Below are 72,089 nucleotides of genomic sequence, written 5' to 3' on the forward strand. Positions count from 1 at the left end.
AGCATTGATGCACATTTTTGATTACTTTCCGATTATACCCAAAATAAAACTTTCGCCACATTTCCGAATGTCACTGTGATGTAAAATATCTACAGATATGATATGTAGCAAATTCAAAATTTTGGAAGGAAGAGTTTTGAAAGTTCACAAATTTTCGAAAACAAGCCACTTCATTAAAGTTTCATTTCGTTTTTTCTAATTAAACTACTTAAATTAATTTTTGATTTTAACAAAGGTTTTTTAGCTTAATTTGAGTTCTTGCACAAAAGGTGGTGACATAAAATTAGTAATAACAACTAATAAAATGTTAAAATTGCTAAGATCAACAGATATGCTTAGCATATTTTAAAGTGTTAAATACAGTGTTTCATCACTGTATCAGTTTTTTAAGATTCTAAGAAAACACTAAACATGTATGTGTTTGACGAATTCATAAGCTTTTGTGGTATCATAATTCAAATTGATGTATACTTAGCATATTTGTGTTTCATTAATATATGTATCAGTTTTTGAAACATAAACATTCTAAGAAACCACTTAGTTTTTTTTTTCTACTTCGACCTTACACTTACTCTATTTATACTACGCTGATCGCAGAAACTAATACACGTACGTCACTGAAACCTATACCACAGAAAGAGGGCCATCCGACATTAATATTCATATAAATAATATATTTTGAAAAATTTACTACTTAGCATATCTGTGTACTTCACCATCGATATATACATAATATTGTTCGTTGTTTGTTTTTTAACTATGTTTGTAATAAATATTTGTTCCACAAGTATGATTTTTGTATAACAAAAATTTTTGAAATAAGTACCCGTTTAAATAAATAATTTTTTTCTATATATATATTGTTATGGGCTAGGTATAAGTACTTAACATTTTTTTATTCGAAAAACTGAATTTTTTTTATAAGAAAAATTTAGCTTCCAGATCAAAAAGAATTTTTCATACATACAAATTTTAAATAAATTGCTCTATTCTAGGTAGCAATAACTCAATTTAAAATTCCCATCCCTATTAATAATTTCAATAATACAACCAGCGTTCCCACTTGGATACAATTGTATCCATTTGGATACATTTTTGCTTTAAAATTTAGCTTGGATACAAAGATACTCAAATCTGCTAAAATGTCGAAATTGGCTACATTTTAAAATTTTGCTGAAATATGGATACATTTCTTTCTCGAACACTAAATAAATGTTAGAAAACTTTTTAATTGCTGTAACTTTTAAGTGCATTATCTTCCAAAAAATGTTATTTGCTGACTAAATAAAATTTGCCCGTTTTCGTGCTGAATAGTTTTTACCGCATAGTTCAACAGCTAAAGAACATATATTTTCTGACCTTAAATTTTAAAATGTAATAGAAATTGTGTGTGATTTCTAAAAGAATTTACTATAAATAACGAAACTTACATTGTTGAATAAAGCAAATTAATATTATTTAAGAGTTTATTGGTATAAAATAAGGCGATTTAGTATAATAATTCTACTTTAGGAGGCTGGATACATTTTGGATACATTTTGTTCTTGAAATTGGATACATTTTGTTTTTATTGAGTGGGAACACTGAATACAACTAATGCCTTTATATCTAACAAGTCCCAATACTCAATTTTTTTTACGAAATATTACGAATTTTTGGCTTCGTTGCTGGTTTTTTCTTTAAATGCCACTGATCGTATCATATGTTTTATTATTTTTTTCTTTTTTTTTAAGTAAAAAAGAGTTTAATATTTTAAAAAATCTCAGGATATTATACACATTTTTTAAAAAGCTTTCCATTTAAATTCTATTGCGCGAAAAAGAAAGAAAGGTAGGAGGAAAGAAAAAATGAAAAAAAATTCAAATTCATATTTCAGTATGGTTTCAAATGTTAATGAGGAAGGATGTATGATTTTTTATGCACATTTTGTATTTCCCAATAAGGTAAGTTGAGTAGTGTCGGCTAACAAAAATGTTATTAAAAGTAATATAGGTTGACACATTTCAAAAATTTGAATTATCTCATTTCGGTTATTTATACGTTACTTATAAAATTGTTTCAAATAATTTCAGTTAGTTTTTAAGTTATTAAAAATAAATATGTATGTACCTACTTCCAATAAATTTTTTTTTTAAATAATTGTTTTAAAACTATTTCAAACATGTTATATTGAGTGCTTCAAAAATTTTGCTGTTCTCTTTTTTCATATTTTATTAGCAGGTAAACAAGAGCAATCTATTTATAAAATGTCCCTGCATGTGTATGTATGACCTATCTTAATTCTAAACGGGAAGAATATTACATAAAGAACAAAAATTTTAAAATACCTGTTATTTTACAGTCGGAATTTTTGAGTCATTTGGTAAAATACCATTTATTTCAAAAATAAAAAAATATTCAAATCCGGTCATAAAAATATATGATTGTTTTTTCCAAACATTTTAAATATTTTTTTTTTTTAGGTAATTGATATAAATAATAGTAAGTTTTTAATATTTTTTCAAATAAAAATAGAGGTAAAATTTTGAAGTTTATATAAAATTTGTATTTAACAAATAATATTTGATTGTATTTTAGATATTATTTTCTAATTCCCTCTTCAAATTTTTTCTTTACTATGTATTTATATCAATATTTAAGAATTATCTTTCATTAATTATATTTTGAACTTGACACCACAGTTACTCCCCATATCTTGAGTTAACTTACCCTATGAGAAAAAAAAGCTGTTCACTTAAAAATAATGAAATGCTTTCAGTAACATATAAAACGTTGAAGGCGAAGGTTGTGCTTGTTGTTTTTCCGCAATTTCAAGAATTTTAAAGTGGTTATGAATGAAAATATTAATATATTTTCTTGATTTTTCAAATATATTTTTAGAATTTTACCTGCTTTATAATAAGTGTAAATTTATTTTAATATTTCTTCTCAAAAAATAGCCACTTCGATTTAAAAAAAACCATATAAAATAAGGTCGTGCTTTCAAGTTTATATCTAACAAGTCTCTGAGCATTGGGACTTGTTAGACATAAAGACATTATTTACATGTAAGATAATTGAACTTAAGTTTTCATTCTCACAAATTATATTAATTTCAAAAAAAAATTAAGGTTTAAATTATCTGAATAAACAAAATATTGTAATAAAATTTGTAATAAAACTGAATTAAATATTATAAATTAAATTATAAATATTATAAATTATACAAGTAAATATTATAAATTAATTTAAATTGGATCACATTCTCGAATACCGTTTTTTTTCTTCTCTATTATTCTTGGTTATTCATTAAATTTATTGCTGTCTTCATGAAACTTTGAAATTATACTTTACACAGTAATTTTAAATCTATAGCTAATGTCAAAAAGATTTTAAATGTAAATCGCGAGATAAGCTTGAAAAAAGAATTTGGCTTAAATTTGTTTATATTTATAAAAATAGTTTTCTTTTTTTTGTTGTAAATTTAAATGAAATTTGTATTCAAAATTCTTGGTTATGGTGAAAACCTTAATTTAATTAAATTGCAGTGTTGATTCACATTTTATTTTGGAATTACATTTAAATTAAAATGTTGGTGGAATCGTAGTTCCGTTCTCCTTTAGGGTGTTCAAAATTTAGGGGTTTTTCGAACAAAGTTTTGGGAGTCTTAACAACATCTGAGACTCATGGAAGGGTAGGGCTTGGGACAGTGGTGATTCGTCATTCTGTCAGCATAGTGATATACCGTGTGGTGCACCCTATACCAATGTATTACGTGCTGGTTTACAAGGTGTTTCAGTTAAATTCAACTTTACTTTTTTTTGCAATTGAACTAAATTTTTTTATTTTTTCATTTCAATGTGTGCACAATTTTTTTTCTGGTTATGATATGTAGGTATTGGTGGTAACCTGTTACTTCTACTTAACCCATCCCAGGCTGAACCATTATATGTCTCACGCTCGATGGAATATCTACTTATTTCTTCTTCGACTGCGCTAATGTTGAGATCTCTATGTATGGTGGAATTTCTTACGTACCAAGATGCTTTTACTACATTTCGTAGTACTTTATTCTGAATGACTTCAATTGTTTGCTAATTAGTTTTCTTTGTACATCACCAAAGTTGTACACCGTATGTCCAAATTGGTTTAATAGCCTGTTGGTATATTAATAATTTATTATGGAGACTCACTTCTGAGTATCCGCCCAATAACAATTCAATTTAGAGATTGTGGTGTTTAACTCTTGTTTTTTCTTTTTTACGCGTTCTTTGCAGCGTAATTTTGCGTCTAATGTCATCCCAACATATTTGCCTCACTGGCATAGCGTACAATTCTATTGTTTAATAGTACCGGAATATTGTTATTTATTTGCTTATAAATAAAGTTAACATAAACCGATTTATCCTGATTAATTGTGATTCGCCATTTTTTCAACCATAGCATAATTTCATCAAATGATTTTTGTACTATCTCCATACTTTCTTGGATGGTGTTACCATGGGCTAAGAATGCGGCATCATCTGCAATAGTTGCGGTATGGGAAAATATCATTTAAGGAATATCGCGAGTGAAAAGCAAATATAGCACAGGACAAAGAACGCTCCGCTGGGGCACACCCATACTTGTAAGACCTTGTATTGGAGTATTTATCACCTTGTATCACTCTAAAGATTCTATTGCTCAGATATGACTCTAGTATTCCACATATTTTTGCTGGAAAACCTATATCTTAAAGATCACGCCCTCATGCACACCCTGTGAAACGCCTTAGCGATGCCTAAGAACACAGCTGAGCATATTTCCTTTTTCTCTGAAGTTTTCAATTACGTTCGTGATTCTGTGGTCTTGATCAATAGTTAAATGGTTACATCTAAATCCAAGTTAATGATCTGGATTTAGATGCCTTCCTTCTATTATTGCAATCATTCCTTGTAACTATAGTTTTTCCAAGGCCTTAGATATAATTGGAAGAAGTGATATTGGTCTGTAGGATTTCATTTCATATTGCGATTTACCTGATTTTGGAACCATCAGGACTTCAGCAACCTTCCATATTTCAGAAAAATATTGTAACCCCATTATAGCATTAAACAAAAGCAATAACTTTTTAGGGAAACTTGCGGTAATTATTTAAGCACTGTAGCAGTTATTAGATCGTAACCAGGAGATTTTTTACTTTTTGATCTAGAAATTTCATTCGTTAATTTTCCTCTTAAAATTTTTCTTATAGGTGAATCATCTTGTTTGGTAATTTGGTAAGTATTTTCTTCAGCTATTTGGCATGGAATTGCTCTAAAAATACTCTCAGGATAGTCTGCAAAACAGCAAGCCGTTTAAAGATCAGTAATAGCCAATGAGTTGTCCCTTTACTTACAGATGGTATTTAGAGTCTAGGATTTTTTAAATTTTTCGCTATTTTCCACAAGGAATATCCTGAATCCTTCTCCTTAGATAAATTTTTTAGCTTGTTACGGATGGACTCATTTTTTATTTCATTAAGAATCTTTTACGTGCTTTTCTTTTATCTTTAATTAAATTTCTTACTTTCATGGGGTATAATTTATAAAAAGGTAAGTTTTGATGGCAAATTTGTTATTCCGTAGCGCATTTTGTACGTCAGTAATAAAGTTATTAGCCTTTTGTGCGTCAGTAATAAGTTATTAGTTCTCTAATTGGGTTGGCGTTCTTACCTGTGTTTGCAAAGCGATACGGAAATAATCACGGAATCCGGGCCAGCAGTAATGATGCTCTTTGTAATGAAGAATTCGATGAGATCTGGTGTTCGATTTGGGTCCGCTGACCAATATGTAGGTTTACCACTTGAAAGGAAGTTAAATTTTAGCTTACTTGCAGTTTCATACAAGGCTCTGCCATTGGGCGTACTAATGAGCCCCAAGAACTACTTTTAGCATTGAAATTCCCAATTATGAAGTTATCACCTATGCTCATAAGTAATATTTTATATTCCTCAACTTTTAGATTATGTTTAGGTGGACAGTAAATAGACTAAAATTTATATTCTTTGTTATTCTTACTTTAACAGATACATAAATAATAATAATAATAGAAGTAATTTAATAATAATAAAAATATTTTGTTGTTGTTGCCTTTGTTTCCTCGTATTTCTATTTTGTTTTAAGAAATATTTTAAAAACTTAATAAATCCTTCTCTCTAATGATATTAATCCTCTTCTCTTATATCCTTTATTCATATTATCTATATGAATATTTTAAAGAATATGATTATTAATACTAGAATCGATTTCAATTTTAAAATAACTATTATAATGAAAATCGACAAAAGATTAATCCGTATTCCAAAACCTCTTAACTTCCAACATGTAAATTAAAACCGTGTAATTAACAAAATTTTTTTTGACATGTGTGCAAAAAGCAGTCTCAATTTTTTCGCTACACAATCTGCTTTTGTCTTACGTTTCGACTGCGTATTCTATACATTTTAGCATAGTATGCCATGTCAAGAGCTTTTGTAGCACTTTACATTTTGGAATGTGATATATTGCAAATTTTACGTTTTCACTGAGTTTTGAAAGTCACGAGAACTTAAAGTAAAATTATACCGACGGTCGTCTGGTATGTAGAGTGCGCATGCTGCCAAACAGCACCTTCACCAGGCAGTCTTCGGCGTATTCTTTTTATCCTTGACTTGAGACATTCATTGTTTTATCGGGATCAAGCATCGGGTTCAGAGACTCAGGGACGTGCGACATGACAAGAAATTTTGACAAGAAAAAAATAAAAACGTATAATACAAATTTATACCACAAAATTTCTTTATTTACATATTATTAGAATTAACTACAAAATACTTAATTTTATGGTTTACTTAATATTTTATGGTTTTCGGATATTTACTTTTACATGGCAGCACTTCCCCAAGAGCAGAACACAAATGTGAATCTTTTGTTAAACTTCCTATAATACTGGACAGTAAACGCGATCTATTTTGATTACTCATATTTTCTTGATGCATTCTGAAGGAAAAATATGGCAAATAATGTTATTTATAAATTTAAAAGGAATTACCTTAACACCACTGAAAAAAGAGACTCTAAAGATGGCTCTTCTTGCATCGCATAGCTTTCACAAGTTGCATTTTCTACGCATGAATCTTCTCCAAATTCTTCAATTATATTTGTTTTTATTTGAAATATAAAGGGCGCATGTTTTTCATAACTTCGCTTTGATATTGTTTTGTATGTACCTATGAAATATATTTACAATTAAATATTTTTATTGTGAAATTTTTCAGTGAAACATCTATCGAACGGAATATCATAACAAGGCAAAAATACTCTTTTTCGAGCTACAGCCTGTAAAAAAAAAGAGTACCATATTTTTTGAATCTTACAATGATTACAATACTCTTTATTTTGAATCTTACAATGATTTTGATTTGAATAATAGTTTACATGATAGAGCTTGTCAAAATCATAATTTAAGAGAGCTGAAAGTTAAAACATATAAAATTTTCCTCTACCCCTCATAGCTTTACTAGTAAAACGTGTTAAATGTATTCTAAAAACATGCGAAAAATTCAAAGTTCATGCTGGGATTAAATTGATTACAAGACCGAAAATAAAGAAGAGTGAATCGCCTACAAAACAAGCGCCGATGGTTTCTTTAAGTCGTGGGGCTTAAAACCGTGGTCACCTCCTAGTGGTGGGCTCTGGTAATAGCGGAGGAGTGATGGAAACGACCAAAATTATATTCGTGTCGTGGCCATGTCTCTCGACGAATCCCTTGGTTTGCAAATTTCAGCTTTATATCTATATATCGTTAATATTGTCTGAACCTTGTTGTTAATATTTAAACTCTGGATAACAGATGCCGGGATTTGCCATACTTTCCCGCGCTACTCGTGGGAATAGGAAGGAGATAGAACTAAAAACCTACATCAAAAACAATAACAACAAAAACAACAAGGAGAATACCAAGGAAGAAATTAACAGTAGATTGCAAAAAGCTCAGAGGTCTGCGGAACCTTCTCGCGCCAGTTGAAGAAGAGGATAACCAGAATTTTTTGAGACCTATGCAATTTTTTGCTGGAAATTGATCAAAGAATCATCCATGAAATTATTTGCCGCCTTAGGAAAACCACCCCGTTTACTTAAGTAAGAACTCACGTTTGATTACATTGCAAGCATGTAAATGGGGGCTTTTAGGTCTGGTAGAGCTTATCTATAGCTGTTCAACGACACGCCGTGCGACCAGCTTTTGCTTTTTTTTATCAGCTTTCTATTGGACTTGAAAGGCACACTTATAGGCAACTGAAACTACTTTGTTTGGCTTCGAAAAAGCCAACGATTAATGCGAGTAAAATGAATTTTGGAATAATTTTAAAGGTTTTTTTTTGTGGATATCAGAACAAAAAAAAATGTTCAGATATAAAAATTTTAACTTATGATTTTTTGATAACTTATAACTCTTTTTTAACTTAAGAAAACCTTCAGTTTTTTTCATATTTTCACCAGAAACTTTCCAAGTGAAAGAATACTAAAAAGAATAAATTGCGTTGCAAATATAAATAAATGCTTTGTCTAATTGTAATGTTCCACCAAAGTTATGCTCCATTATTATTTTACTTGAAAAATTAAAAATAAAGTTGGGGTAAAGCAATGGCTTGTGAAGTGGCACTTATCATTAATGAAATTACATACTTTCATTCATATACCAAAAAATTTTTGAAATTTGTGTACATTTAGGATAAGCAATGTATGCAATCTTAATAATGCTCGAATTTGCGTTAATTCGTGAATTAAGAAAAATACAAATATTTTTTGATAGCATTGTATTTACCGTTAGCTTGTTGCGTTTTTTTAAAATTTGGAAAAGCCTTGAGTTTCGGAAATATAAAACGCCGAAAATTCATATTTCACAAATTTTGAGAGACGAAAGCTTGAGAAGAGGTGGAAGAGAGGAGATTTAGATATCTAAATCTAAAAGCTAAAGTTTTAGACTACTACAAATAGTCTAAAATAAAAGAGATATCAAAAATTTAGAAAAAACTAATTTTAAATAACGGTCAATTTTAACGGCCGTTTTGTTTTTTTAAAGCTCAAATGTAGTATACCGTGGTAAAAGAATCCAGCCACCAAAATGTTTCTGTTTTTGCTGCAATAATTACTAAAAAATTTACAATTTTAGGACTTTGAGAGGCTGTAACTTTTATAGGACTTTCAGGAACTATAACAGGTGTGGAGATAAGTAAAACTTTAATTCTCCAGAAAAAAGTTTCTAGTAAAGTTCTATGTTGTCTTGGACTGACAAGTTGAGATTAACTAATATAATAATGCTGTAATAAAACTCTATATAAATTAATAAGTAAACGTCATTGCAAGATGTTTCTAATCAATTCGTCTGGTATCCGCAACGTATGATTATATTACCTGTCGTCACAATACTCAGTTGACAGGAGAAGCCTACAACGCAGTAATTTCTCGGGGATAGAAAGGTGTGGCAATTTTATGACAAAACTCGTTCCTGGAAGTGGAGGGGGAGGGGGGGTACACCAATGAATATTTAACCACAAAAGTCTCAGTTGAAGATTTTTGGTTTCCACAAAAAATTGTATCAACTTAAATGGCTTTAACTTATATAAATATTACCCGATTTTAAAAAATTCATACGCAATGGATTATAAAAAAAAACAATGTCTTTTGAGGTATTACTTAAAAAGTAAAAAAAATAGGAAAATAAGTCAAAAATACTTAGGAAAATGAGGCAAAAAACAAAAAAGCCAAATTTTACAAATCTCTAAAAAATTTACCCTATCCAATTTTGTTTTTTATAATTTGAAATATTGAGTTGGTCTTCAATTATTCTTCTTATTACATTCTGCCCTTATATTTAAATTGCTAACTAAAAGATCAAATTTAAATGTGATTTTTTTAGAAAATAAAATTTGTTTGAATTCGAAAATTTTAAAAATTAAAATAGAACTATGTATGTATGTGAAAATTTTTGTAATACGTTATACATAAGTATGTTTTCATAAAAACTAATTGTGAAATTTTAAAGTAGGAAAAAAATGGGGAAAAGTGGAACCTTAAATCAAAATTAATATTAGTTGCAAGAAGACTCATTTACGAATAAGACTAGCGGGAAACGAATAGAATTTTATTGCTTTTAAAAAGTTGTTTCAGATTTTCTGGTTTTTGTGAATATACTATTAGGTGCTGAATTCACTTTCCGTGGAGGATTGAAATGTTAATCAGCTAAGTTTACTGACGCTACGATTGTTCAAAGCGCAATGACAATATTTTTTTGTGATTGGCAATAATGTATGTATGTTTATTGATTTTATCACATGGGCTTCAAAGCTTGTTTTTGAAATACATAAAATTATTATGATATTCACTCGATTTTATACTGAATTTGGGAAATTATCTTCTATGTTTAAACGTTCATTCATTTTATGCAGACTTTTTCTGAAAACATTCGATAATTATATTCGTCTGAAAACCGGAGTCTAATAATAGATATAACAAGCCTATAACATTGATACATTTACTGCCGCTTGTTGCCTTTTATTGGAACCTTCAAAAATGTGTAGTGTTTCTGGTGACATTTTCTACAGTTACACATAACGCACTGCTTCCAAAATTGTGCTTTCTTAACACTTTTGTACATCAATTGTGCTTCCTCGCATACAAGCCCTTTTCTTTATGTGTCATTTGAAACTTGGAACAGTTTCCTTACATAATAAAAATACAAAATTGCTATTTAAAATGACTTTTTGTTACGTATACCGTTTACTTGAATTTTTATGACTTGTATTTGTTTTCATCTATAGCTTCCAATGCTTTAAATCTTGCTTGAACAGAGATGATAAATTCTTGAACAGTATGTGATTAATTAGGTGATTGTAAAGATTGTTTATATTATATTAGTGAATTTTTGTCCAAGTTCTTTCCAAATGTATAACAGAATGGGATTCCAACTATTTTAAATTCCAATTGTAAATTCTCTGACAAATATGTATATCTTTAAATTTTACCTTTACTTTATATCTTTATATTTTCGCCTTTTATTTCTTGATACAAATTTTCCAATTAATTTAATTTTCGTTTATAATAAAAATTAAAATTCTTCTAATTCTTGTCATTGCTGTTCAAATTATCTTTTATTGTTTCGTAAAATTTTTGTACATACATACTTATGTATATTGTTATAACACTCTTCTGTGAAATATATATGACATCTTTCTTGTGGTTACTTAATTGATATATCAACATTACTCTTTTCCAATGCTGTCCGCAAACCCCCAACTTTTTTCAATCTATCTTGGAGTAGTGTATCCATTTTCCTTCATTCGGTTAATTTCAAATAGTGAATATACACTTCTTTCAATTTTTTTAAAACTGTTGCTTCATTTTGGTTTTTATATTGTATGTACATACATACGTATATTAGCGATTACTTCTTCTAACTTGATAACACCGAGTTCACTAAATATTTATAGGTACTAATCAATTTGCCTGGTAAGCAGTACTAACTTGATTATATTTACTTTTCTACATTACAATTATTTCAAGATATCCTCTACCCCTAAAGGGTAGGACGGAAAAGAGGACAACCATGTATTTATTTGTAATACTTATCTAATTTTATAATTTTCCAATTTTAAAGAAAAAGACAACCATTATAAAATTAACATATTCTAATTTTTTTTTTTAAGAATTTTAACGACAAAAAACACATGAGGGAAGTTGTTTTTCTCAAATTTAGTTTACATAAAGCTACCAAAATTAAGATTTAAAGCAGAAAATTTAACACAAAGAAAAAGATTTAACCGAAATAAATGTAATGAAGGTTTTTGGGTTATATTTTTTTAGCAACCTTTAAAATAAGATTTTTAAAAATTCAAAATCTTACATACAACAATATCTGTAAAATGAAGGTTTTTTAATAATACTGAAATTTTTTAAAATTAAAATTTTTTACACTTTTTTCTATTCTTCCCCAAGGTCAGAAAAAAAAAATAAACAAAGGCTCACTTTATAGGAATATTGTGGCCCGCGAAGCGAATGTCATTGTTCGCGAAGCTAGTAAAATTATCTCAAAATGTCATAACAAGGCGTCTTTGGCAGAAGTAATTTTCACAACTTTACTGTAATTTTCAGTTGATGGTTTTTTATTAATTTAAGACAATGGAGGTTATTGTGAAAAAAGTTAAAACATTATTAGTAAACTAAATTTTAATTTAAAATATACCTATAATAAGGTAAACGTAATTTTAAAAAAAGATGTTTTTAATAATTTATAAAATGGGTATTTTTATCCAATAAACCACTTTTATTAATTAAACTATTTTTAGCAACCTGTCCGTCTGTCACGTTAACGGCGTATAACTGATTTTGATGAAATTTTATGTAAGTTTATATAAATTTTATTTGAGTTTATTTCGGCCATGGTACGGATTGATCAATTTTTGGGATATATCATGCCTCGGGAACTGCACTTTTAAGCGGGTCTATTTTACATTTTTGACCATTTCATAAAAAATACGAGTATTCAACCGATTTACTTGAAATTCCATATATAAGCTTCGCTCGACCGTCCGCGAAATCTCTTAACTTTTGGAAGAAATCAGGCATCAGTAACTCGACGTTTACTACGGACCGAATATACATTTTTGCGTTTATAAAGAGAAATAATCAATTGATTTCATCTAATTTAATATTTCAATTCTTCGTATTAAAACAATAAACATATAAATTTTTTGGAAAGATTTACGTTTTTCGCCATATCTACGGAACGATTTGATAGAATTTCTTGAAATTTGATATTTGAATTCTGCTTGTTACCGAAACTAACTGGTGGGCATTTTAGGGAATTCGAGTAGCACAAAGCGAAACTCTACTAGGAGCCAAATTTAAATTTTTTTAGGTGCGTTAACTATAAGCTTACTAATACCCTAAAAATTGGAAAGAAGTATTTAACAGGCATTTTTATAATATTCTGTAATACTTTCACTTAAGTAGACAAAACACATTGCAGTCGGTTATGTGCTGATCACTTCAGATTTTTTTGTTATACAATATTAGTTTTTTGATATCGAAAGTAGTAACATAATATTATCATGTTATAACATACACAATGTTTACATACATTAATTTAAACACAAAATTACATATCGAGCATGACAAAATATGTACATATGTATGTATGTATATGAAACATAACAAAAATGTAAAGGCCTGTACAATAATTTCCTATAATATACGAAATCATCTTAATATTTTTGCATTTTCCTTCCAAAATTTTTATAAATAAAAAAGACTATTGAATTTCTTTATGTGTTTTTTAAAATTTAATTAATTTTAAGTTTATTTAAAAAGAATAATTGACTTAATAAACTGGTGTATTTTGACAGTTTTTATTGTTTGGGCATACATACTTATGTATATTTAAATAAAATAAAATAATATATTTGATTGCGTTTTTTATAAATAGAAAATAAAATTTAATCAATTACCTACTAGTGTTAAGGTTTTAACAATTTAAATAAGTATCCATTAAAAGAAAATTAATCTCTATTAAAAGAAAATTAAAAAATTGTGTGAATACATACTAGGTACATTTATATCATAAAATTTATAAGTTTTCTCACCAAATATTGCTAGTTTTAAAAAAATTAAATCAAAATTTTATTCGACAGTGGCAATTATTCAATTTTTCGAACTTTAGCGACTGTCACTGTCGCAATGTCGCAGTAATGTAAACAGTCCATAAAATTATATTGTGTCGCATTAGAATACCACATATATTGAGGAATCAATTTGAATGTATATTAAGTACGTATGAAAATAAAAATAATATTGGTATATAAGTAGGTATTACTGCGGCTGACAGAAATATAAACATAAGTATGTACATATGCATATTTTTGTTATGTATAATTGAATACTGAAAGGCAGTTTTACATCCCAATCAAAGCTTAACAATCATAATTGCGGTTTAGGAGAATTGATGTAAATTTAAAATTACATTTGCATCAATCATCGTCAATCTTTCTATATGCACTTTAACATTGAAAATTTAAAATACTACTACTCCAGTATCAAATATCAAATCGAAAGCCAAAAAAGCATCAAAACAGCTGATTATAGCCCATTTTACTCATGTTTACAAAATATTTTTTTATTGCTGTCAAATAATAATTGACCAAAATCGAAAATGATTGAAGGATGATGTTTTCATGTTAATCTTAATCAATTTCAATCATGACCTTCAATCTTTGATTGACATTTAAACGTTGACTTATAATCAAAGTATATGTATATCTATTTGAGAAGTAGTTCGACTCGTTCCAAGCCATTAGTTTTCTTTTGCATCTTCCATATTTTCTATGTGGAAAAAACCATCTATATCTATAACAAAATATAGAAGGCGGGTGTTTTTGGGCCAAGAACCAAATTCTCCGAACCCATGGGGACGTATCCCAGCGTCTTTAAGGCGGAGGTACATGCCATTGACACGTGTGTGCAGTTCAACCTTGAGAGACCATACCGCGGACAAGAAATATTAATCATGTCGGATAGTCAGGCTGCTATCAGAGCGCTGAGTTCTTTGTCAGTATCCTCTGAGGTAGTATGGGGCTATTTTGAGAAGCTCAACAAATTGGGCAGGTGCAACCGGGTCACACTGTGCTGGGTGCCGGGACATGTGGGCGTAGAAGGAAACGAGGTGGCGGACGCGTTGGCGAGAAGGGGGCCAAACACACCTCTTCTTGGGCCAGAGCCTTTCTGCGGAATTGGTTCACATACGATTCGAGGAGAATTAAAGAAGGAAATGGAGAGGCGGCGTTCGGAGTGCTGGAGGTGTCTTTCAGGACTTCGACAGGCTAATGAGCTTCTGGGAAACTATGACCAGGGGCGCTTTATCAGAGGTACTGGGGAACTATGTACTCAAGCCGGCGGAGCTGTGGTCTGCCGGCGCTTCAAAGTTGCTCGGATTCATCAGGAGGCTGGGTCTCGAGGGGGTGTTGAAGGGCTTTATCCCGCACCTGGTCGGTGGGCACAATAGATCTATTTTCTGGTCGCGGTGCACTGTTACCCCTTCTTTCCAATCTACAATAACAAAATATTGTAAACAGTATTAAAAAGCAGCGAACTGAAATAAAATTAAATTAAGTTAGATAAAAATTTTAATTTATAACAGTAAAATTTGTTTTTCCTAACATTTTATTTTTCATTTCATTAAAGTTAGATAAAAACATTGGAATATATGAAAGCAATATATAGAAGTTAAAAATTTCATATTTTTACATATGTATGTATTTGTACGTATGCAAGTCAGGTACCCTGTTTATACGGCTGCTTCAAGCCTATTTTTGTTTATATTAATGTTACTTGACTTGAAGCCGGTTTTACTCAAGGCAATGACAATTACTAATTACAAATTTTAAAATATTTTAATATTGTCTTAATTTTTTTTTTTAATTTTTTAATATTATATAAATATTTTATATTAAATTTTTTTTTTTATTATAATACTGAATTTTTTTAAATCGCTTCGTTTTTATAATATGTTTGCACCATTTTTGCCACCTTGTGCTAAAATAAATTACAGAAATGGTTTTGTGGATCTTTAAAATGCTTGATATATTCCCCTATACTTTATATGCGAAAAAAAAGGTTTTGTACGCCTCTAAAAATAAATTACAAAAAAATAGGTAGACATTTATTGCGTACTCTTTTCCTCTTCCAAAATTCGTGTATAGAAATGGAAAAAAGAAAGTATGTTTAACTCTTTTATCTAAGGAAATTTTTTTATGCAAATATTGCTGAGTGATTGCATTACTGTAATGTAAACGAGGGTAGAACTACTTCTTCGGTAGACATACTTTGCCTAAAATTTCATATTCACACTTTATAAATTCATATGTTCACATATCATTATACTTGCATACATATTTACTTTAAATTTGACATAAATTTTACATGCCTGAAGCTACAAAAAGCTTGGTTTACAATATGAGACGAGTGTTCTCTTTGATACATAACTATTTTAGTTATTTATTTAGGTAGATCTAGGTATGTACATACCTACCTATACCTTTAAAAAATTTTTTTTGTGCTCGGTTTTATTCGTGCTATGAAATTTACTCAATTATTTATTTAACCTATTTAATTGTTTTGTTTACGGTTTGGCTTTATTTCAGTCGCCAATCGCAATATTAAGTCTGTTTGGTATAAAAAAAACTTTAAAGGGAAAACTGACGAATTTCTCGCAAAGAACGAAAAATCTCGTTTCAAAAAATAAACCTTTACGAAACTTGAAAAAACATTAAACATTAAGAAAATGACACGTCAGCATTTTTTCTCATTTTTGTTTAAAAAGTATTATACCAGACGCGTACTAAATTTATAGACTTTTTATAAACTTTATACCAGACAGACATATATGTATGTATGTGTATGCAAAATGTGAGCAAACATGTTCATATAATATTTTAACAATTATGTTTATTACCTGGATTAAGCGAGTACATTAATTTTTTTGCAAAATTTGCTAATCTAACTGACAAAGCTATTACAGGAAAACCTACAAGTTGAACTGGGATATCAAAAACTGGCTCCTGGCATAGAACAAGCGTCGATAGTTCCGAGAGCATCAAAAAATTTAAAACGAAAATAAATAACATTTTATTGATTCAAATATTTTTAACGAAAAAAAAACTATTTAAAAGGAAATTGTTAAAATTTTATGGTGTATTTAGCACGGTTGTTAAAATGTTACTGAAGATTAAATGTATGTAAATAGGTAGGTACCTACTACTTACATCCGATTACAATTTTTGTCGTGTTAAGTGGGAATAAAACATTTTGAAAGAGAAGTGAAAGTTTGGCAAAAATATTTTAGTTGTGTAATATCATACGTAATACAATGTCAAGCAAAGCACAAGCTTTTTGGGCAATTGTATAAAAACGTACTAACTGTTCTCGATTTGTCCGAGTGGTTCAAGCACATGTGGTTAATTATGGAAAAAAAATTCCATAGTGCTAGTGAAAAATTTTGATTTAAAAATTTTTTCTTTTCACATACTATAATGTTTCATTAATTCTTCATTCATTCATCGAACATCTAATATTTTGGCTTCTGTATTATAGTATGCAATATGTAACTTATGAAGATGCACATATGTATATATCTTTAAGTAATTTTAGATTTTACCTTATCCTGGTAACCACTTACACTGCAATTGATATGTATGTTTAAGTGTTTTTAGATTTTACCTTATGCGTACTATCTTCCACTGCAGGCAATCAAGATAAATTGCATAGTTGGACAAGACGCTTGGATACATACATATGTGCATATTAAATTTCTTTTAACTATATATAAAATTTTGAAAAATTTATACTAAAGCTGCGACACAAGAAATATACAAATATTACAACCTTGAAATAAGTCATATGAAAAGCAAAAAAAGCAAACGGTGAATAAAAACTCGTTTTTAATTATACACATATAAAATTTCATACACATAATTTTACACCCAGCAAACAAACCTTAAAATAAAAATTGTCTTAGGTAATACTTCTGCTTACAAATTAAACGTTTTAAAATAAGTTTACTTTAATTTTATGTTTCGTTTTTATTAGCAAAGAATACCTGAATAAATTAACATTCCATTAATAAAGAATTCGAATTATCATTTGTACGATCTAAGGTAAATATTAAACTATTTTCGTCTACAATATGCGATGGTTCAGATATATTTTCATTAGTGTAGCAATTTGTTCCATCATTTAATTTTGTTTCACTGTTCGTCGAAATTTGTTCTTTCAAGTTAATATCATCACCAAAACCTTGAATACTTGTTGGAATATCATCCCAATTAATTTTGAATCGTGTTACACGTGGTTTTGTTGCTAAAATATTTCTAGTTAATTTTTCAAATTGAGGCTTCTGTGGGGGATTTTCCCGTAATTCTTGTTCCCCATAATCATTGTTTACAAAGTAACCTACGCGAACAAATTCTTGACCTCTATACGAACACGTTAATAATATTATTGTAACTCCAACTGCATCCTGCTCGGGTATTTTTGTAACATCAGGGGCTTCAGCTTGAAAAACGAATATATGTCTTCCCTCCGGAACTGGACCAACATATATTGTATCTAGTATTTGATCATACTCCTCAGATTCCGCTGAACCCACATAAATCATTTTCCATTCTAAATCTTCACGTAATTCTTCTATACACTCAAATGTCAACTCAAATTGAAACGGATTGAAAAAACTGCTGGGATTATCTAAAACAACTACATTTGTTATATGAACTTTAGCCATTATTCAAAATCTAACAAAAAACGAAAAATTTTTCTTTCTGGAATTTACGCGGTTTCCTTCCAAATTTCTATACAATAACTGCCAATAGGAATGGTAAATGTTTACCGATTTCGTTTTGTTAAGAATGCAAATATGTAACATAATGTCTACATTTTTTTGACGTTTTTTTCAATCAACTTTATAGTCAATGCATACATATATAATATATATTCGCTAGGTGGCCACGTATCTGCAAATTCTGCGATTTTTCATATATGCTTCTTTTTTTTATATTTTCATAAAACAAAATAGTTTCAAATTTCGCTCATATTATATAATATTCTATTAAGGCTTCTGATAGTCAGTCAAAATGGGTAGATAGAATATTTCGTTAGGGAATAAGGACTATTATTATAACAAGTTTTCAACTCATATCTTTATCGGAACTCCAAATTTTGAGTTTTTCGCTAATAAAAATGTGATAGCTTAAAAGAAAATGTTTACGGCCGGATGGAATCTTTTTTGTTTAAAATTCGAAAATGAAAGCTTTAAAATAGTTAATTTAAAAAAAATTTTCGGAATTCCACTGAAGCAGCAGATTTTAAAGCCTAAATATTAGCAGCGGATTTCATTCAACAAATCGGCAATATCAGTGGTATTTCATATTTCTTGAAGAATCTAAATTATAAGGAATTATTTTGAAATTGAAAATTTTTAAAATAATTTTAGTCAAAAAAAATATTTAAATTTTATTTGAATAATATTATTATTCAGAACTTTCCTCTCTCGTTTCACTAAGTTAGTAAAAAGTAAAAGATTGACAGGGCTTTGACGTATTGAATGTGTGTAAATTTGGTTTAATGATATTTAAACATATTTTGCTTTGGAATGGTATGTATAAACATAATGTCAACCACTTCTTTTTTATATTTTCAAAAATTCGTTTTTAGGGTAAGTAAACATTTTGTTTTTTATAGATTTTCAAATTATAGATTTGAAATACCAAAATTAAATACATTTTTATGATAGATACATTTAATAATAATTTTCAAGCGTAGTTTTAACAGAGGAAAATGGGGTAATTTGCCTCTGGTAGCAGAGCAATTAAAAAAAAAATTTTGACAACACTGACCACGTCCAAATATTTTCTTTAGTAAATGACAGTCATATACAATTGTAGCACCCATAACAACTAGAAGAGTTTGGCATCGAATTAGAAATACTGAAGGAAGGAGCATCTTTGTTTCTACCTCTTGTAAAAAATATAGTGAAGGCAAAACTTCAGATAGGTTTTTTTTTGTCCGAGTATTTTCAAGCTGAAATTAACATTAAATGCTAAGTGGCCTATTATGTAAAAATATGAAAGTCGCAAATTTGGGTAAGTTGATTCGCGATTCGCAAGTGGTTTGGTACTATGTAACAAAATCGCATCGTAAAAAATATAAACTGGTTGCATTTTGTAAAATTTTTTATTTTTGGCATTTTTAATTTCAAAGTTGCTCTCCAGTGACCTACCGCTTTCTAGACGGACGCTCTACCAACTGAGCTACAGAGGCATGAAGAAATTGCCGACGAAATGTTCTCTACATTGCTTATTTCACTGGTTCGAGTCCAGTTCGAGGAGAAAAATTTTTTTAATTAATTTTTCTGCCTTTAACTCGTTCCTTTGATTACGTCATCCATCTGTTCTGCAGTTGCATGAAGAAATTTCCATTAAGTTAAATTAGTAGTGTAATAAGCACATTCTTATTAATTTCTCAACTATGATGTTGTATTAGTAAAATTCATAATTTAAAATTTTTTCTTAAAGTAAAAACTAAAAATATTTCAAAATATTTTTTAATTTTAAATATCTGTAAAAAAAAAATCAAATTTAAACAAAACTCATTATTTTTTTTTTTCTCTAAAGAATAAATTTATTTTATGAAATATAAAATTTTGGTAAAATATTTGAAATGCAAACTTCTTTATTAATAATTAAAAACCACTTTTTGTCAATTCATTACTTCTAGAAAAACTGTAGTTCTAGAAAAAAAGACCAAATTAAAATTTTGTATGTATATTTAATAAAACACAAATTAGTTTTGCTTAGAATAAAAGTCGGTTCTGGTAAAAGTATGTCATTCGAAGTAATATTAATTTAAAACAAAACAAAAACAGATATTTTCTTTGCAAAATTAAAAACTTAATAAAATTACAAATTATGAATTAATCAAAGCACTGTTCAATAAATATTTATTTTAATTATTGAAATGAATAATATTCGCATATATATGTTGTACTAAAACTATTTGTTTTTACTAATGGGAATAACAATCTAGAATTTTATAAACAAATTAAGAAAATCTTCTTTGTTACTTTTATTATAGCGGCGCGTAATTTTCTAAGAAAAAACAAAAAAAACCACATCATTTTTCATTTAATTTTGATTCCAGTTTGACAGTGCTGGGTGCAAAAAAGGAACTTACCTGAAGCTTTTGGTTTCACTATGTTTTTCTTCGAGATACGATTTTTTGCTGAGTGTAAGCGAAATAGAAACAAAGATGCTCCTTCTTTCGCATACGCTAACTTGCGAAAATTTTTTTTTCTTCATTTTGACAATTAAATTTTTTGTCTGACCCAGAAAATCGATTTTTTCAATTCCATTCATTTTTTTTTATTCATTATTTTTACTACATTTTTTTTTACAAGTGACAGCTGTTTAAAATTCAAAATTCTAAAATGCGACAAAAAATTAAAATAAATTTTTAAGTTTATAGGACACACATAATCGTTATTTATTATTTCATAATTCATAAATAACGTTATTTCGATTTACGTCGTAAATTTTCAGAAAAGTATATCTATAAACAAGGAGTTCGACTCTCCGTTTACATCGCACTAATGCAATCACTCACCAATATTTGTATACAAAAAATTCCCTTAGCTAAAAGAGTTAAGCAGTATTCTTATTTTCATTTTTATACACATAAGAATTTTTGGAAGAGAGAAAAAGTACGCAATAGATGTTTACCTGTTTTTTATAATGTATTTTTAAAAGCGGGAGTTATTTATTTTTTTGTATATAAAGTACCGGAAAAAATATTAAGAATTTTAAAAGCGGGAATTTTATTTCTGGAACTTATTCCAGTACAAGGTGGCAGAAATGGTGTATCCATATTATAAAAGCGAAGCGATTTAAAAACAAAATTTGACTATTGAAATAAGAAAATTATAGTTTACATATTATATGTATATAATTTGAAAAAGACAAATAATATTAAAAAAAAATTGTAACTAGTAATTGTCATAAAAACAGTAACATTTGTCATAAAAACAATCATATTTATTGTAATATAAACAATGATTTTTTCATTTTTATTTGAATTTTGTTTTAAAAATTTAAAACAAATATTTCTTATGAATATTTATTATGAATTTTTATTATAAATTGCTTAATTTCTATGCCTCGTCTACATTGCGGCTTGACGTAAAATCAGCTCGAAACTCAACCTGCGTTTTTACTATGTTAGCTTAAAAGCCCTAAAACGATGTTTAGCTATTAAATTTCAAATCATTATTAACATTTCAAGTCAAGTTGTGTGAAGCCAGCTTCAGGTCAAGTATCGTTTATATAGACAACAATAAGATTGAAGCTGCCATATAAACGGGGTGCATATATATTACTTCATCATATTGTGTATCTACCTTCAATAGGTATGTACCGTATAACAAAGTATGAAATTTTAAATTTATAACTATTACTTTCATACATTTGAATGTTTTTACCTAACTTTTATGAAATGAAAAATAAAATATGAAAAAAAAAAATTTATTTTCAAAAAACTACTTATCAATAGCAAAGTATATCTATTAATAAGTAATTCGACTCTCCGTTTACTTTACTTCACATTTATGCAACCACTCACCAATATTTGTATATAAAAAATTTCCTTAGCTAAAAGAGTTAAGCAGTATACCCTCTTATTTTCATTTTTATACGCATAAGAATTTTTGGGAGAGGGAAAAAGTACGCAATACTCGTAGATGTCTACCTGCTTTTTTTATAATGTATTTTTAAAAGCGGGAGTTATTTATTTTTTCGTATATAAAGTGTAGTAAAAAATATTAAGAATTTTAAAGGCGGGAGTTTTATTTTTGTAGCTTATTTCAGTACAATATGGCAAAAAATGTGTATTATATTTTAAAATCGAAGAAGAAAAAAGTTTAAAAAAATTATTATAATTTATATAATATAATTTTGAAAAATAATAAAAATAAATTTTGAAAAGTATAATATTTAAAAAAATTTAAACAGTTGTAAAAAAATATTTTGTTTTACAAAAATGGGTAAATATTATTTGAAGTGTTTGGGATGAAAAAAAGCCGACACGAAAATTTCCAATGAATCGGTAATAATTATATTTCATAAAGTATTATCAACCAGTATGCATACACTTTTTTTCTTTGTAAATTACTTTATTTCTATGTCACTGCCTGATACTGTGCATCTACTGTACCAGGTACATCCATGTATACATACATACATTAAAATTCAAACTCATATATCTTTTGCTTTCGTACATTCGAATTTTTTACCTACCTTTAATAAAATGAAAAAATTTTTAACAAATTGTAATAAATATTTTGGTAATTGCTCACTGATGGAGCAATACTTAGATTAAATGGTGGCAAATTGCCAAAACAATATACTTCAAAAATAATTCACACTAATATTTTATTTTACTTAACGGCATCATACATACATTTACATTTTTTTCTTTGATGACCAAATGTTCACTCTATAAAGGAAAATATTACCAGTGCATTTCACATTTGAAAACAAAATATTCATTACAAATTAATTAAAGCATCTAACGTTAAATAAGTTTTACCCTATGTAATACGGTAAAACTTATAACATATGTAAATATAAGTTTCACCGTATGGCATGGTTTTACCATACCATACTTTTCATATTTTAACTCAAAATGTTATGAACACACAACATGAATGAAAACTTCTTCACTCTACTTTCTTTACATTTAAATCTGCAATCCACTTTTTTTGAATTTCATTATTTCTAGGGAAACCGTAGATATAAATAAAATAGTCTACTTTAAATATCGTATGTATGGTACATTTTATTAAACTCAAAAGAATTTTGTTAATAAAAAACCGCTTCTAGGGTCATTATACAGGGTGATTCAGAAAGGTATACAACAACATATACCATTAGAGTTAGAGGGTCGAAAATGGGTAAAACTTTTGTTCCGGAGTAGGTGCGAAATCTCAAGGGTTTTTGAGATACAGGGACTTTAACGAATTTTCGCGAGATTTCTAGTTATCTAAAAACAAATAGTTCCTGAAAGGTCTAGTAAAGGACTTAATATAAACACCTTACTCGATTATGTATTTTGTGTACTTTCGGAATACCAATCATTCGAACTTTAGCAAAAATCAAATTTTTCTCTTTTTTAATTTTTGCAGTTTTTTCTAACCAGGTAATTTTATTCGAAATTTTTTAAAACTTTGAAATTTTTTTTATAGAATTTTGGCCACTTTCTCAAACCTTAATTTTAGTCACTAAGTGTTGAAAAATATTTTATGGTACAGAAGATATAGTACGAAAACCATTTCTATGTTAAAATTTTAAGGGCCCTAATAAAATGTAAAAAACTATGCGCCTGTTTCTCGAAAAACTTTGTTCTTCTTTCCATTTGTTATATCTTGTTTGTAAGTAATATCAACAAGTAATAATACTCTTTTTTTAACACATTTTTTATACAGGGTAATTCAGTAAAGCGTACAATATTTAATATCATTATTTAGGACATCAAAAATTGGTAAAATTTTTGTTTGGAATTAGTTGCCAAAATTCAACGGTTTCGAAGATACATGGATTTTAACGAATTTTCACGAAAATTTTATTTGCCCAAGCTGTTTTGCTTTTAACGTCCCTTGTAAAAAAGGTAAAGGCTTCAAATTAAAAGTTTCTGAAAGGACTAGTAAAGGGTTTGAAAGCAACCTACTCCTTGATTTTTTATTCTGCATACTTTCGGGATACCAAGCATTCAAACTTTGGAAAAACGTCAAATTTTTCCACTTTGTATATTTTTAATTTTCTTCATCCCCACAATTTTCTGTAAAAATTTTAGAAACTTTATGTTGTTTTGTTACAGAATTTTGGCCACCTTCATAAGCTTTAATTTAAGTCCTCAAACGTTAAAAAATCTTTTGCGATGCAGGAGATATAGCACAAAAACTAGGAAACCGTTGAGTTTTGACAACTGGTTCCAAACAAAAATTTTACTATTTTGAACACTTAAACAATGATATATAAAATTGTATTCTTAACTGAATCATCCTGTATATTTTATAATTATTTATTCCCAAACTACATTGATATAAACAAAAAAAACCTGAAGTTCTTGATTTCAATATATACCAACAAATTTTAGGGAATGGTAGTGAGATAGAAACAAAGATTCTCCTTCCTTTAATATTTCTAATTCGTTGCATCAATGCGTATGTTAGTCTGCTTAAAAGAAGGAAAGAGGAAAAATAGTGGTTGCATATTTTTTAAAAAAGAAAGGAATTTCAAAAAATTTTGTTATGTGCAGGGATAATTTTAAAACAAAATAAATGTTTTGCTCTTGACATAATTATATTATCAAATACTCAGACACGGTCCCACCTTATTCGGCACCCTAAGCGGTTCCTAAAAAGTGCGCCCCCTTCTTTGCATTGTTCCACCTTTTTATACTGTGAAGAAAATGTAATAAGCATTGCACATTGTGCATCATAAATCACTCCTTATCATGGTGAATACAGTATTAATTATAAAATTAAAACCTGGAACTAAACTTTCAGCTTTTCGTTTTATAAATTCAACAAGGTATTTTAATTATCTATATTTTAAGTAGTTATAATCAGATTTAGTTCAATCATTTAAACTTGATTTTTGTGTTTTAACAAGCAAAAATTCACTTTTGGGGTAAATGAAACTTAACTATAAACGGTTCTAAAAAAAATAATATCAATAAATGAACTCTTTCAAAGCTTCTTTGAATATAAAAAAAAGTAAAAATTTATTTACTTGTATACTTAAATGATTGTACAAAGCGAAATTTTATTCGTAATTTTAAATTTACGAATAAAATATGGCTTTTTATTCAAAAATCGTCTGAAAAATGAAATAGTGTTTAAAAAAAGTTGCGACTTGCATTTAAAACTTTAGGAAAAATTAAAATTTCGATCTACAATTCGTAGCTTAAAAACTAAGCTTATATGTAAAAAGCCTATGTAAACTAGGTATAAGATTTTATATTAAAACTAAGCCTATGTACATAGGTATAAGATTTTATACTCGTATTGTGCATTAAAGTTTTTGAGATTTTATTTTAATATTTATTTTAATAAATGCATTTATTTCTGTTTAACAGTTTTAATTTTAGAGATAAATGAGTGAAACAAATGATGTGCCATTTCATTTTACTTTTATTGTTTGGATAATTTACACTACATTTATTCAACATAAAATTTTTAACATTCACTTGATTATTAAACAATATTTTTTCAATTCAATGTAAGTAGTACATACCACCAATTTATATTCAATTCTGTGATTGATAACAATTTTTTTCAAAAACGAAAGCAAAACGTAGAAATTCATAAAGATCATGTAATTTTGAAATTCTTTCAAAATTTTTTGTTATTAAACAAAAAAAAGATTAGTATACACATCTCAATATCGAAACTTTATTATTCCTTTATTTAAGAATATTGTTCTCATTCTTTCTATTCTCATTCTACATTTTTGTTTTTTTTTGTTCTTGTTTTTCACTAATGCAATAGTATACAGAAAAAGCAATACATTATAATAATGTGTGTGTTTCTTTGTTTGGTGAGTGGGTTTGGCGACAACTATATATATAAAATTAAGCATAGATAAAATTTTGCGTATATAAAACAATTTAAATATAATGTGTACGAACGAGTGTTGATAGGACTCACTCAGCATAATAGAAATCTTGCTTTGTGATATAATTATATGTGTAAGAGCGAGTGCTGACATCTTTATATAAGACTTTACTATACACAATTTACTAATCCATTCATACGGTGTATTGAAAATGATCATTGTACTTTTTGTTAAGAAATATATTTTATACTAGGAATTTTCGAATAAATTAGAAATGTTCATATGGTGATTTGGGATGTTTGTAAAATAAAAAACGATTAAATACAAAAAATATTATCAACCAATCTGACCATTGGTGCAGTGATTATGGCACCGGCCCTTTAACCGAAGGGTCTCGGGTTCAAATCCCGGTCAAGTCACTATAAAAATTGTATTCAATATTATTAACTTAATATGCTATACTAATAAATATTATACAAGTAATTTTCAAATATTCATAATATTCGATACTAAAGACTAAGAAAAATAAACAGTAAATATTAATAAACTAAAATATTTAATATAAATAAAAGCTACGGTAGGCTAGTCACCTACCTAGCTAACTCTCTATGACTATAGAAACTAGGGCATGATAGATATCATGCACTAGCCCTATACTCCTCCTAGGAGTGAAGAAGGAAAAAAAAACAAATACAAAAAATATGCAGAAATTATTTTATTTCATTTAAATATTAATAAAATGAAATTTCTTGTTCTTACAAACTATGTAGTTACTTATTACAGGTAACAAATTACATTATAATAAATTACAGGTAACAAAATATTTTTCAGTTAAAACCAAAATAATAAATACATAACAAAACTGTTTTTTTAAAAATCTGCATGACATATTTACATAAAAAAATAAAATTTCTAATCAATATTTCTCAAAACTAATAATATTTGATGAGAAAAACAATTCATTTTATGACATAAATGTACCTATGTATTCAACTAAATTCACTTTTAAATATTTTAATTTTCTTTTATAAGAGATGAAATTACATACTTATTTAAATTGTTAAAATCTTAACATTAGTAGGTACTTGATTATATTTGCCATAGGCAACAAAATAAAATTTAAAATTCTTACAAATTAAAAACACTTCGGTGGTGTAGAATTCCTTTTTTCTAATGCTTGTATCCATTTGTCCCTGATGGCTTCGTTATTTGGCAAAGTAAATTTAGGTATTGCATTTACATCTCCTTTTCTCGTAGACTATTGCTTCTGCATCCTTCGGCGCAACACTTTCGGGGCATTTCTATTTATATGAACGTAATAAAACTTTAAAAGTACACCAAGTCTTACTAATTTATTAAGTGATTTTTCTTTTTAAATAAATTTTGGTCCAATTTTTCAAAATCCATCTATGCTTCATACAAAATATGACAAACAAAAGAAAAAAATTAATTTATATATATTATAAATCTTCATTTTATTTAATAACACATAATTTATTTTACCGCACAGCGACGCAGTCTTCCTGTACGAAATTTATATAGGGACTAAAGAATATCATAATCTCATTCAATAGAGATTATAATAGATATTAATAATCATTTAATATAACCAATAGACACAAATACAAAAATATTTACATGTACATATATTTTGTACATTATAGGAGTCTATGGTTGATAGGGAGCAATCACAGCAAAATAAAAATTTTGCTTTATGAGATAATTGTATATGTAGGCATGAATGTTGATTTTATTAGACAATAAAAATTATGTGTACATGTGTATTTTTCTATATTTTTTTTCCTTTCTTTCTTCTATTTATATTATATGAGACGATTTCATATATGTTCAGTGCTAAAGAAACCCGCTAAGAAAAGGAAGCACCTAAATATGCTGTAGTTAGCGAGCTCTTCAATTTTCCTGTTCAAAACACAATTTTTCATAAATTATTGCATCTGCAGTACTTATTTTTTTGTCCAACAAATTAAATATAGTTTTCATTTTATTTTAATGCAAAAAATAAATATCATTCAATAAAGAACACATTTGTTCATTTCAGTTCATTTATTCACAATTCAGTTAATATTCACTATTATAATCAATGTTTATTGTCTGTACATGTTATTATAAATGTATGAAACAACACCTTTTTTCTTAATAAAATGTATAGTATATTTACAAATATATTAAAATATACGAGTATATAAAAACAAATTATTACTTTCTAATAAATTTCGAATTTACAACATTTTGTAATTGGATACACGTTAACAAACAATAATGCTTCAAGAAATTAGATTTAATGCTTAAATAAAATTGACTTTAAATTAAACTTTGGAAAATATATTATGATGATACTCGCTGGTTGACTACTCGTTTTCGAATGAATTCTGGAAAAACCCGTCCTTGCTTCTTATAATGTTAAAACTAGTGGTACCTTTTTGCCTCCAAATCTTGCCATCATCGTACCTTTTCTTATTAATTTATCTTTTATTAAATACACCGCAATCTGCCATTGCAATACTCTTTTTACCTTAATTCATAATGCTATAATATATATGTTTGTATACAATCGATTTCTACATTAACAATTAGTGGGTTGATCAATATATATACTTTACATGATCATATGTTCAATATTATTATATACCTTTCCTTTTTACTTTTCCTTTAACACCAACACAACTTTCTGTTATGTTATTACGTGGCCTTTTAGTTTTGTCAATCTGTTATTATTATCGTAATAGAGAATTAATACATGACTATTTTTATCCAAATTCACAAATTGTCCCATTCAAAATAGATTTTGATTTGTAGATCTACATATAATAATTTTGCATTGTATAGTGACCCAATTTGACAATTAGTAAACAAAAATAAACTTTCGAAACAGATGGATAAATTTGGTAAGTATAATATTTTATTTTTAAATTCTAATGCCATGGTTATTTATTATATCTTTCTTTTTGCAGCAAATCAAAGATGACTAATTAAATAATGTTTTAAAGCAGAGATGGTTTGCTAAGCTGTAAGTGGATACCAAATTTCATCGCAGGTAATTTGATTTCCAATTCAGTTTTTGCGTTGTATTTGTATGTGTACTCATGCGTATTATTTATTTTTCAGGTTAATATTGCATTAAAGTACAGGTATGTACAGGCATTAAAGTACTTTTATTATTTTTCAGATAAGTCTTTCTTCTTTCTCTGCATTACAGTCCCATGTGGACCAAAGCTTCCTGTACTATCCTCTTCCAAATTTCCCGATCCTTTGCTGCCGTGACGTAGTTGTTGACATTCATGATTTTCAGGTCGTCTACTACCGAATCAATCCACCTCATTTTAGGTCTGCCTCTAGCTCGAGTTCCATATTCTTTTCTATTTAATATTATTTGAGCCTTGCTATCTTCAGGCATTCGGATTACATGGCCCAGCCATCTTATCCTTTGCGCCTTTATATATCTTATGACCGTTTGGTGCTTGATTAATTCCTCTAGCTCGTTATTGTTTCTAATTCTGTACGTTCCATCTTCATTTCTAACCGGACCATAAATTTTTCTCAACATCTTTCTTTCAAATACAGATAATAAGTTGCAATCAGATGTTTTTAATGTCCAACATTCACAACCATAGGTGAGTACTGGTTTAATTAATGTTCTGTATATACTTAATTTACTCCTTATTGACAGTAATTTGGAACGTATAAGTTTTGAATGAGTATAAAAACATTTATTAGCCGCACTTATTCTTTCTTTAATGACACTGGTTGAGTCATCTGAGCTGGAGAAAATGACGCCTAAGTACTTAATTTGAGGTACACTTTCAAACTTGTAATTTCCAATATTTAAACTTTGCGTACCCCTCAAGTTTCTGGCTTTTATAAAATATTTCGTTTTCTGTTCGTATATGCTGAGACCGATATTATTAGTATTTCTCTCTAGTTTTAGAAATGTGTCTTTTAGTATTCGTACATTCCTGGCAATTATAACTATATCGTCCGCATATGCACAAATTTGTATTGACCTGGTAAATATTGTTTTGTCAGTACCAATATCTTTCAGAGCATAATGCAACATTAGGTTGAATATCAGTGATGAAAGGGCATCCCCCTGTTTTACACCGGATTCTATGGGGAAAGGGGCCGTTAATTTTCCTTGTACCAAAACCTTCGCACTTGTATCCTTCAAAGTGATACAAGTAAGCCTTATCAATTTCTCAGGTATGCCAAGTCTCTGCATCACTCCAAAAATTTTTTCTCTATTTATGCTATCAAAAGCCTGTTTGAAATCAATAAAAAGGCAGTGTACATCCTTCGAAAATTCATTAAATTTTTTAAAAATTTGACTCAAAATGAAGCACTGATCCGTGATTGACTTGTTTTTCCTAAAACCACACTGATATTCAGTTATAACTTCCTCTGCTATGCTGCCAATGCGATCATATAGGATATTTGTGAAAACTTTATACGCTGTATTTAAGAGAAATATTCCACGATAGTTTCTACACTCTTTTTTATCTCCTTTCTTATGCACAGAAAATATTAACGTACTATTCCAGGAATCTGGTATATCTTCATTCTTCCATATTAAAATTATCAATTCATGTATTTTCTGGAATACTGCATCTCCACCGTACTTGATCAACTCCGCTGTTATTGAATCTTCGCCACTAGCTTTGTTGTTTTTCAGTTTATGGAATGCATCTTTTGTCTCATCAATACTAGGTTCCTCAACTCTGTTTTCGGCGCTACTTATTGGCGCAAAATTTTCGTTCAATTCATTTTCATAATCGGACTTTTTAAACAACTCAGTGAAATACTCCTCCCACCTATCTAAAATCTTTTCTTCCTCGATTATTATTTCATTTGAACTGTTTCTAAAAATGCCCAATCGGGGCTGGTAAGGAGTAGTTTGGTTTTTAATACCTCTGTAGAAATTTCTTATATGACTTTTAGAGTTTTGTTCTAATTCAAGGACTTTAGCATTAAGAGCCTCCCTCTTTTTTCTTCTTACTAATTTTTTTGCTTCTTTTCTCTTTTGTTTATAGTCTTCACAATTTCTCCTCGTAGCTCTGTTAACATATTTTTTCCATGCTTCATGTTTTAATTCATTAACCCTCTTACATTCAGTATCGTACCAATTATTTTCGTTTCGTCTTGACCGGTGACCTATTATTTCCATAGCCGCATCTTTAATAGTTTGTTCAATAACTTGCCAATTCTCCGAAGAACCTTGAAATATGTCTACGTTTTGAAACTTTTCATTAATTTTTGTCTGATAGTCCGCCCTAATTCTATCATCTGCCAATTTATCAGTGTTCCATTTCACACGTTTGTAGGAGTTTCTGGTAGTTTCATTAGATATTCGTTGTCTAAATTTTACCCTAATTAAGTAGTGATCCGAATCACAGTCCGCACCTCTACACGACTTTACATCAAGTATTGTGGTCGCATGCCTTCTATCAACCAATATGTGATCGATTTGGTTATTACCCCCACCAGGTATTTTCCATTTGTATTTATGTATGCGTTTATGTTTAAATGATACACTACTAATCCATAAATTATTCTCCAAAGCAAAATTCACCAAACGAATCCCATTCTCGTTTGTTTCATCGTGTAGTGAATCCATATTCCATCAGATAAGTATTCCATATTTTTAATTCTGTAAGGGTATATTTTTTTGCGCTTTTTATACACTGCGCTTCGTGAAGGGTATATTAACTTTGGTATGGAGTTTGTAACTACTTGAAGGAATCGTCTCTGGTATGGACATATATATATATTCTTGCTCAGCGTCCAATTCTGCGTCGATTTAGACATGTCCGTCCGTCCGTCCGTCCGATCGCACGATAACTCAAAAACGAATAATGCAATCGGCACCAAACTTTCACAAGTTGTTTCTTTTGTGCCAAGGACGAACCCTATTATAATTGGACTAATTTGGACAACGGGTTCGGGTAGTTGCCATACAACTCAAAGAGTTTATTTTAAATATTTCAAAAACTATTAAAGGGATAAATATAAAATTTTGTATACATATGTCCAATTATATTCTACATATACTTTAAAAGTTTTAGTGGGATAGCTGCACCGGTTCGGGTGGCTGCCATGCAACTCCAAAAGCAAATTTTTTATATTCGACAAAATAATAAAGTCAGATTCATGAAACTTGGCAATCATGTGTCCAATTATAGGTCAGATATATTTCTGAAGTTTTAGTGGAATTGCTTGACAAGTTCGGGTACTTGCCATGCAACTCCAGAAGCTAATTTTAAATATTTGGAAAAATAATAAAATCAGATTTATGAAACTTGGCAGTTGGGTGTCCAGCTATAGGTCAAATATATTTCTGAAGCTTTGGTGGAATTGCTTGATAGGCTCGAGTAGCTCCCATACAAGTCTAAAACCTTATTTTAAATATTTGGAAAAATAATAAAGTCAGATTCATGAAACTTGGCAACCATGTGTCTAATTATAGTTCAGATATATTTCTGAAGTTTTAGTGGAATTGCTTGACAAGTTCGGGTACTTGCCATGCAACTCCAGAAGCTAATTTTAAATATTTGGAAAAATAATAAAATCAGATTTATGAAACTTGGCAGTTGGGTGTCCAGTTATAGGTCAGATATATTTCTGAAGCTTTGTTGGAATTGCTTGACAGGCTCGAGTAGCTCCCATAAAAGTCTAAAAGCTTATTTTAAATATTTGGAAAAATAATAAAGTCAGATTCATAAACTTGGCAGTTGTGTGTCCAATTATAGATCAGATATATTTGCGAAGTTTTAGTGAAATTGCTTGACAGGTTCGGGTACCTGCCATACAACTCCAAAAGCTAATTTTAAATATTTGGAAAAATAATAAAGTCAGATTCATGAAACTTGGCAGTTACAGGGCAGACATATCCGTGGAGTTTCTATGGAATGGTTTCACAGGTTTGAGTAATTATTATACAACAACGAATGGTGCAGGGTATAATTCAATCGGTTTATACCGACTGAAACGTTTTTACTTGTTTTTATCTCTTTTTAGATGCAGGTGAAGCCGAAGCAATATGTATATGTAGGATTGAATGTATACAGCTGCGTGAAATAATATTCTTTGGGTATAGTCATTTACGAATTTTTTTTTAGTATGTATGTAAAAGAAAAATTAATAATTATAATTCTAATGATTCATATCATTCAAAAAATATTTGGTGCATTCGTATAATAAATAAATATGAGATAGTGTAGAGTAACAAAATGTAATTATAGTGTAGAATAAAAAAATGTAATAATAATTTTAATTCTATTAACATTTTTTGTTGTATGAAGCGAATGAAAAATATATGTCGATTAATACTTAGTGTTTTGCGTAATTGAGTTTTTTTACAGGCACATTATTAGGAACAAAATATTATGTTTGCAGATGCATACTTTACGTATAAAGAAATCCGTCCCTGGTCCTACTTAAAAATTGCGTAATTATAAATTTAAGAGTAATATAAAACAAGGTGCAAAGTTTGATCGAAATACTGTGGTACGTACACAATAATGTAAATTCAATTGACTCTATGTTTAAAAACAAACTAACTTTTTTTGAGTGAAGAAACTGCAATTGAAAGAACTAGAAAAGAGTGCAAAAAAACAAGACCTAGAAAATAATGCAAAAAAACAAGCAACACGATTTCTATTCTATTCCCTCTATTGAACTTAGCGATAAAAAAGTTGAGAGTTTTTTTTAGGATACTGAAGTAAAAATAAGAACAATGACTACCGTTTAACGTTAATTATTTAAAATTAAATCAAATTTGCCATGGGTAATGCCACAAGGTATACTTATAAATATAAAGTTGACAAGAAACCGCAAACTGATGGCCAACAATAATTTATATAAATATGAAGTAAAGCGTAGTAAAACAATATCTAACACAAGAATTCATGTTAAAGTTTAAGCATATAAAGTTCTATAAAGTATTTTACTTACATATATAGATAAAGTAATAATTCGTTAATAAGTGCCATTACAAGTCTTTGCTACCCGACTTTACAAGATACGTACATTTTTTTAAATATGAAAATATATTTTTAAAAATCTAAAAATTTATTTAATATAATTTATATACAAATATAAATTATATATTTAAAATTGTTTATATATTAAATACTTATAAAATATTTTTTTAATCACTCCATAATAATTATAGTAAATCACATATTTTATTAGCAGGTAAACAAGAGCTATCTATTTATAAAATGGCCCTGAATGTGTATGAGTCTTAATAGTAAACGCAAACGGACAAAAATTTACATCAGTACCTACTACCTGTCTTTTACAATCGGAGAACGCCTCCCCAAAAGCCATTCAAACTCTCTGTATTCCTCCTCTAGTTGAGATCTCTTTTTCCTTATGTGCTCCTTCCATCTGAGCTTCGCGTACAACGTCATTCTCAAATACTTCGCCGTGTTTGCGGACGGAATCGAGACGCCATTTATTCGAACCGAAAATGAATTGTCAATTTTCCTATTAGTGAAATTTACATGTACTGATTTCACCTCGTTAAGTTTTATATTCCACTTTCTAGTCCATTTTGAGATCTCATCCCTGGCCCTTTGCAATTTTTGTGTAGATTCATTTTCATTTCGTCCTATTGCGATAACTGCTGTATCATCAGCAAATGTAGCTGTTGTCACTCCTTCCGATTCAGGAATATCACACGTGTATAGCAATATCGGGCCCAATATACTCCCCTGTGGTACCCCCGACTTGATATCCCTAAGCGATCCTTGATATCCCTGAGCAGGTCAACATACTGCCTTGGTAGTAATCGCATAAGTTTTTTTATTAATTCACAATGCCAAAACCTTATCGAAGGCCTGGGCTACGTCCAAAAATATGATAAATCATACTGCTTTTTCTTCCAGTGAATTTTCTATTAGGTCAATTATTCTATGAATCTGATCTATGGTTGAGTGGTTCCGGCGAAGACCAAACTGATGATTCGGGATTAACCTTTTACTTTCAATTATAGGCTGAAGTCTTCTCAATAAAAGTTTCTCTAGTAGTTTTTAAATCATAGGCAACAATGAGATTGGTCTGTAAGAAGTCGATCTGTCTATAGGTTTGCCAGGTTTGTGCAGCATGATTATCTCTGCAACTTTCCAAATTTCAGGCACGTGTATAAGGTTCAATTATACACGCAGTTATTAGGCGTGTAAGCACCGTTATACCCCTTTTGGGTAATTCTTTCAAAATATCGGCCGTTATTAAGTTGAATCCTGGGGTCTTCCTAGGTTTAAGAGTCTTGATTTCTTCTATAACATCTCTTTCGCTGACAATTGGAATAGTCACGCTATCGCCAACAAAAGCAGATTCCTCATTTTCATACACGCCCTGACTGTCATGCGAGCAGAATATATCGGCCAAATGATCCGCAAACACTTTTGCCTTGTCCTTGTCAGTTTTTGCCCACGTTCCATCTTTGTTTTTAATAGGAGCGAGATGTTTGATAGGTTGCTTCATTTTCTTTGTTGCCCTCCACAGTGAGTAATTGGTTTTCTCATACGCCGTCAAATTTTGAAATTACCTCTATTTTTGAGAAAATTTTTTAAAACTTAATATATTACCTAAGTAAAAAAAATATTTGAAAGGTTTTGGAAAAGACAATAATATGTTTTTATGACCGGATTCGAATATCGTTTTTATTTTTGAAATAAATATTTTCTTAGCAAATGACTCAAAAACTCCGATTGTAAAATGACAAGTAGTAGGTACTGATATCCGTAAATTTTTGTCCGTTTGCGTTCACTATTATGATTCATACACAGCCAGGACCATTTTATAAATAGATTACTCTTGTTTACCTGCCATTAAAATATGAAAGAGGGGCACAACAAAATTTTTGAAGCACTCAATATAACATGTTTGAAATAGTTTTAAAATAATTATTTAAAAAAAATTGATTGGAAGTAGGTACATATATTTATTTTTATTAACTTAAAAACTAATTGAAATTATTTGAAATAATGCTATAAGTAACGTATAAATAACCGAAATGAGATAACTCAAATTGTTAAAACGTGTCAACCTATATTACTTTTATTAACATTTTTGTTAGTCGACACTACTCAACTTATCATACATCAACAAAGTCATATATCCTTCCTCATTAACATTTGAAACCATACTGAAATATGAATTTGAAATTTTATTTAATTTTTTCTTTCCTTCTACCTTTCTTTCTTTTTATAACGTAAAAGAACAGCTGAGAATTTGAAATGCTAAAGGGCGCATACAGGAATTCGTATTGCTCATGATAATTTACGAAAGATGTGAATTTTCTTTCTCGATTGGTAAATAGAATAATCCGTTAACTAAATCCAGAGTCGTAAAAACTTTTGCACTATGAAGTTTTTCCTTAATCGTTCCATTTATCTCAAATGATTTTTTAATTTTCATTTCTATAGTCGCAACATAACCGTTTTTTCCGCCTTTCTTTGATATCAGTACTTTAGCGGACGCGTATTCTGGAGAACCGTTTTGTATTATTTTGTACTTAGTAACTTATTTGTTTATTACTTGTTGATCGACATGGAATGTTCCTCTTGACCTTTGATAAATCGGAATATCATCTTTGAGAATAATTTTTATTTCAACTGAAGATTTCGTACTATTTTTGGGTTGGTAACTTTCAATCAATTCTACCGTTAATTTTGTATGTTTTTTTATAAAAGATTATAGCTATATCCTTTTTCTAAAGGATAAATAAAATTCTTGGGCTGTCGGCAGGCGTCTGACTTTAAGTAAGCGGATTGCTTTATAAACGTAATGAAGCAGATATGCAACCACTCAGAGTAATTAGGTCTAACAAAAATAACACCAGTCCATTGCAATGGACAAAACAAATGGATTTAATACCCTAGGTGGTAAGCCCAAACCTTTGGTGAATCCACCTTCTTTGGAGGCTGATCCCACGGATCCTAGGGGGGGGCGGTCATTTATTCCATTTAACTGTGTGTACGAAAGTATCTAGCACCTGGTCGAACGCCAGTATTGGTTTCAGGAGCACGCTAAAAAACGTACTCCACGCGAATATCCTGCTTCTTCTACAAGCTGCGCAAAATGGAATAGTTTAGTAGAAGTCAACAACTCAGGGAACACATCAATGGATGCAAAACCCGCGAAATGTGAATAATGAGTGAAAGAGGAATTGCTAGACAGTTTGCAGTGACATAGTTACAGTGTATAAAAATTATAAAAAAAATAAAAACTAAAAAAAAGGTGGTTGAAAACATATACAGAAACAAAAGAAGGTTAAATCTTATTGATTTCTAAACTTCAAAATGATTCGCCTTCAAACCTAAACCAATTAAAATAATCAATATTACACACAATTGTAAATAATAATAAAAATAAACTTAGCTTTTATTCTTTGTATATATAAACAAAAATAACACCAGTCCATTGCAATGGACAAAACAAATGGATTTAATACCCTAGGTGGTTATTTAAATTCCTCTGCTTTCCTTTTTCCTTTGTTAGATTTTTCTGTTCTTGCTGTTTTATCAAACGTTTAATTCGATTAAAAATAATTTTTTTGTGGCTTCTTTTAAATAAAAAATGTTTGCGTATTCTAAAACATGATTGAATTTCGTGGAAATTACTTTTTTTTATGATTGTGTTTTGATTAATCTCAATAGCTTTGATTAATATCACTAATTTAATTTTTAAAAAAAAGTTGAATCAAGTTTAGTCGCCAAAATTTTGTCATTTCTTGTGTTATTTAAAATAAAATTGTAAGATTTTATTTTTTATATCGATAAGAATTTAATGCTTTTATTTTTAACTGTGGCGTTAAATAAAGTAAGTAAAATACAATATTATTGAAAAACTATTTATAAAATGTATTGCTTTAGAATGAATAAGTGTATGAAACTCAATTATTTAACTAGAGATTCGTAGATTCTAAGGGAACCGAGTGGGACAGGAGTAACCCCCCAAGCCACCGCAGCCATTTTTGACTTATTGTAACTACTCCACTCTCCCGTCTATAATATCTCCGTCCCAATCACAAAGCCGGAGATATCCCTAAAGGAGTTGGACAACAGTTCCCGAACACTTAGGGACCCATGTCCAAGACAATTGCGGCGCCGAACAGCCAGTGCCGGACAGTCGCAGGGAATGTGCACGGCGGCCTCATCGCCAACCCCACAAAATCTGCACAGGGGGGAGCCCAACTTCCCCAGCCTATGCAGGAGGTACTTCACTGGGCAGTGCCCCGTGAAGAAATTCGCAATAGTGCGAACACGGCTCCTGCTCATCCCACACGGCTCCTGCTCTTTCGTGTTCCGCCAATGACGGCCGCACTCCGCCGTGAGCAGGCAGGCAAGCCTGGCCCCCACGGCGGAAGAAGGCAGACCGCAAAAAGGCAGCGGCTGCACAAAGTCAGCCCCAGATCCCCTCTGCGCCAGCTCATCGGCAACTTCGTTGCCCGCATGGCCACTATGGCCCGGCACCCAAATGAGCGTCACTCTGTTCTCCCATGCCAATTCCATAAGTGCAGCAAGGCAGCTCCAGACCAGTTTGGATGTAATCTGAGTTGAACGAAGCACCAGCAGTGCAGCCCTGCTGCCTGAGAACACATAGATGGTGCGATTTCTATACCCCCTTTCCAAATTGATTCTCAGACAGATCTCTATTGCATGTATTTCGGCCCGAACCCACACCCGACTCCGTTTTGGACCCGTCCGCATACCACACGCTCGAACCCGACCTAAGTACCGGACCACCCCGATCCCACGTCCATCAATCGCGAAACAGAACCCTGTACCTGTGGTCGAAGTTGTACAGCGGCAGACATGTATCCGACATGGTTATTCTTAGAATCGGATCGCTCTCAATGAAGTCTCTGTGAGTTCTGTGGGCCAACTTTAGCCCTGCCCCGTCCTCGCCAGAGAGAAGTCGGTAAGTCACTAGCCGAGCTTCCTTCAATATATGGAGGTGCAGTGGCGGCAATCTGATCATCACCTTCAATGCAGCGGTGGGAGCCGTCCACATTGCCCTGGTCACTCCCAGGCAGGCCAGCCTCTGTAGCTTTTCCAGCTTGGCCCGCACACCTGCCTGCTGAGCCTTACGGCACCATACAATCGACGCATAGGTGACTGGGACTAATTCTGTCCCTCCGATGAAGCTCCTACACGTCCACAAGGCCGCAGTAGCTCTCCCGATAACTCTATCTATATGGGTATTCCAAGAGAGACGATCATCCAGGGTTACCCCCAGATACTTCCCCACGCTAGAGTAACTAATACGTTCACCAAACAGAATTGGGCTCGTTAATCTATCCCTGCTTCTGCGTCTGGTGAAGGCGACTAAAGTGCTCTTGCTTGGATTTATATTTAACTCAACGCCTTTGCACCACCTTTCAACAACACGTAAATTTTGCTGTAGAAGATCAGAAATAGTGCTCTCAAATTTTCCCCGCACGACGAAGGCCACATCGTCGGCGTATCCCCTGACATGCGACCCGTAGCCCCTGAGAGCAGCGATTATATCATCCACTACAATGGACCACAGGAGGAGCGAAAGAAGCTCGCCCTGCGGAAATCCTTTTGCAGCGGAGGTGAAGAGTGGACTTAATAATCCTATCCTGTAGCATCCGATTAACCCATCTGCTAGTCGTCGCATCAATCCCTCGTTTGTGCAACGACTTACAGATGACATGATATGGGGTGTTGTCAAAAGCTCCCTCTATATCAAGGAAGCAGCCAACTGCTACCTCCCGCACCTCCAGTGAGTTTTCGAGGACCCCCACCAGACTCTGCAGAGCGAGTACAGTAGACCTTCCCGACTGATAGGCGTACTGAGATTCATGCAAGGGATTGCTTCCCAGTGCATCTTCCCGTATAAACCTATCAATCACTTTTTCCATTGCTTTCCATAGAAAAGAAGTAAGGATGATTGGACGGAAAGACCTTGGGTGGTTGCTTGGTCGCTTACCCACCCTCGGAATATACGTCACTTTAGCCACCCTCCATGCCTGAGGGATAACTCCTCCATGTAACCCCAAGCATAGCTGGCACGAAGAATTTCCAACAGTGCTCTGGCGATATGTTGGAAACCCCTCTGCAAAAATGCAGGATATATCCCGTCATCACCTGGAGATTTGAAGGGCCTGAAAGAGAAAACAGCCCATCTAATCCTGCCCATCGTGAAGACTAGACGGGATCGTTGCCAGTCATCCCTCCTGGGCCAGGATGCCCTCGGTTCAATGACCGCATTTGAGTGATTCCGAAGAATCTCCGAGTCAGAAAAGTGCGTTGACGCCATAAGCTCCAACGTCTGCTTTCCGTTCCCAGTCATGGAGCCATCAGGCCGTTCCATTAGGCCCAACTCGCTAGCACACTTTTTGGAAAGCACCCTGTGAAGACGCGCACTGCTGGAGAGTTCATCAATGCCCTTGCAGAACGCCGTCCACGAGATTCTTTTCGCTTTCCTAACTTCTTTATCATATTTTGTGAGTGAGTCTTTATACTCTTCCCACGAACCCGACGCCTTGGCCTTATTGAATAGCTTTCTGGTCTTTAGTCTAAGCCTTGAAAGCTCTTCATTCCACCACGGGCACTTTCTATTGCTCCACCTCGGCTTAGCGCGGCAGCTCCCTTGGTAGGCATTAGTAATAGCCGCCGTCAGGGCCTCGCTGGCCAGTTCGATATCCATCACCGTTCTGACAGAAGCAGGAATAGATCCAATCCCATCCATGAGGAGCATTTCGAATTGACTCCAATCTGTGGATTGGGGTACCCGATATATTTCTTTTGCCAGGCCCCCGGAGACCATGATATCAAACCTAATCTGCCTATGATCGGACATGGATGTCTCATTTCAGACATGCCATCCACCAGCCCTACTGCCGAAAAATTCAGTGCAAAGGGTGATGTCAAGGACCTCTTCCCTAATTGCATTTATGAATGTCGGCCTATTGCCCTCATTCATAACCATTCATTTATTGCTATATATAAATTCAAGTAGGCACTCACCTCTTTTGTTTATATTGCTGCTTCCCCAGACGGTGTGGTGGGCATTGGCATCACTTCCTATTATAAATTGGAAGTTCCTCCTTCCACAAAAGTTCACTAGATCCTTCAGTTGCTCGTCCGGGTGGGCGCAGTCCCCCGGGAGGTAGGATGAGCACACAATGAGCTCTGTCCAGCCCCCGGAGGACTTCACCTTCCAGCCCCCGGGAACTGCACTTTTTAGCGGGCCTGTTTTACATTTTTGAACATTTTGAAGAAAATATTCAACCGATTTACTTGAAATTTCATATATAAGCTTATCTCGACTGTCTGCGAAACCATCTAACTTTTGGAAGAAATCAGGCGTCAGTAACTGGGCGTTTACTACGAGCCAAATATACATTTTTGTATATAAGGAGAAATAATGGACCGATTTCATTGAAATTTAATATTTAAATTCTTCGTATTGAAACAATGAACATATAAATTTTTTGGAAAGACCAGGAAAGAGGGAAACTGATCTCAGGGCCGATTTTAAATTTTTTACCGTGTCTACGGAACGAATTGATGAAATTTATTGAAATTTTATATTTGAGTTCAGGTTGTTACCCAAACTAACTGGCGAGCATTTCAAGGAATTCTGGTAGCACAAAGTGAAATTCTACTAAGAGCCAAATTTACATTTTTCTAGGTAAGTTAACTATAAGCTTACTAATGTCCTAAAAATTGGAAAGAAGTATTTAACAAAAATTTTTATGATATTCTGTAACACTCTCACTTAACTAGAAAATACACATTGCGGTAGGTTATGTGCTGATCACATCAGATTTTTTTCTTTATAATTGCTTTATTTCTGTAAGTACTGCTGCTTTATTTAAAATTTTTTTCATTTATATCGCAACTTGAGTACTTGACTTCAAATCTGCTTGAAACTCAAGCTGAGTTTTTGTTTATTTAAAGTCATTATTCAGCCGGATTTGGCCGTGAAATATCCGATATAGTGTTTTGAACTCTTTAAGGTCAATTGTTAGCAGATGTAAATATATACCTAAAAATGCTCATTCTGATCAAAGCAAGGAGTTTTTCAATTCGAAATTCCAAAACTATATGAAAGAAAAAGCACTTAATCACTATTACACTTTTAGTGAACTAAAAGCGTCAACTGTTGAACGATTTAACAGAACGTTGAAAAATTTGATGTGGAAAGCTTTCACTTTGAATGCGAAATATAAATTGCTACCCATTTTACAATCACTGATTAAAATATGTAATCCAACATAAAACTATAAAAATTTCTCCTGAAAAAGTTACAAAGAAAATCGAACAGTATTTGTTAAAAACTATTTATGCAGAACCTTAAATATTTCAAAAAAGTAAATTTAAGAAGATATACATTAGGATAAGCAGGTACAAATTTGAAAAATGATACCTTTGAAAAAGGTATCAACCAAACTAATCTACTGAAATTTTTAAGATTTTTAAAATCAACAAAACTTACCCAATCATATACTAATTGATTGATTACAAAAACAATCCTATATCTGGAGGTTTTCACGAAGAGGAACTTACTTCCCCTAAGTCTCCAGATGCCTACTTAGTAGAAAAAGTAATGAAAAAACAAGGAAACAAAGTCTTTGCTAAATGACTGGGATTTAGTGACGAATATAATACATGGATTAATAAAAACAATACTATTTAACTAGAGGACGTTTACTATGTTTTGAATATAATTCAGTAGAAATTTTAAAAATTTATAATAAAAATACAATTCTCGGCGGATTGGGCCACGAAATATCCGCAGTAAGGTATGCTTGTGGTAAGAGTTAACTAAAATCCAATAGAGAATTAAAATTCAGCTTATTGCCATAAAAATTAAGTCTACTTTAGTGTTGGTGTTGTATACTGTCCATCAAATTGTAGCATTAAGAAAAATTCTTTTAAGGATCTCCTGTATAAACATGGACATAGATATTTAATAAGAGGTGACTACAATACTGAACATACAGATTGGGGTTTTAGAATCACATAAACTAGAGGAAGAGAGGTAAGAGAAGCTATTCAAAAGCTAGGTGGTTGCTATCACTCTACTAGCACTCCTACTTACTGGCCTACTGACACTAACAAGATTCCTGATGTTATTGACTTACTAAAACTCAGAAAACTTACTTATTTTTTCAATTCAGTTCACTGTGCTGTATTATTAAAACTAAGTGAAAAAATGACTAGAACATTATATGAACTCACTTTAATAAGCTTTTGGTCAAGCTTTAAACACGAAACAACAAACAATATTGACGTAAATTTTAGTATACTATGAATTTATTGAAATCATACAAAAAGCTGCATGGAACAGTACAAAAATGTCAAAGCACAAACCGACAGCAAATACCTAACCTAAAGAAATAACGGATTTAATAGGTGAAAAGAGAAGGGCTAGAGGTAGATGGCAACGCTAGAGTCATCTTGATGATAAAACTGTTTTAAACAGACTTTCCCAGGTGCTTAAAAGAAAAATCTAAGAATTAAAATCGGCAACATATACAAATTATAAAAATAACTTGTCAGCTACGAAGGAAACCAATTACTCCTTATGGGAGACGGCAAGGAGCAAAACGAGACCAATTAGGCACGCTCCGCCACTGATGAAAGCAAATGGCAGTTGGGCGAGGAGCAATATGGAGAAGGCCGAATTATATGCTGATCACTTAGAAAGCGTATTGACACCAAAGGGAATACCATCAGATGTGAGGTTAGCAGAATCTATCGCAAATGAAGCAAGCAGCATAGCTCCACTTACTCAAGTAGAAACTGCGGAAAAGATAAGATCCCTGAAGTTGAAAAAATTGCCAGGTTTAGATCTTATTACGGCGAAAGTACTGGGAGAGCTACCAGACGAGGCATTGGAACATTTGACGAAAATCATGAATGCAGCTATGGATTTTGGATATGTTCCTTGTGCTTAGAAAGTCGCTGACGTAATTATGGTGCCAAAACCCGGCAAATCCTTGAGGGAAACAAAGTCTTATAGATCCATTTTATTGTTACCAGTGATGTCTAAGCTTTTTGAAAAAACTGCTATTAAGGAGATTGAATAATAGAAAATAAGAGGTCCATACCAAACCATCAGTTTGGATTTGAAAAAAGCCTTAGAAAATAAAGAAATCTGCATATATTTCTAGACATATGCACAGGCATTCGACAAGATATGGCACAAAGGCCTTATCTTTAAATTAGGACAAATGATACCATCACCATTTTTAGCAATTTGGGAATCTTTCTTAGCTGATAGATTATTTGGAATTAAACAAGTACTTGCTTTACACGAGTGATCTATCATAAATAGAATATGCTACGGTAACTACTTTTGCTGACGATACTGCAATATTGGCAGTAGGATCTAACATTGACAATTCGACAAAGAAAATACAGGAGGCAAGTAACAAAATAAGCCAGTGGACGAAGGATTGGAAAGTGAAGTTGAATGAAGAAAAATCGGTTCATATAAACTTCACCAATTGAAAAATAGTGAATCCACCACAAATTAACTTAAATGGAACGAACATAGTAATCCATAACTCAGCAAAATATCTAGGAATGAAGTTAGATGTCAAGCTAGGTGGAAAAAGCATATAAAGAAAAAACACACAGAATTAGAAAAAAAATATAGAGAAAATTATTGGCTCCTAGGCAGTAAGCCCAATTTGGCAATTGATAATAAAATATTGATTTATAACCAAATCATTAAATCAGTGTGGCTTTATGGCATTCAACTGTGAGATTGTGCCAAGAGGACTCACATTAACAAAATTGAAACCTTCCAGAATAAAGTTCTACATTGTATGGTAAATGCGCGATGGTATATACGTAACCGTGACATCCACAGAGACTTAGGAATTCCTTTAGTTATAGAAGAAATTAAGAGTTACGCTACAAAGCATAGGACTCGTCCAAAACAACATGTAAACTTCTGTCATAACGCCATTATGACTAGCAGCTCGGCTGCTAGACAATGGTGTTATGACAGATAGATTTGAACGAACAACACGTTTTGATTTAACACAAAATACCAATTTCCTTATGGAAGGTATTTAATTCCTGTACGAAAAAACCAAGTTAACGAAGAGGTAATAGTTGGTTTGTAGAACCAGTTTTACCCGTTCAGAGTTTAGGTGATTTTTTAGGGTAGATGTTACTCCCCCAAGACTGTCGGAGGAAAACGAGAGGTAGCGCCATCCTTTGCTTGCTTTAAAATGAGTAGTAATCGATCTAAAGTTTGTATAGATATACGAAATGTAATTGTAAACCTGAAAGAGCAAGGTAAAAGTTATGCTGAAATTGCAGGAATCGTCTAAAGACCAAGAGCTACCGTGCAAAACGTTATAAAAAACTATAAGACAAACATTTATTTTGAAATATCTTCTGGTAGAAGTAGCAAAGCTATACTTTCGGACCATGCAAAGCGAAAAATTGAAAGAATTTTGAAAGTTGATCCAAAAACTAGTGCTCCTAAGATAGCAGCTGGTCTAAAAAGTCACCTAAGCATGTTTGTAAATCCTCAAACTGTACGTAATTTCCTTCACAATAAAGTTTTTAGAGGCTGTGTTTCACTCAAGAAACCTTCATTATCTAAAACGAATGTTGAAAAACGTTTAGAGTAAGCCAAACAATTTGTTTCACAACCTAATTCGTTTTGGGAGTCAATAATATTTGTTGCCGAGTTCAATTTTAACATTTTCGGATTTGATGGCCGTCGATTCGTTTGGTGTAAAGTCTTTTAGAAAACAAAAATTTAACTCCCACCATCAAACATGAACGCGGAAACGTTATGGTTTGGGGGGCATTTGGAGCAAATGGTGTGTAAGAGCTAGTACTCATGGAGTCAATTATGGACAAGATGGGATATTTGAATATTTTGAATAACCGAAGAATGGAACAAAATTTCATCTGAAGATACAAAAAAGTTGGCGTTATCAATGAAAAATTGATTATCAGCAGTTATAAAAAGTAAAGGAAACCATGCTTTTTCTTAATTGTATTTTATTTTCATAATATTTGCAATGTATGTGCAATTTTTTGGTGTACATATGTACCATTTTTTGACTATGTTTTTATTAAATTTTAAAAAATTTAAAAATGTTACAATTTTTTCAAATTTACTTTTAAATAATTATTAAGTTTTCTTATTTCTATTCTGGAATTGAAGTTAAAAAAATTCATTTTTTGTTAGAAAAAATCAATTTTTCTAAAAAAATTTTTTGATGTAGTGTACGTACGGCACATGAAATTTTAACCTTATGTCTAGTGCTTTCATATATCGAAAAGTGTTTAGTTAACTTTTATGAAATGAAAAATAAAATACTATGAAAAATAAATTTCGTTCTCATTAAAATAAGATTAACAAAATTATTACCTAACTTAATATAATTTTATTTCAGTTCGCTATTTTTGATACACTCGTTTGTTTACAATATTTTGTTTCTTTCTTGCCCATACATCTCTTATTATATATTTCTTAATAAAACGGAAATATTTTGAAAATAGTGGAAGTGGCATGCAAACGAAAGAAATCACATAACTAAAATTACGTTTGCAATTAGTTATGTTAAAGCGTCTGGGATAATACTTGCTGAACAAAAATCAGAGAAAACGATGACATTCTTATATATCACAATGGTTAGGCTATTGCTGCTTAGCTTGAGATGAGACGAAGATTGAATTCTGAAATGATCGTAGATATCGTATAAACGATGTCTAAGATCTAATGTCTTTATATCTAACAAGTCCCAATGCTCAGAGAGAAACTTGAAAGCACGACCTTATTTGATATGGGTTATTTTAAATCGAAGTGGCTATTTTTTGAGAAAAATAAATTCACACTTACTATGAAGCAGGTAAAATTTAGAAAATACATTTGAAAAATCAAAAAAATATATTAATATTTTCATTGATAATTATTTTAAAATTTAAAAAAAAGCGGAAAAACAACAAGCACATCTTTCGCCTTCAACGTTTTATATGTTACTGAAAGCATTTCATTATTTTTAAGTGAACAGCTTTTTTTTCTCATAGGGTAAGATAACTTAAGATATGGGGAGTAACTGTGGTGTCAAGCTGAAAATATAATTAATGAAAGATAATTCTTAAATATTGATATAATTACATAGTAAAGAAAAAATTTGGAGAGGGAATTAGAAAATAATATCTAAAATACAATCAAATATTATTTGTTAAATACAAATTTTATATAAACTTCAAAATTTTACCTCTATTTTTATTTGAAAAAATATTAAAAATTTACTATCATTTATATCAATTACCTAAGAAAAAAAAATATTTAAAATGTTTAAAAAAAACAATCATATATTTTTATGACCCGATTTGAATATTTTTCTATTTTTGAAATAAATGGTATTTTACCAAATTACTCAAAAATTCCGACTGTAAAATAACAGGTATTTTAAAATTTTTGTTCAGGTATTTTAAAATTCTTTCCGTTTAGAATTAAGATAGGTCATACATACACATGCAGGGACATTTTATAAATAGATTGCTCTTGTTTACCTGCTAATAAAATATGAAAAAAGAGCACAGCAAAATTTCTGAAGCACTTAATATAACATGTTTGAAATAGTTTTAAAATAATTATTTAAAAAAAAATTTATTGGAAGTAGGTACATACATATTTATTTTTAATAACTTAAAAACTAATTGAAATTATTTGAAACAATTTTATAAGTAACGTATAAATAACCGAAATGAGATAATTCAAATTGTTGAAATGTGTCAACCTATATTACTTTTAATAACATTTTTGTTAGCCGACACTACTCAACTTACCTTATTGGGAAATACAAAATGTGCATAAAAAATCATACATCCTTCCTCATCAACATTTGAAACCATACTGAAATATGAATTTGAAATTTTTTTTCATTTTTTCTTTCCTCCTACCTTTCTTTCTTTTTCTTGCAATAGAAATATAGAATTTAAATGGGAAGCTTTTTAAAAAATGTGTAGGTATAATATCCTGAGATTTTTTAAAATATTAAACTCTTTTTTACTTAAAAAAAGAAAACAATAATAAAAAATATGACACGATCATTGGCATTTAAAGAAAAAACCAGCAACGAAGCCAAAAACTCGTAATATTTCGTAAAAAAAATTGAGTATTGGGACCAAAGTATATCTACTAACAAGTAGTTCGACTCTCCGTTTACATCACACTAATGCAATCACTCACCAATATTTGTATAAAAAAATTCCCTTAGTTAAAAGAGTTAAGCAGTATACCTTCTTATTTTCATTTTTATATACATAAGAATTTTTGGGAAAGGGAAAGAGTACGCAATAGATGTCAACCTGTTTTTTTATAATGTAATTTTGAAAGGCGACACTTTATTATTTGTTTCTATATAAAGTATAGGGAAAAATATTAAGAATTTTAAAAGCGACACAATAATTTCTGTAATTCATTCCAGTACAAGGTGGCAAAAAATGTGTATTCATATTATAATAGTGAAGAAGAAAAAAAGTTAAAAAAAATTATTATAATTTATATAATATAATTTTTAAAAATAAATTTTGAAAAGACGTACAATATTAAAAAAAATTTAAATAGTTGTGAAAAAAATATTTTTTTTATAAAAATGGGTAAATATTATTTGAAGTGTTTGGGATGAAAAAAAGCCGACACGAAAATTTCATTTGTTGCCAAAAGATGTGAAGAGGTAAATATGTACTTTTGAAAATATTTTAAATATTTAGTGTTAGGCATTTGTAATTAATAAATAAAATAAATAAGTTATCTTTAAATTTTTTATTTTTATTTCAATCTTAATAAATTTAGAACATATTTCCCATGAATAATATATTTCCCGGTAATAATTATATTTCATAAAGTAATCAGTATGCATACACCTCTTTTTCTTTATAAATTACTTTATTTCTATGTCACTACCTGATACTGTGCATCTACTGTACCAGATACATGCATGTGTACATTCATACATGAAATTTTAAACTATTTTGCTTTCATACATTCGAATTTTTTACCTAAGTTTTATAAAATGAAAAATAAATTGTGTTATTATCAAAATAAAAATAACAAAATTTTTACCTAACTTAATTTAATTTTAGTTCAATGTTTTTGATACACTCGTTTGTTTACAATATTTTGTTTCTTTCTTGTCTACACAACTCTTATTACCATCTATTTCTACAAAAAAATGGAATATTTTAAGAATTTGGAAGCAAGATGCAAACGAAAACTAACGGAATGGAACGAGTCGAATTACTTATTAGTAGATATACTTTGATTGGGACTTGTTAGATATAAAGACATTATAATATGATCATTTGCATCCGTTGCAACCTTTTTTGTAGTTGGCTGCCTTGTTGAAGTGTTTTGCTGTTGGTACATATGTATGTATGCATATCACACATAGTTAATTTTAATTTGAATGAGTTTTTGAATAAAATTGTGGAACTGTTTTTACTGTAAAATATTGAATGAAAAAATTTTTTAAGATGACTGAGGAATCAATTACTACTCGATTACATAGATTAAATGATTTGATTATTGGAAAACCTACCACGAGTAGCATTTTTCATTCGGCCCTATCCAGAGAATGTTTATTAGACGCTCTTTTTATACTGTATAATGAGTGTAGCAAGGATAATGTGAAAAAGCGGCATAAAAACATTTCTGAATTCGTAGCTAAATGTTCGATTTTCTGAATAACATTTGAATATTGGTATTTTGAAAGCTAATTAATGTTTTTCAGATGGTAGTGTGATGAACGAAGTAAAAGCCTTAAGAATAAATACTGGAGATTTTAACGAAAGTGCATTGATAGGCGAAGGGTATTTTGGTTCGGTTTATCTAGTGTCTGAAAAAACCACTGGAAACTTATACGCAATGAAAAAAATTAAGAAAAGCATAAATTCTTTGCAAGTAAGAGAAGAGCGGGAGATAATGTCAAGAAGATGTTCAAAATGGATTACCAAATTGCAATACTCTTTTCAGGTGAGTGGGGTAAAATATTTTGAGTGGTGTAATTGATTGAAGAGTGCTTTCCGAAGTAATTTAATATACATACCTATGTAGGACTCAGATTTTTTATACTTGATAATGGAATATATGCCTGGAGGAGATTTAATGAGCTTAATGATTAAAACAGGCCGATTCGAAGAGGATTCAGTAAAGTTTTATTTGGCTGAAATAATAGTGGCACTGAATGAATTACACCTTATTGGGTTCGTTCATAGAGATGTAAAACCAGAAAATATCCTTATTGACCGTTTTGGTCATATAAAATTGGCTGATTTTGGAAATGCAACTGCCGTTAGTAAAAATGGAAGTGTAATTAGTTTGTCTCCGGTTGGAACACCATTTTATATTGCACCCGAGCTTCTGCGAGCTATAACCTTAACTTCGAAATCTGTGCATGACGTAAGTACAATCTCTTATGGAAGCAATCTTTTTATTTGTTGAATTTCAGGTTACATGCGATTTTTGGTCAGTGGGTGTAATTGGTTACGAAATGTTTTATGAAACAACACCTTTTTATGATGAAAATATTCATGAAACTTATTCGAAAATTCTTAAATACTGCGAAGAAAGCACCGAAAATGAAAAAATTACTTTTCCGTTTAATGTAAAAATTACTGATGATTTTAAAAGTTTAATAGAAAATTTAATAAATAAACCATCGAAACGCTTAACTTTTTCAAAAATCAAAAATCACCAATTTTTCAAAAATACGAATTGGAATTCATTGCATGAGCAAATTCCTCCATATATTCCATTCCTTAAAGGTGAAGATGATGTATCAAATTTTGATTGCGCTAGAAAAATACAGAGGAAGCAAAGTAAGCATATAACACAAAATATTTATTCTAAAGATTTTTGTGGTAAAGACCTCCCATTTTTGGGATATGGCTTTATACATGAAGAAAAATTTGCAACAGTTAATATAAATGAAGTAAGTAATGAATTGCAAATAGTTCAATTAAATAATAAAATTAAGGAATTGGAATTGATCAAGAATAATCAAGTGGAAGAAATCACACATTTATACAATAAATTATTGATCGCTGAAAAAAGAGGTGCACAGTCTGATTTGACAGAAAAAATTTTACATGAAGCTAAAGATGAAATTATAAGAATGAAGGAAATGTTAAAAGCGAAAACTTTCGAATTAGCTAAATCGAAAACAGAAATTAAAACGTTACAAAACTCATTAAAAATTGAGGAAGAACATCGATTGAAAAACGATAATTCAGTTTCTGAGGTAAGACAATGCTGCGTACTGCCCAAAAATTTATTAAATAGGTGTCTATTCAACAGGTTTTAAACTCCACTTTCAAGAAATGGGAAAAAGCAAAAACTATTAGTGACCAAAACTATGAAAAGCAGATATCAGAAAAGAAAACTGAAATCACAAAATTGAATCAAAAATTGACGTGTTATCAAAACGATCTTACAAGCAAGATTGAAGAGGTAAAAGAATTGCATGACGAAATAAATACTTACAAGAAGCGTCTTCAAAACGAAAAAGATAAATTTTTTGTGGATAAAAGGGAGTTTGATAAAATAAAGTTAAAAATGGAAGAAATATATGATGCTAAATTGAATGAATTAAAAACAAAATGGGAAAATGAAAAAGATTCAAACAATGTGTTAAAAAATGAACTGTATGAGGTAAAATGCAAAGGTGATGAATATTTAAAATTATATGAAAACAATTTACAAGCGAATCTGATAGTAGAAAAGAAGTTAAGTGAAATCCAAGAAAAGTTAAAGGAAGAGATTGACCTCAATAACGCACTTTCTACAGAGAATATAAAAATTAAACAAGAAAAAACAGAAATGGACAAAGCCTATGAAAGTCTGTTCGAAGAACATGAAAAACTTAAGCAAGAAAACCGTCTCAGAGAAGTTAGTAAATATTTAAATATTGAAAGTGGTAACTCTTCTAAATATCAAAGTGTATCTGGAAGTTTGACGGAGTTGCATCAGGTGGAGACACAGCAACTGAGGAATGATTTAGCAATAGCGAAAGAGGAGGAAAATATGCAACGTTGTAAGGCTGAGCAGTTAGAGAAAATCGTGGAAAAATTGGAATGTATTCTAAGTGAAATAAATGAAAGACCGAAACTATCCAATAGCTTACTGGAAAAACAAAATGAAAAATTAGAAGATAGGTTAGCTTTGATACGCGAGCAAGTAATAATAGAAAGGCAATCTGCGAAAACAGCAAACTTGTCTTTATGGAAGATTGAGAAACAACTAGAAGAATCAAATGGCGAGAAAAAAATACTACGTCGACGTTTAGAATTATGTGAAACCAAAGCTGAAAGGGCTCAATATCAAAAACGCGAAATAGAAATGCACGTAAAAGAGCTCGAAAATGTTATTAATCAAAAAGAAGCACGAATTGAAGGTATCATTAATTTTCTTTTCATATAACGTACTTTTCATATAACAAAAAAATTAAATTTTGATTGTAGAATTAAAAAAAAAAGTAGATAACATGGATTCTATTTTACAAGAAGAACATCAAAGTTTCATTAATGCTGAAAAAGAATGTAAAAAATTGAAACATGAAATTTTGGAACAAAACCAAAAGACCAAAGGTGTAAATGAAAAAATTAAAAATTTAGAACAAAAAATTTTGCAATTGTATTCAAAAAACGATTCTTTCATTGTGGAAAATAGAGATCTAAGGCAAGAGCTTAATAAAGAAAGAGATCGCGGTGCTTCTTTTTCAGAGCAGGCAAGTAAACTTGAAATAAAGTTAAAGTTTTTCGAGGAGAGTTATAAGTCTTTAAAAATCGCTTGCTCAATAACTGATCAACAATTGACTGATGTCGAGGAGCTTTTAAATGGGGAAATCGAAAAAAATAAAACAAATCAAGAAAAAATTCAAAATTTGCTTCAAAATAGTCAGGAAAAAGCGAAGTTAATATCACAATTAAAAAATGACCTTGATATAGAAACTTCCAAGAAATTGGAAGGTGAAAAAAGTATAAAAAGTTTGCAATTACAATGTGGGGAACTGAAAACCAATATAGAAAATTTAAAAAAGCAATTAATTTCACAAAACAAAGAACTAATTAACATCACTAATAATTTACATTCTACTCAAGAGAATTTAGAAATAACAGCGCTAGAGTCCAATAATATTCGAACAATAAATAAAAATTTTGAGATGGAAATTAAAACTTTTAAAGAAGAGAACTCGAAAATTCTTACAAACTTTTTTCTAATGAAAGAATCAAATAATAAACTTACTCAAGAGCTAAAATTGGCCGATCTAACAATATGCAGATTCAAAGAAGAAAATCAGCAATTGCATAATTTATTACAGGAACAAAAAAAATTAAGTGCGCATAAAGATATTAAATTTGAAGCTACTTTAAAACAATATAAAAAATTGATTGATTACCTGCAACTTAAGCTTGAAAATTTTTCTCAAAAAAAAAAAAAATGTTTAACTGACAGATTTTTTGGCACTACAGCTGTAATTGATAAAAAAGGAAATTTAAGTTCAAATAATGTGGAATCATCGACTTCATTCAATTCTTTGCATGAAGAGTTTAATAGGGAAAAACAAAAAAATATAACTTTTCAAAAGCAGATAAGAACGCATAAAAACAACAGCGAGCCATTTGATTTTGAAAAATGTAATAAAAAAACGCTTGTTCAAGATATTGCTTCGTTTTGTAATTTTGAAAATTTGAATGAAAATGCTGACAAAATTAGAAATTCAACTGCAAGTGATAGTACTGAATCATTTCAGATAAATCACAAATTTAAATTGGATTTAAATGAGAATGAAAATTGTGCAAATTGTATTGCATGTTCGTCTCCCATATTGTGTGGAATGCCTTATTGGATTTGCAGTGAATGTAAATTTACCGTACACAAAAAATGTCGGAGTACTGCAATTACATACTGTAATTCAGACAAAAACGAAAGTATTGACCTAATTAATGAAAAAACAATTACTTTTCAAAACTTTGAGAAAGCTGCAGAAAATGCAAATGATTCCTTTTTGCAGCAAGAAAATTGTTATAATGGTGATACTATAATAAGTGGCGAAAATTCTAATTCACTTCTTGAAATAAACTGCACTTATGATTTGACGCCGGATCATATTTTATTAGGTTTGTAGTAAATATTCAAATAAAATATATCTTTTAGAGTTTATAAAATTTTTAGGTGCAGAAAACGGATTATTTGTTTATTACACTTCTTCCAATTTTCTACTAAAAATATTAGGCATTGATAACGTTCAGTCGTTTTCTGTATCACATATTTTAGGCCTAATTCTGTTCGCAGCAAACAATGGAAACGAGGTACTGCAATGCAATTTAATGAAATTACAAAATTATGTTCATTCAAAAAATCCCAAGTTTGAACCAGAAATAAAAACAATTGATGTCGCTAGTTGTATTGAAAATCGCGACAAATTTCATTTGACAGCTATTTCGGACATACATAACAATGAATATGCAGTTATTGCTGGTTCTTATCAAGTGATCATGATGAAATTTGACTTCAACTCGCAATCCTATAAAGTTTGGGAATGCTTCAAAATTTCAACTAAAGCAACAGCAATTTTGTTTATGCATAATTCCGTAATTATCAGTGCCAACAGGTTCTTGAAAATAGATTTAAAAACCTGTGATATGGAAGAATTTATAAACTTTACCAGTTATAATTCGAATCATTTGCAAAATTATCAGTCAATGAATATTTTTAAAATAAACTCAGACGAGTATTTAACATGTTTTACTGAATGCGGAATTTTCGTTGACAAGTGTGGTCGTAGATCGCGGTCTTGTGAAATAACATGGGAACATATACCAACAAATTTTTTATATCAAGCACCATTTTTGTATATATCCCACATTCAATTTATTCAAATAATTCACTTGCATCAATCATATCACAAAACTGAAAATTGTGAAGAGGAAAATATCAGTTTAAATATAAAGCGGGTTTATCTCAACTTATATATGCCAATTCTATTGGGACCTAGTGGACATGCCAGTTGCTATTCTTCAGCGCGTGATAGAAAAAACGAGAAACTGGAGCTTGTTCTTTTAAATGGATTCAAAGGAATGCAATATTTTTCTTCAGCTGTAAGAGAATGTCAGTAACATTTTAAATAGATTCAAGCCATAATTCTTATTTATTAAAACTAATGTTTTTTAATAATGTTTAAATAAAATTGAAGCTTTAAAACGAGGTGGCTTTTTCAAAAATTCCCGTTACTTCAATAATGCTCTCACGACGTAAATTTTACAATGTATCAATTTCCAAAAAGTTTAGTAAAAAGCTCTTGACATTGTACACTTTTTCTAAATGCGTTTTATACGTAGTGGAGACGCTTTTCGAGCACGCTTTTCTTATACGTTTTTTTCTCTAAAATGCAGCATAAAAATGCTATGTTTTTAAAGATGTAACGTTTTATAAAAATTAACATCTGAACAGAACTTTAAATTGAAATTTTCAAATAAACGTCAAAGTTGTATTGATATGGTAAAATTGTATTCCAAAATGTAAGAAAAGCTTTAGTAGTTTTTTTTACAATGTGAAGGTATTGAAAGCTCTGAGACGGTACTACAACCGTATTAATGTCTTTATATCTAACAAGTCCCAATACTCAGAGAGAAACTTGAAAGCACAACCTTATTTTATATGGGTTTTTTTAAATCGAAGTTTTATTATAAAGCAGGTAAAATTCTAAAATTAACACTTATTATAAAGCAGGTAAAATTCTAAAAATATATTTGAAAAATCAAGAAAATATATTAATATTTTCATTCATAATTATTTTAAAATTCTTGAAACAGCGCAAAAGCAACAAGCACAACCTTCGCCTTCAACGTTTTATATGTTACTGAAAGCATTTCATTATTTTTAAGTGAACAGCTTTTTTTTCTCATAGTGTAAGTTAACTCAAGATATGGGGAGTAACTGTGGTGTCAAGCTGAAAATATAATTAATGAAAAATAATTCTTAAATATTGATATAATTACATAGTAAAGAAAAAATTTGAAGATTGAATTAGAAAATAATATATAAAATACAAACAAATATTATTTTTTAAATACAAATTTTATATACACTTCTAAATTTTACCTCTTTTTGTGAGAAAAATTTTTAAAACTTAATATATTACCTAAGTAAAAAAATATTTAATATGTTTTGGAAAAGACAGTAATATATTTTTATGACCGGATTCGAATATCTATACCTATGTGGGAGTGGTTTACTTTCCCCCTAATTCTAACGAATCCTCTTATAACGATTTCTTTACCATATGTAACGAAATATTTTCACAAATGCATGAGGATGATGAGATAGTTGTTCTAGGTGATTTTAATCGGTCGGCTTTATCGTTTATCAACGATGAATATGATAACCATCTTCTTCCAGTCAACTTCATGGAAGACATCGATTTTAATCTCGTTAGTACGTTCTATGAGAACGACTTGCAGCAGGTGGTACGTTACCCAAATGAAAGAGGTAATTGGTTGGACTTAGCTTTCTCAAATGCCTATGACAGCATACGGGTCCGACTTGCTACAGACGAAGAGAACCTTTTCAAAAATTCTATTCATCATAATGCAATTGTTCTCGAATTTCCTAATAACAAACTTAAGTTCTCTAAATCTTACAATAAAGAAATTGTATATGATTTTCTTAACGCCGACTACAACAGCATCAATTATGCTCTTAGCTTAATTAATTGGAACGATATGTTCCATCAGGACAATTTAGACAATATTATCTCCGATTTTTACTCTATTTTGTTCAGATTAATTGACGCCCATGTTTCAAGAATCCTTAAAAAGGATAGACTGGCGGAACCATGGTTAGACCGTAATTTAAGACAATTACGTAATCGGGGAAATAAATTATACAATAAAATTAAGCATTCTAGGGACAATAACTCACTTATTAATGAATATAATGAGTTGGCGAATGAATTCAAAACTAAATCCAATGAGGCATATGATATTTATATCCAAAATATAGGAGCCTCGATTTTGGGGAACCCGAAAAGATTTTTTGACTTTGTTAACTCCAAACGTAAATCGTCGGGATATCCGAGCTCCATGAGCAAGAACTGGTTAATATCATCTTCTAACTCTGAGATTTGCAATTTTTTTGCCGATAATTTTCAACAAACTTATAGATTAGATTCTCTTTGTAATTATGTCTATACCCCCACTAGTATAGATAACGGTCATCCCCTTTTTAAAGATGTTCATCTTTTAGTAGACAACGTACTTCAGGGTATTTGTGACTTAGAAACCAATAAAGGACCAGGACCGGACCTTATACCGCCTATACTTCTTCATAACTGTAGACACAATTTATCATATCCGCTTAATTTGATTTTTAACAAATCATTATCCTCTGGTTTTTTCCCGTCAATATGGAAAACTTCATACCTCATACCTATTCATAAAAAGGGGGATAAGATTGCGGTTGAAAACTATAGGGGAATTGCCATTCAATCTGTCATTCCTAAATTACTTGAAAAATTGGTTACGGGTATAATTGCACCCATTGTTAACCCATTACTAAATAATGAGCAACACGGGTTTAGGACTGGTCGCTCTGCGACCACCAACCTTTCAATTTTTACATCCGATATTCTTTCGTTTATGGAAAGAGGGTTTCAAGTGGATGCGATATATACAGACTTCAGCAAAGCTTTTGATCGCATTGATCACGTTGTCTTAGAGCATAAGCTAAGACAATTTGGTTTTAGGAACCCACTATTGGGATGGTTAAAATCTTACTTCACTGAAAGGACCCAATTTGTCAGGTTCCAGGGTGTTAAGTCGAAACCTATCCATGTCTACTCTGGAGTTCCCCAAGGAAGTCATTTAGGCCCTATTCTTTTCAATATCTTCATTTCTGACCTCTCTCAGTGTTTGGCGGGTGTTCCGCATCTGATTTATGCTGATGATCTGAAAATGTATCATATTGTAAGGGATATTTCTGACACTAATTATCTCCAATTAAAGTTAGAACATCTAAATTCTTGGTGCGAGACTAATAAATTAGAACTTAACGTTAAAAAATGTTATGTTATTAGTTTTTCATGTAAGCGTTCAAACCTCTTTCAAGAATATTCACTTCAAAACTCCACTTTAGAACGCGTTGACCATATTACTGATCTAGGTATTATTATGGACAGTAAACTCAATTTCAATTTTCATTATGATTCTATTGTTTCTAAAGCAAGCAAAATGCTAGGTTTCATTAAGAGGAGAGCCAGAGAATTCAACAATACTGAAGTAACTAAATCCCTCTATTGCTCCCTTGTTCGTTCTGTTCTTGAATATGGCAGTATTATTTGGGATCCGGCATTTTCTGTACACAGAAATAAAATTGAGTCGGTTCAAAAACAATTTTTGTTATTTGCTTTGAGAGGCCAATATAACCCCAATGACTTCCAAAATATTCCTTCATATAAAATTAGACTTCAATCCCTGAATATGTTAAGTCTGGAGTCACGCCGGTCTTTGTTGTCTCCTTGTTTTACCTATGATGTCCTAACAGGAAAAATAGACGTGGACTTCATTAGAGACAAAATTATTATCAACAACGACGTCAGACCTACCAGACATACTAAATTCTTAAAAGAATATACGCATAGGACTGAATATGCTAAAAATGAACCAATAAATAGATGTTGTACTGTATTCAATCGTTTTAGTCATTTTTTTCACCAGTAGTTACAAAATACACCTTCAAAAAAAAAATTCATAATTCACTACTGACCTAGTACAATATCATATGATAATTATATGACCTAATTGTACAATTATTAAATCATATTAATATTAAATACCTACTCAGCATAAATGATAACAAAATAAAATTCTTTCTTTTTATTTATTATTTTTTTTTTATATGTATCATATTACATTTGTGTAATAAATTCATTTAATGTTTTGTTAGTGTAATTCAACTTAGTCTATAAGTATGTATAATGTATATTTTTGTCAATTTTTGTAAACTATGTAAATTTTTGTAATTATGTAGCATCATGCTTGGTGCAAATTAAATAAAATAAAAAAATAAAAAAAAAATAAAATAAAAATTAATATCTTTTTTATTTTTGAAATAAATATTATCTTAGCAAATGACTTAAAAATTCCGATTGTAAAATGACAGGTATTTTAAAATTTTTGTTCTTTATGTAATATTCTTTCCGTTTAGAATTAAGATAGGTCATACATACACATGCAGGGACATTTTATAAATAGATTGCTCTTGTTTACCTGGTAATAAAATATGAAAAAAAAGCACAGCAAAATTTTTGAAGCACTCAATATAACATGTTTGAAATAGTTATAAATTAATTATTTAAAAAAAAATTGATTGGAAGTAGGTACATCCATATTTATTTTTAATAAATTAAAAACTAACTGAAATTATTTGAAACAATTTGATAAGTAACGTATAAATAACCGAAATGAGATAATTCAAATTGTTGAAATGGGTCAACCATATTGCTTTTATTAACATTTTTGTTAGCCGACACTACTCAACTTACCTTATTGGGAAATGCAAAATGTGCATGAAAAAATTGAGTTCATTTATTATGTTTTGAATATTATTTACGAGAAATTTTAAAAATTTATAATAAAACTACAATTCCCCGCGGATTGGGCCACGAAATATCCGCAGTAAGGTATGTTTGTGGTAAGAGTCCACTAAAATCCAATAGAAATTCAAACGCGACGGACTCACAATGAGTGGCTCTCTGGTCTGCGACTGATCCCTGAGGGACGGCAGGTATTGTATGTGCTGCATTGCAGCTATTCTCAAAGGCTAGGAGACGAAAAGTCGGAAACAAAACAAAACAGATGCAATGAACAAAACACAAGGATTGTATACCCCAAGTGGTAATCCAGTAATGCTGGAAAATCCACACTCTTCGGAGGCTGTTCTCATTAATTCTGGGGGAGACCACTTATTGCATAGTAGATCGGCCTTGACCCATTTAAAAGGAGATCGGGTGTCATGCGACAAAAATGGCAGAGTTAGAGATGATAACTCTGAGAAAAAGTGCAATGAATCTGCAGAACACAAAAAAAAGAAAGAGGGTAATATGAGAAGGCATCTTGTACAGGAGAGTAAATTGGATACTGAGGACTCGAGAAAAACTGAGTTAGAAAGTTTTTGTAAGATGCTACAAAACGAGATTAAAAAATTAAATAAAACCTGCATCATCAGAAAAGAAGAACAAAGATGCAGAAGTTATGGTACATGAAATCGACGAGGAAGAACTGGCTAAAGAAACTGGCTAGATCCTAAAACAGAAAAATGCAAAGAAGCGAAAAATTGAAAAATCTTCTTAAATAAGTTCAGAGAAGACAATTAAAAAAAATAATGAAACTAGTCCTAAAATGAAGGCTGAAAATCCAAAGAAGCACAAGGCTCCTCCTGTTATATTAAGCAACATTAAAAATTACTCCCACATAGTTAAGATATTAAAAGAAGAAAAAGTAAACGTTAGGGTCAACATGATGAATAATGACAAAATACAAGCTTACAAAAGCTATAAATAAGGCTAAACTGGAGTGACACACGTATGAGAATAAACTGACAAGGCCAGTTAAAGTTATGACTGGAAATTTTCATCCATCATATGAGTCAGAGAATATAAAAAAGAGCTCAATAGCAAAGGCTTTAAACGTCTAGATGTTGTAAATAAAATCAAAAGGAAAAATGGAAAACATATTTCAGTAAAACTAAGAAGAGATAACCAAAATCTATAAAATAGAACACTAACAGCACATAAGAGTAAAAATTGAAGCTCTTAGAAGCAGCGAGTCCATTCTGCAATGCAAAAGATGCCAGAGATTTGGACACAAAAGTTTTGCCAAAGAGAGGTCAAATGTGTAAAACGTGCTGGTAATAATATGACAGCAGAGTGCAACAAGAAGGATAGTTTTCAACTCAAATGTACGAACTGTAATGAGGCGCACCGTGTTAGCTATGGAGGTTGTTTGGTTGCAAAAAAGAAGATTAAAAAAGAATAAATCCAAACAAAATCAATGAGCAAAATCAAAATTTTAATGAGCAAAGAGTTCCAAAAATAGTCAGAATAACAACACCTAGCAAAGTGTTAAATAGATTATCATATTCATAGGTGCTTCAGAACAAAACAGGATATAGGAATAATAATAAGAAGCCTGAACAAAACCCCAAAAATGAAAAGAACTGATGAGATCTTTAAAATGTTATTAAAAATAGAAAATAGATACACTGAAGTGTATACGTGGACACCAAAGAAATTAAGAAAAGATATACCTAAATGAAATACTTGGAATGCTAATTGTGTCTTTAATAAAAAACAAGAATTAAGGATTTTTCTCAAAATGAGAAATATAGATATTTATTTGCTGTTGGAGGCTAATTTGACAAATAATACGTGTCTTAAAATAAAAGATTATAATTGCTATTAAGCGGTACATCCCAGCAATGAGCCGAGAGGAGCCAGTGAATACTAATAATAGAAAGTATAGAACATAACGAAGAATTCAATATCGAAAAAAATTAAAATTCAGCTTATTGCCATAAAAATTAAGTCTACTTTAGTGTTGGTGTTGTATACTGTCCATCAAATTGCAGCATTAAGAAAAATTCTTTTAAGGATCTCCTGTACAAACATGGACATAGATATTTAATAAGAGGTGACTACAATACTAAACATACAGATTGGGGTTTTAGAATCAAATAAACTAGAGGAAGAGAGGTAAGAGAAGCTATTCAAAAGCTAGGTTGTTGTTATCACTTCACTAGCACCCGTACCTATTGGCCTACTGACATTAAAAAGATTCGTGATATTATTAACTTTTTTATAACTAAAAAAATATCAGAAAACTTAGTAAGCCTTGAAGATAATTATGATTATAATTCATATCACTCTGCTGTCATATTAAAACTAAGTGAAAAAATAACTAGAACATTACATAAACCCACTTTGACAAGTAGAACTACAGCTTTAGGGCAAGCTTAAAATACGCGGCTTGGGTTAGTCTTAAATACCAAATAATAAATAATATTGACGTAAATATTAATATACAATCAAGATCTTAATTAAGTCTTGATTAGAACAATTAGATCTTAATTAGATCTTAGATAAGAAGAATTTATTAAAATCATACAAAAAGCTATATGAAACAATACAAAAATGTCAAACGGCATTTAACTTATAAATTTTTTTTTTTTTTACATTTTTAATACGCTGCAACTAAGTCATTTCGACCTATCTAGCAATTCTTCTATCACTTTAGTTCACATTTTGCGGGTTTTGCATCCATTGATGTGTCCCCTAAAACTTATAAATAAAATATAAAAAGGGCAAACAATAAATAATTCAACAAAAGAATTTCTATATACAGTGGATAATAACAATAACAAAAGTCAAATACGAATATATTAAATTCATTTAGTAATTAAATAAGATCAAACTCTTTGTTTTTTTTTGAATTTGTATTCATTTAAATTTTTTATATAGAGTGACAACGCATTGTACGCTTTTATACCACTGCAAAATATTGGTTCCAGGCCTTGCAAATTATGTTTCATTGGATATCTTATTTGCTGTGCGCCTCTGGTGTTGTAATGATGTATGCACGTCTCTATTGGTGATTATGTCTATGTCTGTTTTTATCGTGTTTGTTCTTATTTTGTGAATATGTTGAATTTGAGAATATCAAATAAAGGTTTTCTATTTTGAGAATTTTATGCTTTTTGTAAATAATTCGTGTTGGGTTCCTCATGGGTAATGCAAATAAATTCTTAATAGCTTTGTTTTGGAGTCTCTGGGGAATCCTAATATTTTTTTTGAAGGTATTATTCCAAACTCAAATACCGTACGAAATTACGCTGTGAAATAGACTATAATAAACTGACTTTCTGATGTTAGTTGGAAGTTTTGGAAGTTGGTATTTTCGGCAGTATTTCATTGACTTGTGGAGTTCAACTTAAATCTTCATCTAAAACTAATCCTAGGTATTTATATGTAGATACTCTTTCAATTGCTTTGTTGTTGTACTTTAAATCAAGTTTTATATTTTTGGCTTTTATTAGCATAAATTTTGTTTTATCCACATTAAAAGCGGACTTGTGTTTTGACATCCAATCAGCTATAAGTGGCATGTCTTGATTCATATAACTTTCTATGTCAGAATGGTTATTTTCGGCATAGATTATTTTCAGGTCGTCTGTAAATAAATACATCATTTCATGTAACCATTTAACGGGTGCTTTGTAAGACCACTAATGTAACATGAAAATAATAGCGGGCCTAATGATCTTCCCGGACTAACTCCAAAATGCATTCTATCTCTTTTATTTTTAATGTTTTCAACTTCAGTGAATTGGTATCTGTTAGGTATTCTTTACCCGTTATTCCGTGTCCATACAGTATTTTTAACAATATTTTCCTATCTATTGCATCAAATGCTTTTGTTAGGTCAAAAAATATGAGACCAACCTTTTTTTGATTTGATGATATTCTTGGAGGTACTCTACAACTTGCTCGTTAATATATGTTTCAATTATTTTGCTACACAGATGGACATAGGTCTGAAATTATTGAAATCGGTTCTTTGACCTATATTTTTATAGATTGGTACTACTCTGGCTATTTTGAATATGTCTGGTATTGTGTGTTCATTTATTGACGCGTTTATTAATCACGTTGTTAGTTCGATTAGTTTCATTTTACATTGTTTAACAATATCTGGTCAAATTCCATGTACATCCACAGCCTTACTTGTTTCAATTTTATTTAATAGTTTCAAAGTTTTTTTACTACTAACTTCTTTAAATTTAAGTCTTTTGTTTGTTCTTATTTGTGGATAATAGACGGAGATGCAGTTTCGCTCCGCTATTTTGCTCCCAATATTGCAAAAAAATTTATTACAATCATTGATTTGAACTATTTTGTCGTTTAACAATTAATTCGTGTCATGTAAAAAATCGCTTTTATTTTCTCTTTTCACATAGTCAGAAGCAATAATTTTAACAAAATCCCAAATTTTTTTTGGATTATTACCACACTCCAAAAATTTCCTTTTATCGTATTCCCGCTGTTTTTTTCTTTTTTCTGTGGTTAATTTATTTAACCAATAAGATAGATTAGATAAATTAGAAATAAGATAGATTAAGAGAAATAAGAGCAGATGTGTCCCAAGGCAGTTTTGGACCCAACGTTGTATTTGCTTTACACGAGTGATCTACCACAAATAGAAAATGCTACGGTAGCCACTTTTGCTGACGACACTGCAATATTGGCAGTAGGATCGAACATTGACAATTCGACAAAAAAATTACAGGAGACAAGTAACAAAATAAACCAGTGGACTAAAGATTTGAAAATGAAGTTAAGTGAAGCAAAATCGGTTCACATAAACTTCACCAACCGAAATTCACCCAAAATTAGCCTAAATGGAACGAACGTAGCAATCCATAACTCAGCAAAATACCTAGGAACGACTTTAGATGTCAAGTTAAGGTGGAAAGAGCATATAAAGAAGAAACACATAGAATTAGAAAATAAGTATGGAGAAAATTATTGACTTCTAGGTCGTAAGTTAAATTTGGCAAATGATAATAAAGTGTTGATTTATTACCAAATCATTAAACCAATATGGCTTTATGGCATTCAAACGTGAGGTTGTGCCAAGAAGACTCACATTAACAAAATTCGAACCTTCCAGAATATAATTCTCCGGGGCATGGTAAATGCGCCATGGTATGTACGTAACAGTTTAATGAAATGATGAAATTAGGAGTTGTGCTACAAAGCGTAGGGCTCGTCTAGAATAGCATGTAAATATAGAAGCAGCTCGGCTGCTAGACAATGGCGTCATGACAGAAAAGTTAAACAAAAAAGACCTTTCGATTTAACACAAAATACCAATTTCCTTATGAAAGGTATTTAATTCCTGTACAGAAAAACCAAGTTATCGCAGAGGTAATATTGAATCTCTTTGGTAATTGCTTTTTTTTGTTTTTTAAAATAAAATATAGCTGAATACAAAATGTACAAAATGTTTTGATGAACACATGTTCATTGGTATTTAAATAAAAACATTAGCAAATGAGAAAGGATTTATTTGAAATGTGCCATGATAATGATGCTAAACATGTTGCAATATACAAATAAGTACATACATATGTATATTTATGTAAATATTAGCAGTAAAAAAGTTTTCGCAGGTTCTTCTAAAAAGTAAATACATATATCTATATGGACGTACATATGTCATCAATTTATATAATATATAAAAACATAAATTAACAAAAAAAACACTTCGTTTTCAAATACTAAAATAATGTCTTTACATCTTACAAGTCCCAATACTCAATTTTTTTGCGAAATATTACGAATTTTTGGCTTCGTTCCTGTTTTTTTCTTTAAATGCCACTGATCGTGTGATATTTCTTATTATTTTTTTCTTTTTTTTTACGTAAAAAAGAGTTTAATATTTTAAAAAATCTCAGGATATTATACACATTTTTTAAAAAGCTTCCCATTTAAATTCTATTGCGCGAAAAAGAAAGAAAGGTAGGAGGAAAGAAAAAATGATATAAAAATTTCAAATTCATATTTCAGTATGGTTTCAAATGTTAATGAGGAAGGATGTATGATTTTTCATGCACATTTTGTATTTCCCAATAAGTTAAGTTGAGTAGTGTCGGCTAACAAAAATGTTAGTAAAAGTAATATAGGTTGACACATTTCAACAATTTGAATTATCTCATTTCGATTATTTATACGTTACTTATAAAATTGTTTCAAATAATTTCAATTAGTTTTTAAGTTATTAAAAATAAATATGTATGTACCTACTTCCAATCATTTTTTTTTTAATAATTATTTTAAAACTATTTTAAACATGTTATTTGAGTGCTTCAAAAATTTTGTTGTGCTCTTCTTTCATATTTTATTAGCAGGTAAACAAGAGCAATCTGTTTATAAAATGACCCTGCCTGTGTATGAATCTTAATAGTAATAGTAAACGGACAAAAATTTACCCCAGTACCTACTACCTGTCATTTTACAATCGGAATTTTTAAGTCATTTGCTAAGATAATATTTATTTCAAAAATAAAAAAGATATTCGAATCCGGTCATAAAAATATATAATTGTCTTTTCCAAAACCTTTAAATATTTTTTTACTTAGGTAATATATTAAGTTTTAAAAATTTTTCTCACAAATAGAGGTAAAATTTAGAAGTGCATATAAAATTTGTATTTAAAAAATAATATTTGATTGTATTTTAGATATTATTTTCTAATTCCCTCTCCAAATTTTTTCTTTACTACGTATTTATATCAATATTTAATAATTATCTTTCATTAATTATATTTTCAACTTGACACCACAGTTACTTCCCATATCTTGAGTTAACTTACACTATGAGAAAAAAAAAGCTGTTCACTTAAAAACAATGAAATGCTTTCAGTAACATATAAAACGTTGAAGGCGAAGGTTGTGCTTGTTGTTTTTGCGCTGTTTCAAGAATTTTAAAATAATTATGAATGAAAATATTAATATATTTTCTTGATTTTTCAAATATATTTTTAGAATTTTACCTGCTTTATAATAAGTGTGAATTTATTTTAGTCCCCTCTATTATGAACATCGGTATCGGCCGATATATTATCGGCAGTTCTAATCGGTTTTAGGTTTCTTCTGTATTATGAACCGATACCGATAAAAATATTTCAACCGATTAAAAGAAGCTTTTTCATACAAATTTTTGTTTTTGTAAATTGGAGAAAAAGTTTTTTTTTCTAATGACATTTGTTTTCTTTCAAAAGTTATTTTCAAAAAATTTTTAAAACTATTTTGAATTTGGTTTTGATGTGCTAAAAAGTTGTTGTAAGAAAATTATTTTCTGTTAAATTTGTAAAATAAAAGTATACATATATCGGGAAAATGTCGCGTGCATTATATTTTGAAAGTGAAGAAACGGTAGTAAGTGAAGAAACGCAAGCTATTCAAAGACGACATATAAGAGATTCAACTAATCCATTGGATTTAGACAACAAAATGTATGTTTATGTACCTATTTTATTTTATTATTTATATAATATGTACACATTTTTTAGGTTTATCCAGAATTTCAGATTATCATTCCTTGTCAGGTTTAAGTCCTCTTCCATTTTTTCTACTATCCGCGCAATTTGTTTTTTGTTGCTTACGATTTTACTCCTAAATAAAATATATGAATAATATTTTGAAAGAAAATAATTTAAAAAAATGCTTACATTTTAAAAAAGCAATTAATTACACCAGTTTCCTTGATAAAATGAAGATTTTACAAAAAAAAAAAATCTGTCGTCTAAAAATTTGTACCCGCTTTTAAATCGGTGAAAACCCGACAATTTATCGTTTTCATAATACCAGCTAATACGTTTCCTATACAGGGAAAAAAAGCTTTCCCGACTCCGATAAAATTTACCGATAAACAATGTTGGTAATATAAACACAAAATTTTGCCGAAAAATTATCGTTTATCGGCCGATACCGATATACATAATAGAGGGGAGTATTTCTTCTCAAAAAATAGCCACTTCGATTTAAAAAAAAACATATAAAATAAGGTCGTGCTTTCAAGTTTCTCTCTGAGTATTGGGACTTGTTAGATAGATATAAAGACATTAACTAAAAACTAAATGTGAAATCCTTTTAAAAAAAGTTTTCATTATTAAATACATATGGATATAAAATAAAATTAAAAAATTATTCTTTTAATTGGAAACTCAAAAAACTATTCACTTTTAAATATACGAGTATAAAACAAAATTAAAAGAACTCATCAAAATCACAACACAAAAAAAAGTGTTCACTTAAAAACTATTTAAATTTAAAACGCACTATTTATATATTACTATTCAAAAAAAGCAACTGTTCTACCTTTCGAGTTGATAAGTGGCTTTTTCGATTTGTTAAAGCTTGACCAGCTTTTGAAAATATTCTTTTGCAAGGCACAGATGTTTTCGAAATGCACAATCTCCTTTTCGCCAATTTCCACCATACCAAAGAATCCATATTTCTATTCAGTATATGTTCGAGTAAATACTGGTTCATTTTAATCAAACCAGCAGATATACTTTGGCAAGTTCCAACCTTGGAACCCATTTAATCAAATTCCGCTCAAAGTAAACTTGATGTTCTTGATGTAGTTGAAAAAATTTTCCATAAATACGAATAGCCATATAATTTTAACCAAAAAAACATGCAATTGTATATACAGAAGAGAAGTGAAGGAAATGAACGATAAAAAAAAGTAGTTTCTTCAGAACGAATCACTAAAATGAACGATATTATCCATGAATAGTAACCGATTGTGAATATTCAAAAAAATTTTTTTGTTCGTGTTGAGCTATCTTGAATTTTTAACGTCTTTGATAAAATACAAACAAATAAAAACGAACGAGACTGAAAATAAATAAAATCCAACACAAATAAAAGTGACCAATTCAGATGCCATTGTTTAGTATGTCGTTCAGTTTAATTTGTATTGTATATTAGGAACAGTGTTGTTATTTTCAACCTGTTTTTCAGTAGCATTTTGTCACAAAAAAAGTAGTACGGAGAACTTTCTGCAACAAGCGTTGTGCTTGTTGCAGAATCTTCTTATACTCGTACATTGTCAATTCTCACGAGTAAAGCACGCACTTAAAGTTTAACTATATAAAATTCTTTTGGAGTATAATTTTGAATTTTTTTTTAATTTTGTGGAATTATATTCGAAACAATTTTAAATAAACATAGATCTTTAATGTAACTGCTTTCAAAAATAGGAATACTAATGACATTTTCTTAAATAATGCAAAAAAGTAGTGAAAATGATTTTGTAGTAGTAGTATAGAACACCAAAATGTAAGTACAATTGTAGTAAAAATAACAACACTGATTAGGAAACTGAATTGGTCACTTTTGTGTGTATAGTCAGTGTTCCCACTCGGTTAAAACAAAATGTATCCGATTTCGAGAAAAAAATGTATCCAAAATGTACCCAGCTTCATAAAGTAGAATTATTACGCTAAGTCGTTTTATTTTGTACAAATCAACTCATAATTATCATTATTGCTTTAATAAACAAGTTGATTTTCTTTATTATAGTAAATTCTTTAAAAAATCACATACAACTTCATTTACATTTAATTACATTTTAAATGTAAAATGTTTTCTGACCTTAAAACATATACATATGCATATGTTCTGTAGCTATTGAACTATGTATGTGGTAAAGACAATTCATCATGAAAACGGAAAAAATTTAAAAAAATATGTACGCATTGGCTGTATATTCTATTACAACTATTTTACACCAAAATATTTCTGGTACACTCTACATTTAAATACAGAAAGAGGCATTACTCATTTTATATAGTATCTTTCTTACTTTCTTCTAACAAACTTTAAATCTGTAATAATAACATTTTTTTGAAGATAAAGCAATTTCGCAATATAAATTAGCAGAACTTTAAAAAAAATTTCAGCAAAATTTTCAAATGTAGCTAATTTCAGCAAAATTTTCAAATGTAGCCAATATCGGCATTTTAGCAGATTCGAGAATCTTTGCATCCAAACTAAATTTAAAACAAAAATGTATCCAAAAGGATACAATTGTATCTAAGTGGGAACGCTGTATATATTTCATTTATTTCACTTCTTTTCTTTTATTTCTTCATTGTCAAAGTCGTAACAGGAGCATATTTATTTTATTTTCTTCTCTGGCCTCTACTATAAAAATGTGTAATTTGTATGAAAGATAAGTTAAAAACTTTTTTTAGTAAAAACTAAAAAATATTTCGAAATTTTTTTCAACTTTGATATTTGTAAAAAAAAAAATTTTAACAAAACTCATTATTTTTTTCCCTTTGAATAAATTTATTTTATAAATTGCAATTAACTAAAAGTATTTTAATATCACAATATTTTACTACCCTCGAAAATGAACATGTTTTGTTAAAAGATAACTTATATTATCAGTTTTGTTTGATAATTTTACTGAAATATTAATAACAATAAATATCAATACATAATTATAAATCCTAATGACTCTAAAACCGTGTAATTTTTAACAAATTTTAATTAATATGATGGTTATTATTCACTGAAGTAGATGGTATGTTGTCGTATTTTTCCTTATTCATTAATTAAACTTCACATACTAATTCATTCTAAAACAAAATATTTTAGAATATAAATAATTCATGTTAATATTTTATTTTACTGGCTGAATTCAACGCCATCACGGTATTCAACATTTTCATCTATTTTTTTGGTGACCAAATCTTCACTCTATAAAGGCAAATATATCCCATTTCATAATTTAAGGAAAACTGTAATTATACAAAAAAAAAAATTTAAAGTATTTTTTGTATGCTACATTTTATCAAACTCAAAATCATTTTGCTTAAAAAAATTCGTTCTTGGTAAAATTATATGTCGTCCGAAGTATTTTTAATTTAAAACAAAAACAAACTTAATAAAATTACAAATTATGAATTAATTAAAAGCTCTATTAAAAAAATATTTTCTTTAATTATTGAAATGAATAATATTCACATGTATATGATGTAATAAAACTATTTCTTTTTGCAAATGGGAATAACAATTTAGAACTACAGACCTTTTTCTTTTTTAACAGTTTTTTTTTCACTTGTTATATTTTTTTATAAGTTTTGACCAAATAGTATTCCTTTTTTAACACTATATTATTAAATATTTATAAACACTATACATTTTTAAACACTAAATTTATAAACAAAATAAAATTTTCTTTGTTTACTTTTCATATAGTGGCCCGTAATTTTCTAAAAAAAAAAATTGGCATTTAATGTTGAATTCAGTTTGACAATGCTCGAAGCAAAAAAAGAGACCTATCTGAAGTCTCAAGTTATGACTTTTTAGGGAATGTAAGCGAGATAGAAACAAAGATGCTCCTTCCTTTAGTACTTCGTTAATGAAATTGCAACAGTAAAATTGGTCTATTTTCTATTTTTGCTGTTGCTACCTGCATGTTATTGTATTTTGTTGTTGCGGTTAGAGATATATGTTATTTTGGTGTGTTTTTACAAATTTCACAAAATGTACATTTGATATTAGTAAGATTACTTATAATGTAAGATATAATCACATATACCCCTAATAATTATTAATTGATACAGGCACATATTACGACAATGTTCTTATTTTGTTTCTATATATGTAACAATAAATTCACGAGCAATTTATTTTTAACTATTCTACTTTTAATCCCTTCTCTTCTCTACTTCGCTTCTTAAAATATATCCTCCAAAATATCAAGGCCTGGTTTTTTTTATAAATATATGCTAAAATTGAATGTTTTTTTGGCGAAATAACATTTCTGAAAAGTTATTTTTTTCCTTTTTTTTGAAAAATGATTTTTTCATTTTGAGTTCTTTATACGTAAAACTGAGTAAAACCTGAAAGATTTTATACTATAATAAAATTTAAACATTCCCGAATCATAACATATCAACATAATAATAATATATCATGTCAAAAATTCAAATTTCAACTTTCAATTTGATTGTGTGTTATATATTTTTGAGTGGTCATGATTGTAAGATGTCTAGCAATATATGGGAGATGAATAACAGTTAAACTATGTTTTTGTTTTAAAATTTCAGTATAAAAAAATAGTGCAATAAAAGTAAGGTGTTTAATATTTAATTTAATTTCAATTTTTGGCTTAAGTAATTAAATTAAAATTATAAAAATTTTATATGAAAATAAAGCTTAAAATTCATGTTTTCGACTGGTAAAAAATTAACATCCAGAGGGATTTTTTTAATAAAAT

The 72,089-nt window shown here is 29.9% G+C and overlaps 3 protein-coding genes across 5 annotated transcripts; 1 reads left to right on the forward strand and 2 right to left on the reverse strand.

Annotated features, from left to right (window-relative positions):
• Window positions 1–6,763: 6,763 nt before the first annotated feature.
• Window positions 6,764–17,461, reverse strand: LOC129611525 (uncharacterized). Its single transcript, XM_055524716.1, has 3 exons — window positions 16,483–17,461; window positions 7,030–7,207; window positions 6,764–6,977 (listed from the first exon to the last, which is right to left on the reverse strand). The coding sequence occupies exons 1-3, from the start codon at window positions 16,652–16,654 to the stop codon at window positions 6,830–6,832; spliced, it is 498 nt and encodes a 165-aa protein (XP_055380691.1). The 5' UTR covers window positions 16,655–17,461; the 3' UTR covers window positions 6,764–6,829.
• A 118-nt stretch (window positions 17,462–17,579) lies between these two features.
• LOC129611524 (histone chaperone asf1) lies at window positions 17,580–18,436 on the reverse strand. Of its 2 annotated transcripts, XM_055524714.1 has the most exons (2): window positions 18,322–18,436; window positions 17,580–18,269 (listed from the first exon to the last, which is right to left on the reverse strand). In XM_055524714.1, the coding sequence occupies exon 2, from the start codon at window positions 18,181–18,183 to the stop codon at window positions 17,635–17,637; it is 549 nt and encodes a 182-aa protein (XP_055380689.1). In that variant the 5' UTR covers window positions 18,184–18,269; window positions 18,322–18,436; the 3' UTR covers window positions 17,580–17,634. The 2 variants fall into 2 exon arrangements, with proteins under 2 accessions (XP_055380689.1, XP_055380688.1); XM_055524713.1 differs by having other exon boundaries at window positions 17,580–18,397.
• Window positions 18,437–49,622: 31,186 nt separating this feature from the next.
• On the forward strand, window positions 49,623–55,438 carry LOC129611516 (citron rho-interacting kinase). 2 transcript variants are annotated; one of them, XM_055524699.1, is made up of 8 exons: window positions 49,623–49,903; window positions 49,965–50,206; window positions 50,288–50,632; window positions 50,682–51,473; window positions 51,530–52,625; window positions 52,693–54,351; window positions 54,407–54,543; window positions 54,601–55,438. In XM_055524699.1, exons 1-8 carry the CDS (start codon window positions 49,690–49,692, stop codon window positions 55,348–55,350), a joined length of 5,235 nt encoding a protein of 1,744 aa, XP_055380674.1. In that variant the 5' UTR covers window positions 49,623–49,689; the 3' UTR covers window positions 55,351–55,438. The 2 variants fall into 2 exon arrangements, with proteins under 2 accessions (XP_055380674.1, XP_055380673.1); XM_055524698.1 differs by having other exon boundaries at window positions 54,407–55,438.
• The last annotated feature ends 16,651 nt before the right edge of the window (window positions 55,439–72,089 follow it).

This window comes from Condylostylus longicornis, unplaced genomic scaffold (assembly GCF_029603195.1).
Source record: "Condylostylus longicornis isolate FDR11 unplaced genomic scaffold, ASM2960319v2 ptg000051l, whole genome shotgun sequence".
Taxonomy (NCBI): domain Eukaryota; kingdom Metazoa; phylum Arthropoda; class Insecta; order Diptera; family Dolichopodidae; genus Condylostylus; species Condylostylus longicornis.

Excerpts from the sequence above, each read along its gene's own strand:
- LOC129611525 (XM_055524716.1), bottom strand. The coding sequence starts at position 16,654 with ATGTTATTTATTTTCGTTTTAAATTTTTTGATGCTCTCGGAACTATCG. Across the intron at positions 7,208-16,482 it reads AATGTACTCGCTTAATCCAG|GTACATACAAAACAATATCA; the intron begins GTAATAAACATA and ends TATATTTCATAG. Across the intron at positions 6,978-7,029 it reads CTTTTTTCAGTGGTGTTAAG|AATGCATCAAGAAAATATGA; the intron begins GTAATTCCTTTT and ends TTTTTCCTTCAG.
- LOC129611524 (XM_055524713.1), bottom strand. The coding sequence starts at position 18,306 with ATGGCTAAAGTTCATATAACAAATGTAGTTGTTTTAGATAATCCCAGC.
- LOC129611516 (XM_055524698.1), top strand. The coding sequence starts at position 49,690 with ATGAAAAAATTTTTTAAGATGACTGAGGAATCAATTACTACTCGATTA. Across the intron at positions 50,207-50,287 it reads AATTGCAATACTCTTTTCAG|GACTCAGATTTTTTATACTT; the intron begins GTGAGTGGGGTA and ends ATACCTATGTAG. Across the intron at positions 51,474-51,529 it reads ACGATAATTCAGTTTCTGAG|GTTTTAAACTCCACTTTCAA; the intron begins GTAAGACAATGC and ends TCTATTCAACAG.